The sequence below is a fragment of the Vigna angularis genome, chromosome 2 (assembly GCF_016808095.1).
Source record: "Vigna angularis cultivar LongXiaoDou No.4 chromosome 2, ASM1680809v1, whole genome shotgun sequence".
NCBI lineage: Eukaryota > Viridiplantae > Streptophyta > Magnoliopsida > Fabales > Fabaceae > Vigna > Vigna angularis.
Window position 1 is genome coordinate 33,910,609 of NC_068971.1, and position 72,089 is coordinate 33,982,697.

The 72,089-nt window shown below is 32.0% G+C and overlaps 3 protein-coding genes and 1 long non-coding RNA gene across 6 annotated transcripts; all 4 read left to right on the forward strand.

Annotated features, from left to right (window-relative positions):
- The first annotated feature begins 508 nt into the window (after window positions 1-508).
- Window positions 509-2,847, forward strand: LOC108327816 (thioredoxin-like 1-1, chloroplastic). Its single transcript, XM_017561530.2, has 4 exons — window positions 509-1,090; window positions 1,650-1,826; window positions 1,941-2,105; window positions 2,290-2,847. Exons 1-4 carry the CDS (start codon window positions 524-526, stop codon window positions 2,557-2,559), a joined length of 1,179 nt encoding a protein of 392 aa, XP_017417019.1. The 5' UTR covers window positions 509-523; the 3' UTR covers window positions 2,560-2,847.
- A 2,601-nt stretch (window positions 2,848-5,448) lies between these two features.
- On the forward strand, window positions 5,449-6,207 carry LOC108328582 (uncharacterized). The gene is made up of 2 exons (XR_001832124.2): window positions 5,449-5,570; window positions 5,711-6,207. It is a non-coding gene; the product is annotated as an uncharacterized LOC108328582 (long non-coding RNA).
- A 16,040-nt stretch (window positions 6,208-22,247) lies between these two features.
- LOC108329192 (general negative regulator of transcription subunit 3) lies at window positions 22,248-34,477 on the forward strand. 3 transcript variants are annotated; one of them, XM_017563284.2, is made up of 17 exons: window positions 22,248-22,489; window positions 22,580-22,711; window positions 23,362-23,499; window positions 23,627-23,677; window positions 24,085-24,174; window positions 24,258-24,404; window positions 26,800-26,907; window positions 27,331-27,411; window positions 28,081-28,770; window positions 29,487-29,654; window positions 30,735-30,900; window positions 31,850-32,016; window positions 32,594-32,872; window positions 32,947-33,081; window positions 33,153-33,334; window positions 33,462-33,541; window positions 34,258-34,477. In XM_017563284.2, the coding sequence occupies exons 1-16, from the start codon at window positions 22,397-22,399 to the stop codon at window positions 33,526-33,528; spliced, it is 2,694 nt and encodes an 897-aa protein (XP_017418773.2). In that variant the 5' UTR covers window positions 22,248-22,396; the 3' UTR covers window positions 33,529-33,541; window positions 34,258-34,477. The 3 variants fall into 3 exon arrangements, with proteins under 3 accessions (XP_017418773.2, XP_017418776.2, XP_017418775.2); XM_017563287.2 differs by having other exon boundaries at window positions 31,850-31,995; XM_017563286.2 differs by having other exon boundaries at window positions 30,735-30,882.
- A 17,418-nt stretch (window positions 34,478-51,895) lies between these two features.
- LOC108329641 (glucan endo-1,3-beta-glucosidase 8) lies at window positions 51,896-55,858 on the forward strand. Its single transcript, XM_017563956.2, has 2 exons — window positions 51,896-53,082; window positions 54,640-55,858. The coding sequence occupies exons 1-2, from the start codon at window positions 52,754-52,756 to the stop codon at window positions 55,742-55,744; spliced, it is 1,434 nt and encodes a 477-aa protein (XP_017419445.1). The 5' UTR covers window positions 51,896-52,753; the 3' UTR covers window positions 55,745-55,858.
- Window positions 55,859-72,089: the final 16,231 nt, after the last annotated feature.

The window sequence follows — 72,089 nt, forward strand, 5'->3', positions numbered from 1 at the left end:
TCCTATACTTATTTTTATTCTCAAATCCTAATATTTAATAAATCAAAGTTAGAAAAATTAAAAATTTAAATAAATCGAAACCTATACCAAACTACAAAAACAACTTTAGAAAAATTTCAAACATATAAATACATATCTTCTCATTACAAAAACTTATAACTTTTTATTTTTTCTTCTCCTTTTATTTTAATAAAATTCAAAATAAAAATAAAAAATCAATTCAGAATTGTGTTCCTAACAAACAAAATTCTAACTGATAATTTGGTCACTATTACATAAAAATAGAAGTTAGAATTCGTTTTCTAGAAAATTTTGAACTAAAATAAAAAATGTAATATATATATATATATATATATATATATATATAATTTTAAAATAAATATATGTTAAAGAGGGAAAAAAACGCCAAATCCCTTCATCCAAAACCACTCATCAAATCTAACGAAAACGCAACACAAACACCTGTCGTCACGATCCACCGCACGTGGGGGGCCCATCTCATACCCTGAAAGTCCCTTATCCAATGGCGATTAATCACCCAACCACAACAGTTCGCCGCGTGTCTGCCATGATCACTCTGCCGCCGTTGATCTCCGCGTCTCCCCATCGCAGCCGTCCACTAAACAACAATTCAACGTTATCTACTCACACTCCAAGCCCGCAACTTTACACGTCGATTTGCCATCACTTGTGGATAAAGTTCTGTTCTGGCACCCTTTTCTTTTTCAGGGTTTTTCTTTTTCTTCTTCTACTTCTCTCTCAAACAGAAACGCAGGTTTTTCTGGTTTGTTTGTTTGTTGTGGTTTCTGAAGCGAAGGAAAATTTAATGGCTGAAGTTTTGACCAAGGCGAGCCTGGTTTCTTCGTGGCATGGTAGTAGTCAACGCCACCATCGAAGAGTATCCATGGTTCCCAATTCTTGTAGCTTCGTTTCTGACGTTGGAAGGTTCCCTTCTCTCAAGTTAAAGTCTCAGATTCTCAGATCTTGGTCCTCTTCTTCAGAGTTTCAGGGTAAAAAGCTTCTCTTTCACTTAAATAGAGCAATACCCAACAGGGTCAGTTCGCGGTTGAGAGCTTCGACTGCAACTCAGGTTTGTTATTTGACTACCCCTTGTGGGTTTAACTATACCCTTAATTTTAACTTTTTTTCTTTCGAGTAATTAGATCCTTTTTGTTGCCGGGAGTTTCGTTAATTTGCGTGAGATGTTTGTTTCCTAGTTTCTTGTATTTTAGTTTCTAGTGGGAAGATTTTGTGTTCTTTAGACAGGTTTTCTGGAATTTTCTTGTGGGGATTTTGTAGAAGACCATTAGAGTTATGTTTATTTTGTAAATTTTGGGTTTTAAAAGGAAGTGAGATGTTTTATGTTGTTGGCAATTTTGTGAATTTTCTTGAAAAGTTTCGAAATTGCTTGTATTTTATTTTATTTTGGGAAGAATTTTGTGTTTCTCTCTTGGGGGCTTCTGGAACTTGTGGGATTTTGCATGACTCTTGCAATTTTTTCTGAGGACTTAAGAACCTTTTTCATTCTGTTTTAAATCTTGTTAATTTTCCTGCGAACTATTCAAACTATTTATGTATATATTTTTATTTCGGCAAGATTTTATTTTTGTCTCATGGGTTTTCTGAACCTTTCTTGTGGAATTTTGCAGATGACCCATAGAATAGGTAAAGTTCAGAAATGGTGGGAAAAGGGGCTTCAGCCCAACATGAAAGAGGTGACTTCCGCCCAAGATCTTGTAGAATCACTGTTAAGCGCAGGGGACAAGTTGGTGGTGGTTGATTTCTTCTCTCCTGGTTGTGGTGGCTGCAGAGCCCTTCACCCTAAGGTATTCTTCGTCCCCTTGATCCAATTCAAAGATCAACTCCCATGACATTGTTTTATTTCATACTCTATTAATTTGTGTTGTTGTTCTGATGTTCCTTGGGTTATGGTATGACAGATATGTCAACTGGCAGAGATGAATCCTGATGTTCAATTCCTTCAGGTAAACTATGAGGAGCAGAAGTCCATGTGTTATAGCCTCAATGTCCATGTTCTTCCCTTCTTCCGCTTCTATAGAGGTGCTGAAGGTCGATTATGTAGCTTTAGCTGCACCAATGCCACGGTTAGTATACATGCTATGTCAATTTTATTTCATATTATTATGCCTAATTTGGTTAATTCATATAATGCGTGTTTAAAATTGCGTGGCACAGCTATGTTTTCTGTTCTGTTTTGGCATTCAACTATTTGTTCATTGTTAAATGATTTATGATTTAGTAACACCGTTGAATTTGATCTAATTGCAGATCAAGAAGTTTAAAGATGCATTGGCCAAACACTCCTCATATAGATGCAGCTTGGGCCCAACCAAAGGGTTAGAGGAGAAAGAGCTCCTTGCTCTTGCTGCCAACAAAGATCTTTCGTTCACCTTCTCACCAAATCCCTTACAACCTGAACATGCAGATGAAGACATGGCTACTGCTTCCACTCCTGTTCTTAGTTCAGAATCTCTTCATTCATTGACTCTCATTTCTGAGGTCTCCAGAGAGAAAACCTTAGCCACTGCTGGGAGATGATGTGGTCAGTTTGCAAGCCAAACTCATCATCTCCCTTGTACAGTGTATAAGTTTGTTTTGGTGCAATATTTGTGAGAATGAAGATATCATTGCAGAAAAAGTCTAGTGTGAGAGTGTATGCATTGGGCATGTCTTTTTGGATCCATGCCTTGCTAGGATTAGGCGAGATAGAAGTTGTGGAATTAGTTGTTACCCTTTTCTGTGTGAGGAGGAATCATTTCCTATTGTTGTAAAAAGGAATGTCATTATATTCATCAATGGAAAGTTTGTTTTTTTTTTTTTCTGAAACTACTTGTAATATTTAATAATTTCCCTAGTTCTATAATTTTCTAGATCCTGAAGTAGGAGGTAGTAGTGATGCCAAGTGCATGTTGGGGATACCAGGTATTGTGGTTCTGACTGAGATCACGTTTTGATTTGAGAATTTGTGGTTGTGTTTCTTTTACCACAGAAGGAAATGAGGTGGGCTGTTTCTGTTCTCATCCTTGGTTTGTAGTTGAAAAGGGATACTAATTTTACAAGGAGTAACTATAATTGAGTTAGGCATAGAAGGGTATAATTTAAATTAAATACATACAATATCATTTTATATTTTTAACTAACTATAACATAAAAGTCATCATTTTCTACGTTTGGGTAGAATATGTTAACATGAATTATTTATAACATATAGTAATGGATGACCCTTTCTATAAAAAAATCAGAAGTAACAAATAGAAATATCATGAGTTAGTTTTTAAGTTATAAAAACAATTTGAAAAAAACAAACTCAGTATACAAATCAGCAAAAAGAAAGCATTTTCTGTAGCTTATATTAGCACAGTTTTATCACTGGAGACAAATATATATTCCAAATTGTTTATCTAAATGTAGATTCCAGAAACTTTTTCAAAAAAAGTAGAACATCAGGTAGAGAAGCATGCCATTTGTGAACTTGTGCATGGTGCCAGAACTCATTTGTGTGGGTTGGGAAATATTTAGGCAAATGAAAACAAAATGGTTGTTTGATATTTGGATCCGTGACGTAAAACCTGAAAAAGGAAGAAAATTACAACAAACATCCACATGCCTACGTCCTGCTCCACCCCTTTTTATATTTCCTTTTCTTTTATACAATAATTTCATTTCATAATATAAAAATTCTTTTTTCTCAATATAATATTACTTCCATTACCTTTCTCATTAATTTTTATTTTTATTTTTGAAGTATACGAGTTTGTCTCTTTTTATGTTTATACTTTTGTAATGCTCAACTAGTCAAGAGTATTTTCAATCCATTTAAAATATAAACAACTAAATAAAATTTTATTTGGCATAAGAAATCAAGTTGAATCTAACCAAAGATAAAGAATTACAATGATAATTTATTAATATATATATATATATATATATGTGTGTGTGTGTGTGTGAGACAAGGCAGTATTAGTTGTGTTTTAATTAATGTTATAAAAATCAAACTACTTATTAACTCGATGATGATATCAGTGCGTCAATAGTCAACTGATGAGTCGAATCCAGCTATTTTTTTTTATTTTAATAGATTTCCATTTCACTATTAATAATAATCAAATTATATTCTTTAATTTTTTAATTCATATTAATGATTGTGATTTAATGATTTTTTTAAAATTTTAATAAAAAATAAATCATTTAATAAAATAAATTTATTACTCTGTCAAAAATAATTTTTAAATTTAAAACCTATTATAGCGGCAACTTTTAGTTATAAAATATAAAAACGGCCAGAGATTGTAAATTTTAATAGTATTAAATCAATTTGGACATAATTTTGAAATACTTATCAATATTATTAGTAGTGATTAATAAATAAATTAATTCTTAATTTATTATGCTGTACAATTCAAGTATACCTAAATGTATTGCTTTGTTTTAAAATTAATTGCATAGTATATGTGAATCGTTTTCTCTTTCACTCATTTTTAATACAATTTTTTAATGGTTGTAAATATCATAATAGTATTAAATTTAGATTGAATCTATGTCTGAGATTACAGATATTATAATTTAATGAGAAATAAAAGGAAGAACAACTTAAAACTTATTGAAATTGAGAATTGATTACAAAATAACAATTAAAAGGAAAAAAATCAAAATCTGAAATGAAGATATAATATATTTGAGATAAAATAGAAAATAATTTTTTTATGGTTGAGTTTCACGTCAAGTTTTCTACTAACTTAAAATTTTTATTTTTAAGACTGTATAGTTATCTTTTAAAATGAATTAATTTAAGATAATTTGCATCATTTCTTAGAACTTGTACATTCATCTCATTTATATATATATATATATATATATATATATGAACACAACAAGTGCATATACACACCTCACACATTATTATATGACTATGATGTTGATATAACTGGTGAGAACATGTTTACTAATAGATTGGTATGTGTGGGAGGAAAAAATATAATAGTTATTGGTTGACATTTTATCGATTTCATTTAAATGTAAAGGTTTGCATCCATGTGACAAGATAATAATACTAAACACATAACATAAAAAAGTAATAGTTGACATTGATTGGTAGAAAATGAAATATGGAAAAAAAAAAACAACGCAAGATAAGTAAACGAGATCAAAGAGAGAAAATATGATGATATTTATAGGAATGGAAGAAAAACAATCTTAGAATATGAAGGAAACTTCATCATCTTAATAAATCTATGAATAATTACTTGATTCCTAAAAACTTAAAATAAGACTCTGAGTTGACTCTTACTAAAATTTTCTCTCAAACACTACAAAAGTAAAAATGCAATTTAGTGGTCGAAATAATATCGTATTAATAGTAAAAAGTTTGTTCGCTAAAATATAATTAATATGGTTATTAACAACCGCAAATTTGTGGTGACGTAATGTTTTAGTCACCGAATCAACGACTAAAATTGTTTGGTCCCTAAATGTAATATTTTAACGGTTTAATGTGAAATCTGAGGTTTCATGGCAGCGCTTTCTCTGCAATTGAAATCTGAGGAAAATTGGTAATGGTTTTTCCTTTTTTCTTTTTGGTTTTTGAAAATTTCTTTTCACTTTCCATTTTCCCTTTGCCCATTTTGATGTTTGCTTCTATGAAGAGATTTATTCTTATACGTTGCGTCGTGGGTTCTTCGCTTGTTCCCAGTTGTATCACAGGTTTCGATGTCGGCTTTCATGGTGTCCACGAACCCAGGGGCACGTCGGAGGTCGGTGCTCGCTGCCGAGAGGAAAACCTCCACCAGCATAGAGCTCCTCACCAACGACATCGTCGCCTCCCCGGTAGTCGCGACTTCCGGCGAAGGTGCCATGGGCGCCGGGCACGACCTTAGCCACCACAAACCCTAATACGAAGCTCCATGAGCGTCGGACACTCATTTTTGTTCGATTGGATATTGGTGTTTGTTTACACACCTTTTGCAACGCCGATATTTTTTTCTTTATTTTTTTTTTTCGTTTCGTTTTGTAAGTTTGGTTTCGATGGAAGAACTTTATACGATCTCTGACTTTGTATCGCTGAATGATCGTGTATGCTATTTTGGAAATTAGCATGATTGTTTAACTGTTCGTAGATTGTTGTTATCGTGTGGTAACACTGATCTAGGCATGATTTGGGGCTTTTGATAATGAATTGATTTTCTGATATTTTGGTATCAACTAGAAATTTGCAATAAGAAACAGGTTTTCTTCCAGTTGAGGACTTTGATTGTACAAAAATGAGAGTGCCCGACGCTCATGTGCCCAAGTGGGTGGAATGTTCTTATGAAGTAGTATGAGAGTTTGCAGGCAAAAGAGCCATCTAAGCTGAGGAGCCTGTGCTATCTACCTAGACATAACTAGAAGTAGAAGTTTAGCATGAATGATTCCATTTGAGAGTGTTAAAAACATAGTTATGAGAGTGCCAACTTTTGTGTCTGGTCTTCCAGCTTCATGATGAAGATATAATCAATGTTAGCATATTTGAAAGGAGCTGCCTTTAATTTTAGAGAAAGGAGCTGTTTTTAATTTCTTTTTCCCAATTTACCATCAATCTTTTAATTCAGAAATTACAAAATACACATCATAATTATGTATAAACTGCCACATCATCTAAAACAATACCCTCAGCATGTCACATAACACCAATTTAAACGTTGTATGTCTAATTTGACGGAAGGTCTTTATTTGTTTCAATTTTACAAAAATAAAGACTCAATTGAGACGACGAACAAGAAAGGGACCTATTTGAAATTCTGAACGAAAATAGAAACTTAAGGAGACATTAAACCTATTTTAACCATTGAGTTAGCGACAGAAAATGTTTGGTTAATAAATTCACAAACATATACCTTTTTTTATAAATATGTATTTATCACCTATGGTTGATTTTTCTTCAATTTTTTCTTAACATATTTTATTTTAAATTATATGATTAATAACATCAAATGTTAGATTTATAACAAATTTAATAATTTTTTATTTTAAAATAAAAATTAATATTTAGTTAGATTAAATTAACAGTACAATAAACTTTAGATTAATATTTAATAAAAATTATAATTAATTAAATTATTTACTTTTACAATTAGTTGCTAGTTACATTTTTACGTAAAAAATAAAAATTGATATTTAATTAGATTAAATCAATCGATGATAAATTTTATATTAGTATTTAATATAAATTATAATTATTTAAATAGTTTATTTTTTTAATTTGTTGCTCGTTAAGAAAAACCAACTACTTAAAAGTAATTAAGAATTTCTGTTCCTAAATTTGATCGAAATATTAATAAGGTAAACTCTAAAAATGAGAGTCTGAATAAAATTTAAAACTTTTTGCAATAGGCTAGATTGATTAGAAAAAATTGACTGATACAATTTAATTGTGTAAAAACTGCATAATTTATTCAGATATTGAAATTTTTTTATAAACTTTTACAAAAACAAACTAACTAACAAATTATGTGCACAATGGACAAAAGGATATCACTCCTAAGACTTATTCCTTCTTATAAATAAGGGCAGTTATTTAACACATAATAAAGCATAAAAAAATAGTTAACAATTCCTGAATTAAGCTTTCAACTTATTTTAGTAGCTTCAAACACCCTAAGCATACCTCTTATTTTCTCAAATTGATCTCAGTAGCTTATGTTTTTCCTATTCCAAGATGTTCTAAAATCCTTTTAAGCCAAATACATTGACATGCATAAAATGATGCAGCAATATATTCAACCTCGGTGACATATAGACTTACTATAGGTTATTTCTTCGAATCCCACGATACAACTGATGTTCCTATCATGAAAACTACCCTAGATGTGCTTCTCTTATCATCTGAATCTCTTGCATAATTGTTGTCACTATAGTCAGTAAAATTCATTTTTCTTCCTTTTTTATAGAAAAGACCATATTCAATTGTGTCCTTAAGATATCCGAGTAGTTGTTAAACTGCAAAACCAATTAGATTCCTTGGAATTGGTCATGTATCTACTGATTAAGCTTGTTCCAAACATTAATCTTGTTCCCTCATAATCTCTAGATAACATGGTTCCTAATACCATGGGATTACACATAGAATTGTTGTCTAACATATTGAATCGATGTAGTATGTCACGTGCATACCTTTATTGGCAAATGAAGATGTCTGCTTCATTTTGTATAACATATATTCCCAAAATGTATCGCATCCTTTCGAAATTTGTCATATCAAATTCCATTTGCATTAATTGTTTGAACTCTTCACAGATATCTTTGCTATTTCCAGTAAAGATTAGATCGTCCACATACAAATTGACTATCAAGATACTGCTTCTAACCTTTTTTGTGAAAAGAATGTGTTCACTAGCACAACGATCAAATTTCTCTCTAACAAAATATGCTTCAATTTTACTACACCAAGCTCGTGGATCCTGTTTGAGCCCTTATAAAGATTTCTGAAGTTTGTAAACATAGCTTTCTCTACCTCTTTCAATAAAGTCAATGGTTTGTTGAACATAAATCTCTTCTGTAATTTCACCGTGTAAGAATGCACTCTTTACATCGAGTTGGAAAATTCCTATGCATTTTGAGGAACCACAACTAGCAATACCCTCACAATGTAAAGTCTTACAATAGGAGGGAAAACTTCTGTGTAGTTGGCCACTGACCTGACTTTTTATTTTTCTACTTGTCCTCCTTCATTAAGCTTTGTTTTGAAGACCCATTAAACTCCTATGGGTATCACTCCGTTAGGTGGGTCAATTAGTTTCCACGTGTCATTCTTCTCAATGGCTTTCATCTTTGCATTCATAACTTCCCTTCATTTCTAAATTGCATTTGCTTCTTCAAAAGTGTAAGGATCCTCAAAGTCGGTTGTAACCATTGTTAGTAGATTCTCTTCTTCTACAAACAAACTAGTTTCATAATCTATTAACCAAGTAGCTTGCCTCTGTGTTCTCGTTACCTTCCCTTCATTTGGAGGGTAAATGTATTCTGAATCTAGATCTGGTCTAACTACTTTTGTTTCTGTATTATTTATGCTATCTTCAGTTGTTATATTTTGAGGTGTTGTTTCTTCACTTTCGTCTTCATCTTGGTCTTCCGCATCAAACATGGTAACTGTACTTTCTGTTTTTCTTTCATCCCAATTTCAATGCTTATCTTCTTCGAAAACCACATCCCTACTTACAATTACCTTCTTTGTAATGGGATCAAAAAGTGTTTAACCTTTTGTATCACCAGTCACGCTTAAAAGAACACATTGTTGGCTCTTGTCATCTAATTTGCTTCGTCGTTGATATGGAACATAGACATGTGAAATGCATCAAAATATGCGAAAATAATCTACATGCAGTTTGATTCCACTTCATACCTCTTTTGGTGTCTTGTGTTCAACTGCAATTGTGGGACTCTTGTTCTGACCAAGAAGACACCATTTTACTGCCTCGGGCCAGAAATTCTTGGGAACTTGTTTTTCATGAAGCACAACTCTTACCGCATTCATAATGATTCGGTTCTTATGTTATGCAATTCCATTTTGTTGAGGAGTATAAGCAGCTGTGAGTTGTCTAGAAATGCCTTGATGGACACAACAATTCTGAGAATGTTTTAGATGTGAATTCCCCTCCTCAGTCAATCCTTAGACAGGAAATGTGAGCTTCAGCTTCTCTTTTGACACACATTTTGAAACTTTTAAATGCATTTAATGTCTCAAATTTTTAATGCAAAAAGTTAAATCCATGCTTTTCATGAATAATCATCAACAAAACTTAGTATGTACCCTTTTGTCCCTATTTGAGGTTGGCGAAATGGGAGCACATATATCTACATGGACCAATTGAAGCTTAATTAAAATACGCCAAGAGCTTTGTTTTGGGATGGCGTCTCGATGTTTCTTGCCTATGAGACAAGTAGTGCATACAACTGTGGACATTTTTAATACGGATAGCCCAATCACCATTTGTCTTTGATCAAGTGTTAAGTCCTTGGAAATTAAGATGTTTGAATCGTTTATGCCATAGTTGTTTTTCTTTCTCAAAGCAATATTCAACTTGAAAGCATTTGGACTGTTGAGGACACATCAAAGCTAATAAGTACAACATATGATTTCCTCTCATGGTGGTAAGGATGATTAACCCTCTGTTTGGATGAATGATTTTGAATGATCCATCTTGAATCAAAATCATAAGACCTTTCTCTTGTAATTGTCTAAGACTCAAAAAATTGGTTTTAAGTTGTGGAACATAGTAGACATCTAAGATGACATGAGCAAAGCCAATTAATTGGACTCAAATGATTCCTTTAGCAGTCACTTCTAAAGTAGTATCATTACCAAGCTTGACGGTTTTATGGAATCATTCCTCATGTATTTCAGTGAACTAGAGTCTATTACCGATCATATGATTGTTACATCTTGAATTGAGAAACCAATCCCCTATTTGTACCGAGTGCATCACCTATTCATATGCAACTAACAAGATTTCATCCTTAATTTTTGTTGCTTAAAATGTCGCATAATGAGCTTGCCTCATTTCTCCAAGACATTCGTATTGGAAGTGACTCAGCTTGTGGCATTGAAAGCACTCAATGAGTGCTTTATTAAAAGGTTGTCGTCCATGTCCTTTATCTCGTCCTCGACCTCGGCCACGACCACCACTATTTTCCTGATCATCCTGTGTGATTTGTAGTATTTATTCTTCTAGTTGAGAATTTTGCATTCTTTATTCATGCACTAGCAAACTCTCTTGAAGTTCATTAAGACTCAAGGTGCTTAGGTCATTAGATTCCTCAATGGAGCATATCACATAGTTGAATTTTGAGGTTAAAGACCTGAGAATCTTATTAACTAATGTGTTGGAATCCATTGATTCACCGTCGAATATCATTTTGTTTACAACATTGAGTGTACGGTAGCTATTAATTTTCTCACCTTGTTTCATTTTTAAAAGCTCAAACTCACGTCGAAGGGCCTAGAGTTGAGCACATTTAACCCTTGTTGTAGCTTGATACTTCTGTTGCATGGACCTCCATATTTCCTGGGAGGTATTTTTGTCCAACATTGTTTCTAGTATTTATCGATCAATTGCTTGGAACAAGAAATTCTTCACCTTTAGATCCTTAAGATGTGTGTCTGCTACAACTTTCCTTTGAGCCTCAGTTGGTGTCGAATTCAGCGCTAGAGTTTTGTTTTCCACAAGTTGTCATAGTTCTTTGCTACTTAAGAAATTTTCCACGGTCATGGACTAGAAGTCGTAGTACCCATCGAACCGTGGGATAATTGGTTGAACGAATTTTTTTGAGGTAGACATGGAATCGCACTTTGTGTCTTTGATCTAAACGCTTTCTTCACACTATCTTCTCATCGTGTATCACACTCTTTGTTCACTTTATATCGGGCCCCTTGTGGAGCTCTAATACCAATTAATGAGACTTAGAGAACTAATTGATGCAATTTAATTGTGTAGAAACTGCATAATTTATTTAGATACTAAAACGAATTTATAAGCCTTTACAAAAAGAAACTGACTAACAACTTATGTGCATAATGGATGAAAAGTTTTTAATTTTTCACTATTTCTTGATGGTATCAAAAGTTGCTTTTTTTTAACTTAACTAATTACATGTGGCATCCTAAAATTGTGTGTTACAAGTATAACCAAGCCAAATACTAAAATCGATGCACATAAGCCTACATGGTCATCGTACCCTATTGTAGTGTCATGAACTCAACTTCTCGTTCAAACATAGAATTGTCCAGAAAATACTTCTCCATAAATCTTATCCTAAAATTTACCTAGTTGATGGCCTCATCAAGACCCTTCATGAGTTGTTGCATACCACCCTACCAATACTCAACTTCACCCATTAGCAGAAAAGATACATAAGTAAGCTTCTATTCTTCGAGACATGCAATCACCTTGAACATATTCTCATTCTCTCTAATACATGTGTTTACTTCGTTAGGAGTAACCTTCCCTTTAAACTTGGATGGATTGTTTCTCATAAAATCATTCAAACTAGCATGATTCTGAGGAACCTAAGTGACATGTTGTTGTTGCATCACATTTACCATTCATTCGATGGCCTAAGCGATCTCTTCAACAAAAAAGGTTAGGTTTAGGGTGCTAGGTCTATGTGTCATGCTTTACCATACATATCAAATTCAAAATAAATTAAATATAATTTAACATACCAAATACAACTATACATAACACGAGACTCTTCCAAAAGAGACTCAACAAAAATTCACATCATAACTATAACGAGCTATATAAAACAAAAGCTAAACAAAATGTTTTTCAAAAAACTTGGCTTTGATACCAAAATGTAACACCCCTTTCAGGATGTCACTTATAATTTATGAAATATCTATTTCTTAAAGAAAAACAACATATGATACCATGACTATATAGTGAATTTTTTTAAAAAAAGCTTTATTTACTATAAAAGACTATGAGAAAACCATTCGAAAACAAAAATTTATTCAAAGTCCAAAACTTAAATATTGTTCAAAAATTACATTTTAAAATAAATTACGGTTCCAAATACATTTCAAAAACTCCTAAAAGATTTTTCAGCATGTCTCCTCACTATAAGCATCTCGAGTATCATTTATAATAACATCTACTCCCATATAACAAAATGAGTTATTCGATCATCACACAAAAACAAACAAACCTAGCTCAAGAAAACCAACATAACTCGTAACAAAGTAACCTATCCCAACAACACCAACCTCAAGACCAAACTAACCCAACACGACAACAAACCAAAACTTGCACGACAACACACCAAAAACAACATGTCAACATACAAAACAACACAACTACAAACCATAACAACACAAAATAAAAGCAGACAACATGGTTAAAACTTAAAACAATACATCCAGATTGAAACACAAATCAATAACTCGACTATAGCAATAAGCAACACATATTAAAAACCTATACAGCCTAAGCCAATTTCAAACAACCTAATATAACTCAAACAACACAACAACCTTCTAATTTGTGATTAATAAACACTTACACTAATTTTCTTATGAAATTAATCATATATTAAACCTTTACAGACTACCAAACCAAAAAAATGTGAACATCATTCGCACTGAAAATGTTACATATATTTATGCCTAAACAAATTGCAACAAAATATTCTGATTCATAAACACCACAATGTTTTCCCATTGCCAATTGTCAGCACAAATATTAGCATAATTGATCAACGTGAAACAAAATCATACACCACAAGAATTGCTTGACAACACAATATTAGCATAAGTGATCAATGTGAAACAAAATCATACCCCACGAAAATTGCTTGACAACACAATACTAGCAGAATTGATCAATGTGAAACAAAATCATACACCATGAAAATTGCTTGACAACACAATATTAGCATAATTGATCAATGTGAAACAAAATCTTACACCACAAAAATTGCTTGACAACACAATATTAACATAATTTATCAATGTGAAGCAAAATCATACCTAATGAATATTGTTTTATGTAATCATACCACAAACCATCAACATGAGGTTTCCCAACCATCAAAAGAACGTATCCATACTCATAGAAATTAGTATTACCAACAAGAAGGATGATATCCACTAGTAAACATCAACAATGTATATAAAAATCATATAAAACAAAAAAGAAAGGACATTTCCCCTTATCTTAGTTTCCACTACTTTCTTTCCTTGATCAGAAAACGCCCCTCCAAACCAAACAAACCATCACATTTATATTGTCATACACATTCAAACAGAAAAAAAAAATACAAACATAGTGACATACAACACGTTCAAATATTGAGTTTTTTGTTTTAGTATTTTCATTCTTAGAACAAGAATCCTCAACAATATTATAAGTTAAAAAAGAATGGTAATTATGACAAATTGACATAAGGATATCAAAAGAATTAACATCATCATTGATCTTTTTGAAATAAGGAAAAGCCTTTTCATAAAAAAATAGCCTTTTGAGATACATTTATGTTGTGATTTTTAAGGTCAAGAACAATGTATCCCTTTATATTAGGCTTAAATCCTAAGAACAAACCAATATTAGCATGTGGATCAAGTTTATTTCTATTAGAAACAATAATACTATTGTAACACATGCATAAAAATATACAAAAATAGCTAAGATCAAGTTACTTATTATATAATTTTGCAAAACAGAAAGCATTTTTTATAAAGGATGTGTGGATACAAGTTACTAAGTAAGTTTCACGACTAACCGCATAACACTAAAATTGAGTAGGAATATTAGAGAGCTCGTGCCACATTCATTAGGTGTTGATAATTCCTCTCCATGATCCCATTCTATTTAGAGTTTCAACACAACTTGTTTAATGCACAATCTCCTCGGAATTGAAAAAAAAAACCCTCAATTTAAACTTTGGATCGTTGTCACTTCTCATAATTTTTACATTCTTTCCAAATTGGTTCTTGAGAAATATGTGCTTATGTGTTTCATGTTTAATATTCATAAGATATAGCCATGTAAAACGTGAGTGATAAACTACAATAGTAAGGAAGTATCTATATGCATGCAATGAAGCAATGACACATGGCCCCCAAATATCAATATGTATAACATCAAAAAAGGTTTATTAGCATATGAAGTACTATTTGGAATGGGCAGTTTTCTCTGTTTGACAAGGTGACAAAATGTTACAATTATTAGTCTTGTGCTTGCGAATGCGAATGTAAGAATGAGTTCGATTAAAAATAACTAGTTTTTCGTCGTTTAAGTGTCCTAATCTATCATGCCATAAATCGATACTTATATAATTATAGTTTTGTTAAAAATAACAAAATTCTTTAAGTGGTCAAACATATAGAGGCCAACACTAGCATCAGCTATACCGATATACTTTTTCATATTGGGGTCTTGAACAACACAAGAATCTTGAGTGAAGCCAATTTCAATACCAAGAGAAGAGATAAGCTTTGAGATGGAAACCAAATTATATTCAAAAGAGGGGATGAACAAAACATCTTTCAACAACAAATCTTCATTTAAATGAATGGAACCAATGTGTGTGGTATTGACCTTAACATTATTAGGCACACTAACAATTATAGGCTTAACTTTCTCAAGAGCACAAAAGTCACGCTGCTTATATGGTTAATTTTGGTTTTACAATTGACAATTTCTTTGTTGTTGGACTTGAGAAGCAACTGGAAAAATTACAAAGAATTTGGACAACAACTAGGCACTAGGAGGCACATCTATCTTAACTGGGAAATATTAGGGAGCTGTTACATCTAGATTACTCAAAACACCACCTATGACCATGGAAAATGCTACAACACTATGACAACAACTACAACGTTAAAAATAGCCCTCCTATTATTCTATAGATGCAGAGTCCTATTATAGTCACTAGACCTTATGACAACAACTACAATGCCAAAAACGAACCTCATATTATACTAAAAATGTTGCAGGATCCTAATTACCATCACTAGACTTTAGGAAGGTTATATCATAACGACAAAACAATATAGGAACCTCATACAAAACCAACCACAAGGAAAGATGCATAAACTGGTACGTGACAATGATCACATTAAGATTTAGATCCTACAGAAACTGAATATGTTGGAAAATAACTCAGTAGCAATTATACACTGGATTATAATAACTAAATTTGACCATTAAAACAACTAGAACCCAGTCTAAACACTCTGGCCACTAAACATTGGATTAGGAACCTTATAGCAACTGCAACGCTACTTTAGACACTAGACAACAACAATCTAGAAACCAATAAGACATCAAATTAACCTTTACCTATTTGGAATATACTCGTTAGTACTAAAACACTATTTTTTCCACATTAATTGCGCTCACATTTATACTAACTCACCCAACAACCATTGATTAAGCAGAAAATAGTACCTTAAACTCCTCCTTAATCCAAGCCTTCCACTAACCCGTCTATGACATATAAGAGTAAGATCCTACACAAATTGGACATTATAGCTTATGGTAACAAGTTATTATAGAACCCTGAAATACTCAACACCTTAGACCAAAGGCTTCACAACGTATAAGACCTGCTTTCACTCTAACATATTTATGTCATTCTCTAATATTGATTAATTGATCCAAATTGATTTGCACTAATCAAATATAAAAAAACCAGTTGGTTCATACCCTTTAACCCCAATTCAAGACAATGACTGCTACGTGCATTGGTTTCACGTAACAAAAGATAAATTCCTAACCTTATAACATACTTAAAACTAGATCATCACACATAGGATCTGAACAATAATTCTACAAAAATCACTCAACCAACCAAGCTTTTCCACGCCCAAAGTGCTATAATGAAACAACTTTCAATTTATAAATTAAGGAACGTACAAACCTGACAATATCTCTTATACACGCAACCAAATCCAATCTAGCAATAAAACAATTATCTAATTAAGTACACCATTGTAATTCAACCTAAAGTACATCAGATACATGGCAGCAATCCAAATTCACCAATCAAGCAATTGTCCTAAAAAAATAAAATAATAAGCATTCTCCTTAAGCTCCCCAGTTAGGATTCAAACTCTCATTCATTCATTTTAAACAATCACCTCCACCAACAAGCCATCATACATCATTGGATATAAATACACATCATAAATATAATTGACATACAATGACATGTGTTGCACTTGCTAAAATAAAATAAATAGGTAAACACAAGAATTATACTCTAGTCAAGAATCGAACACATGACTAATAAGTTCATAAAAAAACCTTTAATCAACTAAGTTACATAACATCTTTTAAAAACATAGCTAAGTCTTATTACAATATCACTTATAGTTCTACGTTTTTCTTGGGTCTTGCATTTATTAGATAAAACATTTCCCATAACTCGTGTTCTTGTTGGACTGTATATGAAAAGATTTTGGAAATTGAGGGGTCTTCCATGTTGTTGCATTGCTTCCACATCTAATATTTGAGGTCTTTCATGGGTGGCTTAACCGCAATGTCATCAATGAATTCTAGCTTGTTTTAGGCACTTAGAGCAATCATCATAAATATGCTCCACAAGTGGTAATTGCTTACATAAGACTGGGTGAAACCAAGGAAATTGCAGGATTCTCACTAGGATATAGATATAGAAAACTATGAACAAAAACTTCATTAGTGAAATCTTTAAAATCTTTTGAATCTCTAGTCATTATGAAAGAAGATCAAAACAAAGAAAAAACAAGATAAAATAAAATAAAAAGAAGAAGCGGAAGTGAGGGAAAGATCAAAGATGCCTAGCAAAACACTTTAGTAAAGTGCTTTGATACCATCTTAGAAGCCTTTCTTGAATTCAACAGGCATTCACATATCCCATTACCAACACTGAAGAAGATGTTGACATCACGATCCATGACAATAATAGAGTAAAATAAACACAAAGAAAAGAAACAAGCAAAGGAACGAAGGAAACATTTTATTTCTAAAATATTGGTCTATGAGTTACAAGGGAAAAGAGGAAGGAAGGCTTGTATAGAGTGAAAATAAGAGAAAACAAGAAAAAAAATTGGAGCGCACCAAATTAGCCCTTGATGGTTCGCTGCATGCATGAGAAGATTCAATATTTTGAGAGTTACTTTGGTTTTGAAGAAAATTTCTTGTAGCCATGTGAGAGCATAAACATTACCAATTTTGAAAATGTTTAACTTGATTTAGTGAATAATGAACTATTTCATGGTATTTTAGAATATAGTTTTATTTGTTATTATGTAGAAAATTTATATTATACGGGGCATAATTTTGTTTGCTATACTTTTCCTATTTTATATTTTTATCTTCTTTTCCATGATTTCCATTTCTATTTTTATACAAGCAATCAATGTTTACAACATTTGTGTGCATCAATCAGGTATGATCCTTCTATTAGTATTTCTGGAATGGATTTCTCTGTTGTTTTGGAGCGCCCTCGTTAGCATGGGATGATGTCATCGTTACAAGTTCCGTATTGGAGGAGGATGACATGAAGGTTGTGTTTACATGAACATTATTCACTATTCAAACATTTTTTAGAGCGACGAATTGAGGTGAAATCTGTGTTCATTTTAAAGGAAATGCAACGACTAATTTGTAAGGAATTGCGGGATGAAGAACTTTTCCATCACCTGCAAATATGGTGAAATTTGGAGGGATGAAGGGTATAAAGTCTCATTTGCCCTCTGATTATTCTATAATTCCATCTCCAATTATGAAGCAGAGGGCTTCAAGGAGGTGAACACACATATATTCGGCTCCAACATTGGTTATATTTGGTTCCACTCATGTGCGTAATAGAAGTAATAGGTGTATTCAGTTCCGCTGGTGTTGGATTCGGTTCCAATGGATAGAAGTTATACAAGAAATGTTGTATTTGGTTCCCTCCTCATGGATTCAGTTCCAACACATAGAAGACATACAAGGCCATGATGTATTCGGTTCCTTGATGATGAATTCGGTTCCAGTGTGCTTGGAAGGGCTTGCATTTGGTTCCAACCATGGTGCAGCGCCCTAGCAAGGTCGTCGTGATGCATAAAGTCTCCCATGGTTCATCTAGTAGCCCGAGAGTCCATACTGCAGTGGGAGTGATGGAGTCAATATTAGCACTAAAGTGCTTTACTCTCTGAGTAAGATTTGATGCATCAACATACAAATTGTGCTCGAGAAAGTGTAGAATTTTTTGCAATTATAACAATCACAAAAAACGCGCGTGCGCATATATACCAGTGACAAGTGTTGTAGCCAACTTCGAACATAATCGTCGCTAAGAACACCACAGGAAAAGCTTCGCAGTCAATTACGTAAACAAAATTGGCAAAAGGAAAAACATAATAGGCAAAGGGAGAGAATTACTATATAAGAAGATAGGCATGTCGTGCCTGCACGCTTCAGCAAAGGCTTCTTCGCCCCATGGATACCAATCAACCTTGAATGGGGAATTACAGATAAATAAGTAAATAATTGTAATTATATAATAGTGGAAACGAAGCAATTGTGTTGGAAGCGAGATGAGAAGGGTGAAAAGTTACAGGGTTGTATGCATGTTAGAGAAGGTAAAGACTCTATTTGGAAGCGAGTCAGTTTGTGTGGTTGTGGAGGGAATGAGAGGAAGCAATGTGGATGAGGTTGAGAGTGAAACATGGTAGGAGAAGAAGAGAGGGAGAAAAGGAATGAGTGATGCTGTGAAGCATAGAAAGGATGAATGCTATGTACGAATGAACCAAAGAACACGAGTCACTAGGGAATGAAAATTGCATATTGTAGAGGGACTAGGAGGTGAGTTGCTATGTGTAGCTTTTTCCTCATTAACACTTGGACTTGGTTTTTTTGGTCACATGCTTCTCGATCATAAACTTAAGAAATTATTATGTTGACAACAAATTATTATTACATTGTTGTTATTGTAAATAGAGTAGTAATATTATTACATTATTAGTATTTTAATTATTATAATAATTAAAAAATGATGTAAAAAATACAACGTCAACAAAGTAGAATTAAAATTTGATGGTTTACTTTGCGAAATAGCATGGATTTTGTTTTGGTTCTACTTTGTTACTATAAATTTTTCTATTTCATCACTGTCGTGTAATTGTTCCGTATAGACAATATCCTCTCTGGTGATTAAAAATAATTATTTTAATTTATTAAATTACAATTTTTTGACATTTTAAAAATTAATTTTTATTTTTTTACTCTTTATAAACATTTTATTATTAAATATAACATTAATTTTTATCATTTTATATTACTTTTATAACTAGGAGTATTTCGATAATCTTTAATTTTTACTAATTAAACCATTTTTTTAATTTGTCACATCGATCAAATCCTACACCAATTTTTACAAACTTTACTTCTAAATCCACCTTTAGTCGCCTCCAAATCTCCTAAAAAAATAACAATCAATTTACTCTCAAATCCATCTACTCACTCTCCCTCAAATTAATCCTTTAAAACAAAACACACCCGAAGTTATGGTGAACAAGTTCTAGGGAATTGTTTAGTTTTAATTAGGCCTTCCATTGTCAATCACCATTTTCTTGTTCTTTTTATGAACTATTAGTGTTGGATGTTATTTTTACACATCACTAAGCATGTGTTCGTTTGGGTGGATGCTCCTATTCACGCTGATATGCGAAGATTAGGACGCTCGTTTGCGTTGATTTAAGAGTGAGTGAGAGCGTGGACTTGAGGAATGGGTGAAGTTTTTGTATCTTCGCAAAATGCTCGGATTTGCGCTGATTCACGATGAAATAATGAAACTACCCTGTTATATTAAGATATTTACTTGACATTGAAGTATTTACTTCTCATGCACATACCTCAAGTGCAGTTGGAATTAATTCCAAGAAAGTTTATTCAATTCCATGCCATGTCACATAATACAAAGCAACTGTATTCAATTCTGCAGGCAGTGTATTCCATTCCAACAAAGAACAAAGCACTTGTATTCAATTCTAGAGAGAGTGTATTTGACTATATCCTCTTCAGTTTCAGAGTTACGTATTCGATTTTAAGAAGACCGTATTCGGTTCCAGCAGCGGGTTAACCCATTCCACAAGTTTGGATTGAGTTACATGGGCTTTGAAAGCTTGATGATGACCTTGTGCAGCGGTGAGAGATGTTGTTAATGGCAACGAGAGTCCATTCAGCGGGTTGTTTGTGGTGGATTTATGGTGGATCTGATGCAACTTTGAACATGGAGAACACTTTGTTAAGGTGGTGGATGCTTATCTCAACGTGAAGGAGTTTATGGAGGTGGTGCGGATTGTAATGGAAGCACCGCTAGAAGCCTGCACATTCGCTGTAATGGAAGCACTACTAAAAGAAGTGTTTTCCCTTTGAAAAGTGAAAGAAACACGTTCCTCTACATATTCTATTTCCTTAAAAAAATGAAAGAAATAGGTTCTCTTTCTCTTAAACATAAACTATGCAAAAGCTCTCCTCATTTTTCTCTCTCTTCCCATCAAAGTGGGTCCCACATGTCAATAATAATAATAATAATAATTTTTACAATTATGTATAATATTAACAATTATCAAATACTTGGTAGTAAATTATATTACAAAAAATATTAAATTTAAAAATAATTTCATTTTACTAAATTATAATTTTTTACATTTTAAAACTTAATTTTAATAATTAATGTTAATTTTTTACTCTTTATAAACTTTTTTACAATTAAATAAAACATTAATAATTATCATTTTATATTACATTAATAACTATGGGCATTTTGGTAATCTTCAATTTCTACCAATTTAACAATTTTTTTTATTTGTCAGATCAATTAAATCCTACACTAATTCTTATAAACTTTAGTTCTAAATTTACTCTCATTTACCTCCAAATTCACTTAAATAAACAACAATTAATTTAACTTCAAATCCTCTCAAATCCATTCATTCACTTTTTCGACATGCTCTCCCAAGTGAATAAAGCATAAGTGTAAGCTATTGCTTAGACACCTTCCAAAATACTCTAAATTCTGGTTTTGGCAAGGCCTTGTGATAACTTGATGGTATAATTAGGTTTAAACTTTAATCATACAACTAAATTTGAGAAAAAAAAATAGTTCACTTTTAAACAAGAAACATAGAAAATAAAGAACTTACCTTGAAGACCTCGTAAAGGAAACGACAAAAATGTATTTGTAGAAATGTTCTTTTCTCGTACTTGGCATATCATAACTCTTAATATAAAAAACTCTAATTTGCTGAATTCAAAATTGGAAGTGACACTTATCTCCTCCCATCCCTTTCACAGAGTTCCAAGCAAATATAAGTTTTTAATAACTTTCTTTTTTTCTTTATCTTGAGTTCGAATATAAACCATGTTGTTTCATTCACGCTATCACATAGAATTCTAAAGAGTATTTTATGCCTTATCAATATTTTCCATTCGATCAACTACCATACTTGATAATTCTATCACGAAAAACACCAAGATAAACCAATTTACAAGTTTAAAGCATCAAAATAAACTTTTATAAAGTTAACGGGATACAATAAAAATAAAAAATAAATTAAAGGAGTAAAAATGTAAAATATTTAATAGATTTTATAGTAAAAATACTAGATCATCAATGAAAAAAATTAGTGATTAATATTTATTTAATTATACTAAACTTTGTTTGAAAAAAAATAATATTAACCTCCTTTAATTCGAAACATAAAATTGAGTTTATATATGAAACGACAAAGAGAGTGATGCCGTGGTAGAATCTCCGCGTCCTCTGAGCAGGCAAGCAGGAAAGCAAGCGAGTGAAGAAAAAACCCTAAAACCCGAATCAAAGAGCAATTGGACCACCACTCTGGCATTGGGTGGAGTGAGAAGCGTGATCAATGGGTGCGAGTCGAAAGCTCCAGGGAGAGATAGATCGTGTTCTCAAGAAGGTTCAGGAAGGTGTTGAAGTCTTTGATAGCATCTGGAACAAGGTGCTTCATTCGCGTCTCTCACTCTTTTTGCTATTCCTTTTTCCAATTACACTGTTTCTGAACAAAATGACGGGTTTCCTTTGGGAATAGGTTTACGACACGGACAATGCTAACCAGAAGGAGAAATTTGAAGCAGACCTCAAGAAGGAGATTAAGAAGCTACAGAGGTATAGAGACCAAATCAAGACGTGGATTCAGTCCAGTGAGATCAAGGACAAGAAGGTATTTTTTTATTTATTTAAATTAATTGATTTATCCAGCACGGTGAACTGTGGGTGTATATTTGACTCATTTGTTAGATATATATATAGGCACACGAGACGATAATCTTAATTTATGTATGCTTTTGATTTACATTTAGGGAAAATCACGAGAAGAAGCTCTCAGATTAAGATTTAGATTCTAAGCTGTTTTTCGAATTCACTAATTCAAACATATATTTTCAGTACTTGGAATTCTGGTTGGTAAAGTGTCAGTGTACATTTTGCTGTTAGCCTTGGGTTGTAGCGTTTTTGGAATAGCTAATTAATAAAGCTCATTTTTCAAAAGCTCTCTCGGGATAAATGATTGTTTTCTTGAAATGAGTTCAACGAAATGTGCATTTGTTAATAAATGAGTTTCCAGGGAGGCTAGAATCTATGGCCATGATTCAGAAATCATGAATCGTCGTTTTAGTTTGAATATGGGCTGTGTGGATTGTGTTGACATTTTAAATATTGAATGTTGAATGTTCCTGGTTAGATGGTAGTGCTCCTTGGTTTGACATGTTTGACGAGGACACCGGGTGTATAACATTTTAAATATTGAATGTTGAAATTTAGCCACACGGCTTTGAGTTTGACAATGCTTTCTATTTTGACATCTTGACATAGGTTAGTGCCTCATATGAGCAAGCTTTGGTGGATGCACGCAAGCTAATTGAACGAGAAATGGAAAGATTTAAGATATGTGAGAAGGAAACAAAGACCAAAGCATTTTCTAAAGAAGGCTTAGGTCAGCAGCCTAAGACTGTGAGTCTTTGTCCTGGGAAATATGACCTTTTTATTTGTTGTAATTTTGTCTCCTTTTGGGGTTTTTTCTTGGTGTTCTATTATTGTGCTTATGTCAATTTGGGCTGAGTAATTTGTTATCTCATAGGATCCGAAAGAGAAAGCTAAATCAGAGACAAGGGACTGGTTAAACAATGTGGTATGAAATCAATTCCTTTTAATAGCTTTTAAGTTTTTTATGTGTTCAATATGGCTAATACATATTTTTTGTAGCTCATGTCCAAAGTGCTTACTCAGGCAAATTGTTAGCATCATTTTCTTTCTGTCTAGTGTTTGTTTATTGGCAATGATAATGTATATAATGCTGGTTGACTGTTAAGACCTTTTCACTATTGGCAATATCTATAAATTATTATAGGTTCTTCTGATTTTCTTCTTTTAGAATTGTGTTTATATTAGTCTAGTGTCTGCTTTCCTCGTGATGTTCATTGGAATATCTCTTTGATAGTATATAATATTATTAAAATGAGTTCATATTAATTTGACTTACAATACTTGTCTGTCTCATCATTTTCAAATTTTCTTATTATTTTAAATATTGAGTAGGTTGGGGAGTTAGAATCACAGATTGATAACTTTGAAGCAGAGCTTGAAGGGCTTTCTGTTAAGAAGGGAAAGAGCAGGCCACCCAGATTGGTATGAATTATTTGATATATTTTTGTGTGGAAATGATGGTTTGCCTTTCCCATGGCCGTTGACATGTTTCTTTTGTTTTCCAGACACACCTAGAGACATCAATTACTCGGCACAAGGCTCATATAAAAAAATGTGAATTCATTTTGAGGCTACTAGATAATGATGAATTAAGTCCTGAGCAGGTTAATGATGTTAAAGATTTCTTGGATGACTATGTTGAGCGTAATCAGGTTTGTCTTGTAGATATTGTTCAGCTTTACAAATTTAACTCTTGTGTGAATGTTGATCTTTCTTCAAGACCTGTGTATAATGTGGATGAGACTTTTCTTAGGATTGTGCTAGAGTGTATTTTTCCACCCAGCACAATTGTCTATTCAAGAGTATTATAGATAGTTAATGCTAAATCACTTTAGAAGAGAGAAATTTAGATACTACTACTTTTTATACTTTGAACCTTAGGATATACCAATCATCAAGGGTACTTGGAAAGAAACCTTCTATTTTTTACTCCTTCAAGTTACTAAATTTCCTACAAAAATAGTGCAATGTTCAGTACTGGACCTCCTTTTAGTCACTATCCCTGCATAGTCAGCATCAATGTAAGCTTTAAGAATTGCACTCCCTTTCCTTGTATATATAAATTCCTCTTCGTATGGTTCTTTTAAGGTACTGTATAATTCTGTGTGGCTTGTAAGTGAATGTGTCAAACAATGGACCAATTGACTTACCAAACTTTCAATGAGTACACTCTCTGACATTGTGAGTTATATAGATTAATAACAAGACGCTACAATATCTCCTTAGCCACCAAACACTATCATCTGCATTACACGATTGAGGTTTGACTGTGTGGAGTTATTTGTAGGTTTATGAGCTGTCTTACCTGTCTCTTGAGCAAATTTGTGACACATTTTCTGTTGAGATATGTAAATACTTTATCAGAGTGAGACACCTCAATTCCAGGAAATTCTTTAGTCTCTTAGGAGTTTTTATCTCAACTCCTTTGCCAGAATTTGTTTCAAGACTTGTTCCTTCCAATCATCACTGACTACGATAATGTTTATGCACATATGCTTACAACACAGTCATACCTTCTGAGCTCGAGGAATTTTTAACATGCTTCATGCTTAAGTGTAACCCAACATGATGGTCTATTTATTTGTAAAAATATAATGCACGAATGTGATATGTATATTGGATACTATGCATATCTGATACAATGACACGGTTCTAAAAATAATAGGATATGGTACATGCAAGATACATGTTTAAAAATCTGTAGAAATTTGTAAAAAATAATAAATGTATATCTACTATTGTCCAAATCCAAACAGAAGTCACATTTCTTAAACATTGCCGAAATAATAAATTATAAATCACTGTCTTCATAAATTACTTTCTATTATTTACATATAGGAGTACCTATCAATTTCAGTGTATTTTACAAATAATTCATGGAGTACAGTTTCTTCTTTGGTTTATGAAGAAACACTGTTTATATGTTTCTATATACGTATACTTCTATCTTTCTCGAAGTTTTATTGGTTATAAATACTTTCAAAGCGTGGATACTCCACCAACATGTCTTAGTGAAGTATCCAAAAATATTGGGGTGCGACATGTGAAACAAGTAAAAGATTGGTGCTTCATTCATTGATATATATGTGAATTATGCTATTGTATCAGTGTTGGATACATATTGGACATGGATACATGAAGCATATTGAAGTATAAGTGCTTCATAAGTTTATATTCAAGGGTGGTACAAAGACAAGTGATGCTAAATCAATTTACAAGAGAGCAAGTAAGGTGCTACTGTTTCCTAAGACACATTTAACGTGGATATGCCAAATATCTGATACTTGGAAAAACAAACCTTATGAAGCTTGTATTTCCTAAAATTTCCTGTTCCCAATATTGTCTTCTTGGGAAGCCCATTTGTGTGGTTTTAAGAAGCAATAGGAAGAAGTAGATGAGAAGAGATAATGAGTAGGTTTTTATGCTCTTTGGACTAGGAATAGGAAATAAGGGAAGAAAATGAAGAGAAGAAAAGCTTAGTTCTCTCCTCACTTTTTTGATTGGATAAAATGGAGGAAGAAAGGAAATAGAATTATGTTTAATGACCTTTTTAAAATACAATTAAATAAAACAAGTAATCATATTTTTGGTTATTAGAAACTCTTGCATTTTTGTCTCAAAATGGAGAGACGAAATTAGAGGCATGCCTCTCTTTCCATCACTGCAGTTCTGAACAAGGACAATTTCTAAGGAAGTGTATTTCTCTCTCACCCAGGTTTTACCTTTCAAAATCTTCGGTTTCAAACAAGTGTAAGGGTGTGTTTGGAGGAAGAGGGGTGGTTTTTTTATTATTTACGTAAGCATTCCCTCTTGTTTAAAAAATAAAAAAAGAGATTAGATTAACAAAATGAGAGATTGTCACATAACCTTCCGTCAATTCCATATACTTTTATTATATAAATTCTGTATAAACATTTTATAATTTTTATTAAAATAAAAAATTCTCTAACTCACCACCCAAACGTTTCCTAATGCTTGATTTTGCACAAAATTTATGTATTTCTAGGTTTCCGTGTTTTTCTTTCTAATTTTCATTTTCTTCTGCAGGAGGATTTTGATGAGTTTAATGATGTTGATGAACTGTACAGTTCATTACCTTTAGACAAGGTGGAGACCCTAGAAGATCTTGTTACAATTCCCACTGGTCTTTCTAAGGTATCTGCTTAATCATTCTTGCCTTGGTTGCAAACATACCATTCAAATACAATTGGATGTGTATGTTGTAGATTTGTTTTATGGGATTGGTATATATCAATGAATTTTGGCGTGTTAGCATTTACCCTCTGAATTATATGTATTAGATTGTCCATTTTCTGATGCCTTGATGAATGTTGTGGGTTCTACACATGGAAGTAAGTCCACACATCATACCTTCCCCAAACCCTAACAGTATTAGGTTCCTGGGGCAGTAATTGCCATTATTCTATTCCATTTTATTATTGTTATTTATGTTGTGCATATTGGTTCTAGGCTTCCCATCTTTGAAATTCATTTTCTATGCTAAAATTTTCCTCATGTTAAAATATTAGAATAATTAGAATTATTCTTTCAGGAATCCTAATGTGTGTATATTTTCAGGTGGCACCTAGTCTTGGCGTGAAAAATTCTTCAGCAGTATCAACATCACAATCAGCATCAGCATCTGCATCACAAACATCTGTATGTATTTTTTGTTTGTATGATATGAAAATATTTCTTAGGAGTCTATTGAAAATTGAAATGTCGTTGTTTCAGAATATTCTGCAGGGCTCTTGCTTTTATTTAGTTTATTTTTCTCTGCTTGGATGCTCCTGTAAGATATTTTTGTATAAATGAGGTTGTTTTTTACATCCCTTCTCCAATTGTTATTTGATGGTTTGCAGTGATGATAAATACTGATATGAGCAATCAATTTTTTTGCTACAATCAGTTTGTAAAAAGATTAAATTCCTAGGCTTATTGGAATCAGTGCTGCATTGCAAGATGGTGTTGCAAAATAATAATAATAATAATCAACTTTCAGGACACAATGTAAAGGATTTATACACTTTCAACATGAAGAAAACACTCAAAAAGTAATTATTTTAACCCAAATTTTAGATATAAATCTTACATTTGAAACTTGATAGCCAAGATTAAGCAATTTTTTGATGAAGCGTCTAGTAGTACTTTATTACAAATAATTGTAAGTAATGGGATCATGATCTCTGACTAATCACTATTTTACTTGGCTAGTTAACAGGTAGAAATGCTGCATTCTCATACGATGTCATTTAAATAGATAGACATTATTGTTAATTCCAAATCCAGGAAACTATTATTTCTAATCATCAGGATACATCTGTCCAGGAGCAAGCTGACGACACAGCATCCCAGGATAGCAATTCTGACAATGTTGCCAAAACTCCACCTCCTAAAAGTGGTGGAATTGGTTCTACTGCTTCAACTCCTACTGGCAACCACACTTCTCCGATTTCTGTGAATGTTTCTAGTCATACCCTGTCTAGTCCACCTGCTGTTGCAGCCATACCTAGTTCAAATTCTGTGCGGAATGTCTTGGAGAGTAGTAATGTTACCAATTCATCTTCTGTAAATCAGTCTACCTCTACAAAGGAAGAAGACATTAATAGCTTCCCTAGCCGGAGACCATCTCCATCACTTTCTGACGCAACACTTTTGAGGGGAAGAAACTCTCTATCAAATCAAGCAACAGCCAGCATCCCTCTTGGTTCTGCAAACATGGCCCCTAGCAATGGGGCCCTTGGATCAGTCCCTTCAGCCTCTGAAATAGCTAAAAGGAATATGTTGGCAGCTGATGATAGACTTGGAAGTAGTGCGATGGTGCAGCCTCTTGTATCCCCGCTAAGTAATAGATTGATCTTGCCTCAGGCTGCAAAGGCTAATGATGGAACTGTTTCAGTTGACTCTGGTGCTGTTAACGATGCTGCTGCAGCTGTATCTGGGAGAGTTTTTTCCCCTTCTGTGGTTCCTGGCATGCAATGGAGACCAGGAAGTCCCTTTCAGAATCAGAGTGATGCAGTAAGTTTTTCTGTCCTAAATTTTCCTTTGCTTTGCTATGTAGTTTTCCTCTATGTTAATTTTTTGTGGGATCTGAAGTGTGAACTATTATTGGTTAGTAAGACCCTCCAAAAAAACTGCATTTTCTGTTGGTGTTTTTAATTGTAATTTATCTGAAGACATCTGTATTGGTTGCAAGCATGGAGATTTTTTATGTGGTTTCAAGGTATGGAATTCATTTATGTATATTAAAACATTACTTGCAACTAGATTGTTATACTAATGGCGGTTGATTAGTTTGATCCCACAAATAGTATGGGAGGATATCAGCTTTTGGATTAAAATCAAAACTAAAATCTATCGTGTGTTGACATCTAGTATCCAATTTATTTATAAAGTTCTGTGATACCTAGTCATCATAATTTATTTTATTTTATTTGATAATTGCATTTCATTTAAGACCTTTAATACGATTTAATACCTCTGATGATCTTCTACTAATATAATATGTGTGTTTTTGCTATGTGTATGTGTGTGAATCCATTTACATGAAAAATTATTACATGGGCCACTGTTAGATAGCTACATGGATGGATTCAAGTAATGGTCAGACCACTACAAATGTTTCACTCGCTGTTGTTATTGCTAGGTTGAATGAAAGTATCATCCTGGTTCTGTTATTGCGTATGCAAAATTATTATCATTGAATAGATCTTGTTTAATCGATACTTCTTCAGGGCCAGGTTCGTGGAAGAACTGAAATAGCTCCTGATCAAAGGGAAAAGTTTTTGCAGAAGTATCAGCAAGTGCAACAAGGGCACAGTACCCTTCTTAATATGCCTTCTCTTGTTGGGGGAAACCATAAGCAGTTTTCTGCCCAGCAGCAAAACCCCCTTTTGCAACAGGTACTTGTTTATCAAATTTGTCTTTTCTTTGCTTGTTTTTTTTTTCTTAGAAGATTCATTACGGTCCACAAAAATTGAGCTATCCAGCCTAAACATGCATGTTCTTCTAGTGTTACTTTTTTCTTGATTTTTAATGTGGTTCTTTACTACATAAGCATTGGTCCTCTTAATATTCCAAGCTAAATTGGACACTTATTTTTAAATCTGTTTCAGTACAAAGTGATGGAGAAAGTTGTACAGGGGAAAGGGAAAAAAAATTCGTGTTTCTTTTTGTTGGTCATTGTTTACTGCCTGATAATTTGTCTGATTGTGAGTGTATTACTTAAATAGGAATCCTGTTTATGTAAAGGAAAAGTAAAGCCTTCTGTGCTTCCTTTGGTAAGAGTAGAAATTAAAGGAATGAATGTTTTTTACTCCGGGTAGAATATGAATTCATGGACCATCCAAAATCACCAGATACTTCATCTTGTAGTATCAAGTAGAATCGAAAATTTTCAGATTGGTTCGTGATTAAGTTGCAAATAGTAATCAATCGCTTATAATGCCCATGAGGAGGATTGTGCAGTGAGTGAATTACTTGTTTGATCAGTTGTAGTCTGATTAGTTCTATTGTCTGATCTGTTGTTTTCTGTTTGTCAGTTGTCACTGACAGTTTATTTGTTACAGTTACAGCTGTCACTGGATGCTTGTTAGTCAGCTGTTATAATTGATTTCATCATTTAAATGAGCCTCTGTAGTCTATATGCATTTGCTGTCAACAGAAGCTCATCACTTGTAAACTCGGATATTCAATACAAAGTTTTTTTTCTTTTCTGTTTTCTTAATGTGTTATAAGTATCAGTAAGTAAATATGGCATACTGTTAGTTCTCATTTTAAAGTGTTGTTAATGGTGTTTTTCTTGAAGCTTTATGTTTTCATTTTCAATTTTCCTTCCATATGTACTTTTATTTATGAATAATTTAATGTGACTAAAACTTATTTTTCTGTTAAATGATAATATATAACCTATAACTCCTTGTATGACATAGTTTCTTACATCAGAAAAATGTATTTTATATGACGTAGTGTAATGTATGCAGTTTAACTCTCATGGCTCATCTGTTTCTTCTCAATCTGGTATTGGACTTGGGGTCCAGTCCACTAGTCTCAGTGGTATTTCTTCTGCATCACTACAGCAGCCACCCAATTCTGTCCATTCCCCCTCTAGTCAACAGTCACTGATGCCAGGTGTTTCTAAAGATTCAGGCATGTTTTGTTAGCAAAAAGTCACATGTTATTGTGCTTTCCCGAATAAATTTTCTCCTTTTAAATTGGAATACGTTCTCCTCCTTTCCTTTCTGGGCCCAATGAGTGATTGGAATAATATGATTATATACCGGGGTTCCCATAGCTCTCAAACCATGTTATTCAGCTATGGTTATTTTCTGATAAATATTGAACGCATTTTATTGATTTCTGAATTTCCATCATGTGATACAGTGAAGATTTAAAAGAGTAATGACTGCTAAATATTTGTATGATAAAGGTGATTGTTGGAGATCTCATATGAATTAGAGATAAAATCAAGTTATAGTATATAAGTGAATACAAACTTTATAGTAAAGTTGACTTAGACTTAAATTCTACTTTCTTATCGTGGTATCAGAGCATATAAAAACCTCTATCTTAGTGAGATTTGCTGAGATTATTATATCTTTCGCCATTAGGTTCCTATCAAACTACCATGAAATATCTATTTCCATGCTTAAGATGACTAATTTCCCGTGCATGTGATGTGTTGGAAGATCTTATATTGACTAAAAATAAGGTCATATTGTAGTATATAAATGGTACAAACTTCATCTTATAAACCATTTCTTTGAGGTTAAGTAAGAGTTAAATTCTCATTTCTTAACAGTGGTAAAATGTGGCTATATTTCCCTTCATAATGAATATTATTGTAGGAGACTATTTTGTCAGCCCCTGCTTCCCAATAAATAAATATGAGAGGTGTTAGTTTAGCAAGTAAATTCAGAATAACATATCTGTGTAGTTGGACTGTGGATCAAATATAAAATAGTACTGAAATGACTGAATCAATATCTAGTTCAATATACAAGCCCATCTATTATAAAAATATAATTATTCTAATTTAGAATACCTAATACCAGTGTTGGTGTTATTATGAGATTATTATATTATTTGTATTATGCAGACGGTGGCAATTCTAAGAGTGAAGAACAGCAGCAACATCAGAACTTTCCTGATGAGCCAACAACTGAATCTACTGCTAGCACTGTGATTGGCAAGAATCTCATAAATGAAGATGATTCAAAGTCAGCATATGCTGTAGATTCTCCTGTATGCCTCGTAATTCTTAATGTTTGTATTCAAGATATATCTTACTCCAATATATAAGCATCTACAATCTTGCCATGCTTGTAATGCATCATATACTGCTTCAGTAAATCTGGGATCATAAGCTGGGGAAACCTGGGGTCTGGTCTTCCTAGTGTTTCGATTAGGTAATTTGATGAAATGACTACATTAAATTGCACTTGTAGTTCTGATCAATTTCCTTCCAAGGCAGAAGTAAAATATAAAATTTGTAAATGCATTTTGAATTTTGAAGGAACAGAGCACATGCATGTATGGAACTTCTTTATTCTTTTTCTCCCATTTAGTTGTTAGATCATGTAAACAAATTTATTACTTTGCTAGCATCCATCTGATTTGAAAACCAGTTGACCAGCTCTATTGTAGTACTTTTATGAGTTAAGCTGATGAGATATGAGCTGAATAGAAATGGTAGGACTTCCCTGATTTGCAGATGGCTAAATATGCATTTTAATTGATGTATTATATATGTGTGTGTGTGTGTGTGTGTGTGTGTATGTATGCATAATAATTTTATTATTTGATGATGATCTGGGTTGACTATTTGTTGATTATGCTGCAGGTAGGAGTGTCTGCCTCTCTTCAAGAATCTGCTCACACTTCCAGAGATATTGATTTGTCTCCGGGCCAACCATTACAATCCAATCAACCTACTGGCAACCTTGGTGTCATTGGTAGAAGAAATGGTGCTGAACATGGAGCAATTGGTGATAGTTTTAGTGCATCCAGTGTTAGTTCTGGTGGAGTGCGTGATCAGTTGTATAATTTGCAAATGCTTGAGGCAGCCCACTTCAAAATTCCCCTACCCAAAGACTCTGAACGGCCCAGGAGTTATACACCTGTATGCATTGCTTGTTACAATCATCATTGGATATTCTTTATATGCTCGTTGATGAATTTTGTTTGGTAATGCAGAAGCATCCGACAATTACACCTCCAAGTTATCCTCAAGTACAGTCACCTATTGTTAATAATCCTGCCTTTTGGGAGAGAGTGGGTCTGGAACCATTTGGCACTGATACTCTATTCTTTGCATTTTATTACCAACAGGTATCTTAACTTTCTGGGATTAAAGTATTGGGTCTTTCTGCCATGTGGGCTTATATGTATTTTTTCTACAGAATACATACCAACAATATTTGGCTGCAAAGGAGTTAAAGAAGCAGTCTTGGAGATACCACAGAAAGTATAACACTTGGTTTCAGCGGCATGAAGAGCCCAAAGTTGCTACTGATGAATATGAACAGGGAACTTATGTGTACTTTGATTTCCATATTGCAAATGATGACATGCAACATGGATGGTATGCTGTGCAAACATAATTATTGATATTTGCTGCCAAACTTTTAATGCTTGAACAATGTTGTACATTGTTTGACTTTACGCTTGTGTTTGTTCTAACATGTCTGTATTTTGATGTGGTTATTCAGGTGTCAAAGAATTAAGACTGAATTCACTTTTGAGTATAATTATCTTGAAGATGATCTCCTTGTATAAAAGACGCCATCCGGTAACTGTTTATATTTCTGTGCTTAATAATTTTGAGGAATATTTTTCTATCAGCCATATTAGCTAGTTTTTGCTTTGAAGTCTTATCCAATCGAATAAAATACAAACTTAATGAAAGAAAACTGTCGTTAAATTTAACAGTTTTCTTAGACTAGCTAATTAGAATCATTCTCAGCTAAAGATTTTAAAGTAACAAGGATAACAAAATTGCTTTTCTAGAATTCACATGGTTTGATTTTTCATAAATTTTATTGTTTTTTGTGTTGACGTTGCTTGGGATCTTCAATTTTAAAAATGGTAATTACGCGTATAGGACACCAAAAAGAAAAATATGAAATAAGGCTACTATTCATGCGGTTAAAGGCCTGACCGTTCAGCTTGAGGCGTTAAGTTGAAGCATATTTCTTCAACTTGTTCCTGTTTCTGCATAAATCTGAGATGTACGTATTATTTAGAGAAATGCTCTGCATTCAGAAGGACTGAGTTATTTCCCATATTTACCGATGTTTGTTACAGTGTAGCTATTCCTTTTAAGACCGATATGCAAACATTTGATTTGGGAGGTATTTTGAAGAGTTTGAGATTCTTTGGTTCTGAATGGCTCCTATTATTGACCCTTCCAATCTTTGTTAAGCTTATTATCCTCAAACATTGGTAGTCTCTGCTTTACAAAGCCTTGTTTGTTGGTTTTAATTGTAACAGCCCATGTCGTTGCAGGTACTGCGAGATGTTTGGAATTCTTGACCAGAAAGTTATTTATTCAATGCACATCGTGACTACCAGTTTATTAGGCTCCCGTCCTTTATCAAAGCAGTGCGTTTGTATTTTCTTCTTCATACTAATTTTCGTAGGTTGATACTTGCTTGTACGATTCTATTTGCAAGGATTAGAATAATATGTACGTTTTCCCTTCAAATCTTGTCTCTATTTGGGCTTTGTTTGGTCGTTCTTCTTGTTTAGGGACAATGAAAAAAAGAAAATATGATGAAAGAGTTAAATATAAAATAATGGAAGCCTGATTTTGAGGTAATATTCTTGAGTTGAGCGCTAAATACGCACTTAGTTGCATTATACATGCCGAAAGATGATTAATAGAGTACAGTTCCCAAAAAGGGCAATTAAACTATTTCAATCTCCAAAGATACAATGGCAGTTAGATTTATTATTCTTTCAAAAAACTGCAAGGACACGGGTTGTTAAAATTAAAACCAACTTAACTGTACCCTAGGATTGATCATCAAACCCATTTCCGACTGAACCAGTTGATTTCCTTTGATTTAATAACTCGAGTGAGTATATCCTATGAACTTCTTTCTTCAATGCTAAGACAATTGATATTTTGAAATACAAATTTTAAAAGGGAGAAAATTCCTGTTAGCCCGCTTTTGTTGTTGTTGTTTCTTTGTAGATGCCTTAATTGCGGCCTTAAAGGGGGTAATTTAGTCTCCAATTAACTAGAAATATGACTTCATAAAACTTTGACAATATTGAAACTTACGAGCTAATAAGAGTGAACTCAAATTCTATGAAGCATTACGTACTGCGATGGATGAACTGTTATTGGACTAAGAAACTTTCCTGATGGTCTTACTGGACAATAGCAACAGATGGTGGCCAGAGAATGACTTTCGGTGGAGCCCGAATGACATGTTTTAATGGTCATCTGAATTGACAAAATCAGGAGTGGGATTGAACTAAGATCAAATTCATGTGAATATTATTGCGAGCTATAGACAAATAATTTATGCATAATTTCCCTCTCATATTTCTTTTGCAAAACATATGCAGTTTTCCCAACTAAACCTTCTCTTCTCACCCTTGTTTCTCTTACTATACACTCTCCATGTCTTGGGCCCTTTCTCCTATTTCCAAGCCCACATTACCAACTATCAAATCTCGACTAGTATGGCACCTAAATCAACATCAATAATTTCACGGGTATCTCAAAAATATATATATATATATATATATATATATATATATATATATATATATATATATATATATATATATATATATATATATATATGAGAAAAATCAATGTGAGAGGATAAAATCAGAGCGCACATACTATGAAAATCTAAAAAGAACTTATCATGCGTTTCTACAAAATTTAACACTAACAAAGACTGAAATATCATCCCACGAATACGAGACATCAAATCTCATATAACTGGAAAGTAGGATATATGATCTGACTTGAAAGCTCATGGTAGGATTCTCATTTAGTTATTTATGATTGTAACAGAAATGAATGATATCTGTATAATATTTCTTGCTCATCAGACTGATATATATGAAAAAATGTCAATCTTTTGGCTGGGAAAGATGTGACATACTTTTTGATCTTTTTTTTTATTGGGGAGTGATCTTTTTCAATTTTATTTCACTTAACATCTCCCTTGAGTTTATCATGGTTCAGATTATTTTTCCCTGGCTATACAACATTGCACTGTATTTTTTATTTATTTATTTATTTATTTGTTTATTAAGCTATAGGATTGTATGTTGGTATATTGTAGTGTCATATGAACCAGGGGAAGTTGGTATACATAGTTTTATTTTTTCGAGAAAGTTAAATGTTGTTATTGGTTGTTAATTGTATGAAATTTCAAATATTTAATGCAAATATCGACCAAAGGCTAAATATGCAAAACATATTGGTACTAGAGAGAAAAAAGGAAAATTTTCTAAATAGTATTGAAGTCGTACTAGTGTTGATATCAACTGTCTCACATTACTTTTCTAATAGTATTGAAGTCGTATTAGTTAAACACAAATTTACTTACATATTTAACCTTTGTTAGGATAAAAACAACTTTTTTTAGGATTAACATGGAAGTTAAATTCTTTAGTTTTATGTATTCATATATTTTGTTTTATTTGATTAATTGTAGGATAGTGGAAACAAATCAATTTATATTTTTAAATATATAAAAAAAGGTAAGAATTAAAATTAAATATGAACATTGTTACATAAGAGCGAAAAATTAATCTATCTGAGGACATGTTTTTTTTTTGTGTTTTTTGCGGTTCATGTTTAGTAGTTGTGGGAGGAGCTGAATCATCATTCTTGTCTTCATCTTTGTTGTCTTACCTATTTATGATCTTATTAAGATAATATTTAAAAAATAAAATCAAAGTTTGTTTAACAAGGATTCATGATAGATCGTATGATATGAGATAGTCGTTAGTAGCATAAAGACATTAGTGCCTACTAAAAAAGAATGAAAACTATCAACCATATGTCATGTCAAAAAGGTATAATAGTGAGAATTATGAGTTTGTGATGCTAGGAGATATCTACTTGCTAACTTATTTAACAACCAATATCATACATAGTTAAATTAAATGATTGGTGGTGTGATCGTGGTGAGTTTCAAGCTCTTATTATCATACTTAGAAATGTTCTTATTATCACAACGAAGATCCTACAAGAATCCAAGGAACTACGACATGTGAAGAAAAAGTTTGATAAACCAAAGTAAAATCACATTCAAGCCAAAGCTTTCTAAAACTATCATTCCAAGCATATTCAATAACATGAATAACACACATTATTTCAACATAAATATGATTCTCAAGAAAGGAGAAAAGTTATCAATATACTCTCATCTATTGCATTTTAAAATCCCACTACAAGTAGCAGGGAAACCTCTAACAACTTCATCTATATTGACTTTGATCCAACTAAACATAAGAGATCTTCAAGTGACTTGAATAGAAGAAAAAACTTTCGCAAGTCAAGTATGATATAAAAAAACTTTAACTAAACAAAATTAGTGATAGTATTATGCATAAAACTATTAGATATATTACCTGCTAGAACGATGCTTAATTTTTTTCACAATCTACTTTTATGCATTTTCACTCCGCTTTAATTTCAAAATAATGACAAACTCACCATGTTATCAGCTACTCATTATTACTAAATAAACTTCTAAAACATTTAAATATTATCATCACCAACTAATTCAATACAAACATTGCTTAATTGTGTTTAAATCTATAAATATAAGAAAATTATTTCTAGTTATAATTATATAGTTTTTCATGTCAAACACTCTTCATAATTAAAAATGGCCTATGCCAAATTCTAAATGAAAGATTGAGATTGATCACTCAAGTGGCTAGGACAACAAACTAAATGTTTCTTTTTTACCTTAATCACTCCATTTAATCATGTTATGAAACAAGTTCAATCAATCAAGTGCAATTGAGACACTCTTATTATGGTCATGTTAGTCTTCGAGTTTTACAAACACTTCAAAAGAAATATATGGCAGTTGGCCTTTCATATTTCTCTAGTCCTAAATATATGTGTAAGAAATGTGTTCTTAGCAAGAAATACCCAAAACCATTTCTAAAAGAAAAATATAAAAGATTAAGAAAACTATGGGAGATTATGCACTTTGATATTTGCAAGACAATGAATCCCATGTAAACAATATCATCTCACCTTTATTATTGACTTAAGTAGAAAAACTTGGATTTACTTCTTGAAGCAATTCTAGAGATTTATCAACTTTTAAAAGCTATAAAACAATAGTTGATAAATAAGCAAGGCAACCAATACAAGTGTTGTCGTCCAATATACAATAATATAACTTGCTTGAATTCATAATTTTTTTGTAAAATGCAAAGTATTATAAGTTAATTGACGACAACCTGTATACCATAACAAAGTGCATATTTGGATGAAAGAATTTAACCATCTTTAACATGGTGAGAAGTATATTGGAATAAGGGTAAAGTTTCAAATAAGTTTTAGCCATAAGAATTCAACTAGAGCATTCAAAATTTCAATAGGAGTTAAATTTTTTATTGTATAGAATATGACACTAGAAGAGGTATGAAGTGGAAGGATACTACTGATGTTCATGTTCCTTACTATAAGTGAAAAATATTGGACGACAAAGGATAAAATTAGCTCTTACTTAGTGTTAATGATTAAGCTAAAGCCTTTAAATTGTATAATCTTAGCTCAAAGAATATTGTTGTCAATTGTGATGTAAATTTTTATGAAGAAATTTATGGGATTGAGATATGAGTAGAATTCAACATATTATTACAACAAACTTTGATGGAAAGGATTTAGAGTTGCAAGTTGAGAATAATTTGCAGCCACCTCATAAGGAAGCAAATGTTCAAAAACACTTAAAGTTGCATCACTTTAAAATGCATCGAAAATTGCAGCAAAACCAACATCCAACATCCAACACATATATAAGGAAGAAACCTACATGGATGAAGGACTATAAAGTGCTCGAGATTGATTAATTTGTAGATCCAATCATGTAGTTTTCTATTTTTTGTACATTCAGATCATGTTGTTTTAGAAGAGGTGGTTAAAAAATCAAAATGAAGGAAAACTATAGATAGTGAAATTGTTGCAATTGAAGGAAACAACACTTAGGGGTTGATTAATCTTCTAGGGAACAAGAGATAGTTGAAGTAATGTAGGCGCACAAGATAAATTAAAGGACAATGAAAAAGTTGTCAAATGAAAAGCACCCTTGGCAGGAAAAGCATACAATCAAGAGTTTAATATCAATTACAAAGAGGTATTAGCTCTAATTGATAGGCATAAACAATTCGATAAGTAATTACATTGCTTGCATAAAATTATTGACCAACTTTTTAGTTATATCTCAAGTTAATATTTTTACATAAAGATTTGAATGAATAGGAATTTGTTAAAAATCTCCTTGTTATGTCAAAATCACATAAGATCATAAAGTATGTAAATAAACAAAAAATGACTTCATATGGATTTGAGCAATTCGTACAAACTAGGTATACATGTACAAATTTTATTTTCTCAAATAAGGTTTTCGAAAAATTGTCCTTATAAGTATACATTTTTTGCTGATTTTTTTTTATGTTGACAACTTATTATTTACTAAAAATGATTATACTATTTTGATAAGTTTAAAAGATCAATGATGACTGAATTTGACATGTTTAATCGTGAAATAATGTATTATTTCCTTAGTGTAGAGATTATCCTATCAGATAAAAGTATTTTTATTCTTAAAAAGTAGTATATGTGAGAGATTCTAACTAGGTTTCAAATGTGGAACTACAATCCATATTCCAATTTTCACGTCAACAAATACAATTTTGAAGTTAGTAAAATAAGATTATGGAAAAAATGTTGACTACACTGTGTACAAGCAAAATGTGGGAAGCTTCATATATCTCACTATAAGGTCAAATATAATATATGATGTGAGTCCAATTTATAGATTCATGGAACACCTAAATGAGTTGCATCTCTAAGCAGCAAAAATAATTCTTAAATATTTGCAAGGTACAAGTGAGTATGAAATATTATACAAAATAAAAAGGAGAAAAGTTGAATTTAATTGACTATAGGATAGTCACTTACTAGTGACCAAGATGATAGGAAAAATACATATGGTTATATTTTCAAGATGGGATCAAAAATTGTTTCTTAGTTTTAAAAGTAACCAATTATTACTCTATCAACAAGTAAAATTTGTAGTTGTATCAACATATGTTTGTCAACCATTTGACTGAGAAAGCTTCTAAAGGTAGTCTATTTGAAAAAAAAAGGGTCTACTCTTATTTATTGTAATAATAGTTCAACCTTAAAGTTATTTAAAGGTCCCATTTTGCAAGGAACAAGTAAACAAATTGATGTCTGAGACAATTTCTTAAAAGATCATACAAGTAATGAAAGATTTGATATGGTGTAGGAGTGAAAGTCAAATTATAGAAGTGAAAAAGATACTTAAAGTCAACAAAAAAATAAAGTTCTTAATTAAAATTGATATTATAAAGTGTACATACATAGTCTAACAAATATGCCAAGGTCCATTCGATTTTATTGTTCTAAATTGGTTGGAAGATATTATGAAATATATTTTAATATTCATATATTAACAATGATTAAATCTTGAAAGTTTGATTGTGATGATATTCTTTAATACCTTATATTTACATAATATTTGGTATATTAAGTAATGGATCATATTATTGTGATAGTTCCACTCTCTCGCTTCCTGCTATGGGTGTTACTTCCTCCACCACCACATCTTTCTCCTTCCACCTATTATTTTTTAATTTTACCCATTCACAACCTATTTCATTAATAACCTATTCTAGTCCCGTACATGAGTAAAATATTTTTCTTTCATTTTAACATTATATTTCTTCCTCATTTTAACATTATATTTCTTCCTCTCGTGGTGCAGTGCGTGGAGTGCTTCCTCGTATTCGAATAAACCTTGAAATAAAATCCTAAAATAAAAAACGTAACCTTTAAACGGATGTGACATCCTTCAACGGATGTCAACATCCTTCAACGGATGTCAACATCCTTCAACGGATGTCAACATCCGTTTAAGGAAACACAGATGTCAACATCCGTTTAAGGAAACACGGATGTCGACATCCGTTTTACCTTAAACGGATGTTGACATCGTTGAAGATGTCACCTCCCGTTTAAAGGTTACGTTTTTTATTTTAGAGTTTGTTTTATTAGGGGACATCCGTTGAAGGATGTCACCTCCGTTGATGTATACTTCCTCATGCTGGTTGATGCTCTAGACGTTCCTCGATGTTCCTCCATACCACGGCGACAACGGTCCTTCACACCATGGAGGAATGGAAGTGCGGGAGGTGGGTAGGTGAAATGAAAATGGAGAAAAGGGAAGAGAGTTCCGTGGGTGGGTGCTGGGAAAGTAAAATTAGGGTTTCAAATTATTTAAAATAAGGTAAAAGTAAATTTTTTTTTAATTTAAGGATATAATTGTATTTAAAATAATGTGGGGAGGTGGAGGAAGTATAGGGTGGTGGTGGAGGGATCAACACGCTCCTGCTATGTCTAGTGCAAAAGGAAAAATCCCTTTTCAAGCTTCTAAAAGGAGCCCAAATCTATGCTTGGATTCAAGAATGTGAAACTGTTTGAAGAACTAAAGAGGAAGGTGGTTGTGCTCCCCCATCCCTAATAGTCCCTAGCCAAACCAGCCATCAGTTCTCATCTTGGAGGAAGGAAAGAAGCCATATCCGATGTACTTCACAAGTTCGACCCTCTAGCCCACTGAAGAAAGATACCATACTATAGAAAAACGGTTGCAATACTATTTTTCAGCTTCAACATCTCTGTCCAGATTTGACAGACTATAATTTCATAATAATTTTATTTTACTAATTAATTACTCTTTTGAAGAAAACTTTGAAGGCGGCTAATATATAGTTGCGGTAAGACTAGTGATTGTGAGAGGAATATATATTCACTCTCTTTGAAAATTACTTTCACAGTGTGAAAAGTATCTTGTATATCGGGAAAAATGTAAAGGAGTACAGATTGAGTTTTTTTTTTTTCAATTAGTACGCTTAAATAATGATAATCATTTCAAGATAATAACGTTTCCATAAATTTATCCATTGCACTAATAATAGCATTAGACATTTTGACGAGACATTGCATCACCAAACTTTCTAGATTCTATCATTTTGGCAGTGTAAAAACGAACTCCATCAAAGTTACATGTCACCTTTTTCAAATTTGTCGGTTCATTCTTGACTTACCCTCATCAATTCATTCCTTCTTTTCTCTTCAACCTCTCTATGGTGCTTTTCAAAGGCCTCTCTTTTCAAAATCTTTTAATATATACTGTTTACAATAAAAAAAACATGTTGGCAGTTGTAATTAACCTAGCTCCATCGACATTGAAATACTAATTAACATTAGCTTTGTTCTATGTTTAACCCATTGATTACGTGTAGGTGAACGCGTTTTAGAAAAAGTCGTTGTTACCTTAAAAAAAATCTGGAAGTCGTAGGTAACATAGACATCGTAATGTGAATGATATATATGCAAGTAAAAATAGTGTTCTAACACGGTAAATATCAATTGAAGAAGCAAGTTACGATCAATCATTAATGAAACAATAAATATATATGTTTAGAAGTAAAAGGTAAAGGATGAGAGATACTACATGGAGAGATTTATAACTTCTCAACTAACATTAATTCTCAGTTTTTCTTTTCTTCTTTTTAGTTTTGAAGACCCTCTAACAACTGCAATTTTTCATTCATTAATTAGTTTTGGAGAAACACACCTTTCTTCAAAACGGCTAAAGATGAATGTATGGTATGTCTCCCTGTTCACACTTTATAATAACACAGTCCTCAAGATACTAATAGAAAGGAACAAATTCAGTAGTGGTTTTCTGGGAAAGGGCTTTCTTCAAAAGGGAAAATGACGTTTTAGAAGCACCGATTTTGTAGAAAGTTATTTTCTACTATTTTAATTGTTTTTTTTTAATTCTACAACAAATGGTATTTATACATTGCTCTAGTTTTTCAAACTAACCCTTGTGAGTCCTACGAAGCTTATTCAAAGGAGTTTGACCCTGTGATTTGTTCCTTTCACTACACCAGGCTTTCTGTGTTCTATATCAATGATTTTGTATGTTTCTTTTATTAACAAAATTTTGAGTTTCAAACACTTTTTTTTTCGTATAAAAGTTATAAATTTCAAACTTTTTGTTTTAATATAATTAATTAGCAAAGAGTTGAAGTAAACTCTTTAGTTAAAAACTTAGTATTAGTATCTTACTTGTTTAGGTTGAAAATCCGTCTTCTTTTAAAGTTATCATTACGTCAAAATTAGGGTCTATAATTCTTAATCATCTTCTATTAATTACCTTGTTAATTAGATTATTTAATAAAAATAGTATGTAAATGTAATACTTGTAATTTTATTTACTAATCTATATAGTAGATAATGAATGTAACTTATAATAATATTTTTCGGGTGATTAGGAATTGAATTAATAATTTTAGTTCTTATAAGAGTATAACAACGTAATAATTACAAGTCCATTGTGAGTTAGCTCACCTAGCATATGCCATGAACTATTGATGCACCTTGCCATGACATAGTCTTTAAGTCTTGAGGATAAATGAAAAGATTATAAAGGGAATTGACAAGATTCTTATAACTTCACAATAAGTTAAGTGAAAATTGTTCTAGTAAAAGAGATAATAAATCATTTCGTTTTTTCCTTGCTTCTGAGGGTCCTTTTATTATTGCCTTCCAACCTCTTGGATTCCTCTCAATCTTTATTATAAAAAAAAAAATCCTATTAACACCAATACCCTGTCTTAAATGTCTCTCCATTATCAAACAAAAGTGTTCTTGTGTCCTTAAAGGTTAGAGCTTAGGGAGGGGAGAGAGTACATTCTTTTTTCTGAATTAGAGAGAGCTTAGGGTTACTTTTTGGGGAGTATTGTATTTTAGTTTTACAAGGCTTTAGAGAGGAGTTTGGGGAGTATTGTATCTTGGTTTTACAGGGCCTTAGAGAGGAGTCTGAAGTGGAAAAATATCCTCCTATAAAAATAAATCATATAAAAAAATAAAATTGGAAAAAAATATGTAAAATATCCTCCTAGATTATAAATTATAGATAATATAATAAAAATATTAAAAAGTTTCTTAAAATATAAAAAAAAATTTGAAGTATGAAATCTAGGACACCTGGCGTGGTAATAGAGTTTTATTATCAAGCTAGTTCATGTTTGCATCGCAGGGAGAGACTTTTGCCAAATTCTTTAAATTAAAAAAATAAATACACATGATCACCTAAAATAAATAATAAACTCCACGTCATTTAAAAGACTAACATCACCATGCCACATATACGTCAGTCAAATGGTGTTCCATCAATTTAACGACAAGGCTCTAATTGTAGCATCCAATTAAGATGAAAAAAAATGGTGTTCCATCAATTTAACGACAAGGCTTTAATTGTAGGATCCAATTAAGATGAAAAAAAAAGTAAGAGACCTATTTGAAATTTCCAACAAAAAAATAACCTAGCGAATGGTATAACCTTTTAAAAAACTCAAGTGTGGTACTCCTTTCACATGGAAATACCAACAAACCCTTAACAAATGCAACATCATATTCTTTATAGAACTGCACACTTTCATTATTACTAAATCATGTGGTTATAATTTTAATATCTGAAGTTTTTTTGTTGACCATTTTTCTCAATCATTAAGTTATTGGCTACCCTTAAAAGGCACAAATCTCATTGTCTAGAACATATGTTTCAAAACATTAAGAAACAAAATTTTTTTTTTGGATAATTTAGGGACATTAAGAGATTCTAGCATGTTGTTGTTGAGGCATTCAAATCACGAGAATGAGAGCTTGGGTTTCAACACATTAAGTTTTGATTATCTATCGTCTCACATTTCTTCTTTGAAAACTAATGATCGTGGATCTGAATGTGAATGTAAATGAGGATTTGTGGTTAGTTTTAAGGATGATAAATACGAAGCAAAAGAGAAGGTTAAGAGCGAGAGGGCGAGGATCGACGACACACGATAATAGAGAGCATGAACGCTTTATAACATCACCCAATTCTCTCTATGATACCATGAATTGGAAAAATAAAAATTTGGGCATTAGGAAATGTTTGAGTTACCCGGTGCCAAAGTTGTTTTGGCCCAAAGAGATGATAGTCTCTGTCAAGAACCAACATTTTGTCCTTTTTTTTTCCCTTTCCTTATTTTCAAGGGTCCTTTTATTCTCATCGCCTTCTAACTAGATTCCTTCCCTCCTTTATTATAAAAAAACCTCGTACTAACTTTAATACCCTCTAAATGTCTCTCATCCGTCATGTCAATAGTCAAAGGTTACTAACATGATAACACAACCCCTTAGTTTTAGCTTAACAAAGTATAAGATTAGAAAAAGACATTATTCTAAAACATTGACCTAATCGACATTGGACCTAATACCACAAAATAATACAAATGGATTGAAAATATTTCTATATGCACAAAACTCAAAATTTTTCGTGTAAGTGAAAATATTGTTAGCAAGGCTCCCACCGATACAAAATCCCCTAGTCTTGAGTGTAAGAAAAGAGATTATTCAACAGGCCAACAGGATTCCTATGAGCACACAACCCCCAACAAGGAGTTGTCTCATCTCCAAAAGTTAGCATGGTGTGTTGTGATTGTTTGGATTTATGAGTCTTGATTTCATGTTTGAGTTCTATAAATGCATATTTGGTTTGTGGAGTTTGAAAGGAATGAGTTTGAGACATTGCATGTAAGATTTTGGGTATGAAAATAATGTTTTGGAGTTGTTTTTAACGTTATCATTGCGTGCCATTAGCCACCACTAGGCATTGGGTTTCAGAAACCCATAACATCAAACTTTTGTAACTCTACTAATAGGTGTCATTTTCTAGCGTTGGGCGACACCCTTTTACCACTGGACACCAATTTGACAATGAATCATTATCTCACCGGAAGTTGTAGTTTTATTTCTAAAGTCCTAAATAATTTGTAAAATGTGTACTTAAGTTGTTGTGCAATATAATTGAGGAAGTTTTTTTTTTGCTTTTAGGGATGATAATTAGTTATTTCTAAAAGAAACATTTTTTTGTATGATTTCTAATATGTGTTTTTGAATGTTTATAAACTCAATTGAAATTGGAGAATGTATGTCATGTGTGTGAATGTATCAAGCATGATCAATTGATTTATTTGTTGAGACTATTGAAAATATATGTGAAATTTGTGTTTGGTTATTTTTCCAGTTTTTATGATATTAATTGTTAGTCTAATGATGTAACTAGTTTAGAAGTTTTACCTTAGTCTAAGATACGAAAGAGATTAACCTTGTGTGTGGTAGGGTGAAACCCACAATGACTTTGTAGAACCGTTAAAACCACCACAAGTGATTCGTTTTCAATGCATTATCTAATTTAGTAATTAAATGAGTAGTATGTTGCGAATATATGTATGTGTGTGTGTGTTTTGTTGGTTGTTGTATTTTGTTTTTTCTTTTTGGTTACCCTTGCACTTGTACTTATTGGTTGTTCTATTTTGTTGGTTGTTGCATTTTTTTTTTCAATGATCACGATTATGATGTGAGTAAGTGCAAATGCAAGTTTAGAGACACATATGAAGGATGTTTGAGTTGTTAAATGCTATATTATTATAATTTTATATTCAGAAAAATGGTATTAATTTACTTTATACTTTGTTAATTTGACTTTGGATATTATTATTATTATGAAATGTCTTATTTTAATGATATTATGTTATTAAGATGGAATGCTACAAATACATTTTTGTGAGTTTATTTTTTTATGATAATAAAATTATTATTATTATAATTATGAAATTAAATTTAAATAATTTTTATAATTTTATTTTAGGTGGTTTTTAATTTTTTTAAGAATTTTTTATTATAAATAGTTATTTTAGTTTAACTAGTAGTGAAATTAAAAAAAAAGTCAATTAAAAAATAATTATATTTAAAAATAAATCATATAAAAATTAAAATTGGAAAAGAAATATGTAAAAAACCTCCTAGAATATAAATTATAGATAATATAATAAAAAACTAAAAAGTTTCTTAAAATATAAAAAAATAATAATTTGAAGTATGAAATCTAGGACACCTGGCGTGATAATAGAGTTTTATTATTTTGGTTTTGGAAAAGTACGCCTAACCTTCTGTACAACTTGATAAAATCTCTTTCATCGTAAATCAAATCTTAAATGAATCTAATGAGTTCCGTTTTGTGCTCGTGGAAACCGTGCTCTTTTAATTTCCGTGAAAGTTCTTTCACACTATTATCACCTTTTTTCTTTCAAACTCACCACATAATATTCATTTTTCAAATCTCACATCACACTCTTTTTAATACACTTTAACACCTTTTTTAAAAAAAACTTTTTAGACGTTATAAATATTTAAAGGTATACAATTTTCTTAAAATTACATGTACCTTTTATGGCGATAATTTTGTGCATAAATAAAGTAGACTTACCATGAATGTTAAAATATTTTTAATATTTAATGAATTCTTCATAAAATTTTTATTTTTAATAAATTTATGAGTGAAGCTTTTTCAAATAATGTCTTTTCACAGTACTATCATGTGACTTAACAAGCAAAGGATATGTTAATCTATTTAACATTTTAGTTAAGAAAATTAAAATAAACATTAAGACTTTTAAAGTTCAAAATATATTAAAAAAAAAACTTATCAGTTTGTAACTTCTCATTTAATTGCTTGAGTATAAAATAATATATAAATGTATACCTTTTATACATATACAGGAATTTGCTAACGCGCTGTTTTTTAGTTGGTACATTTTAATAATGTGTATCGGATTTTAGTAGAGTAAAATATCTTTATAAATAATGGATTCTAAGTTTTAAGGTTAAGGATATTTTAATAATTTTCATTTTTAAAACAAAGAAAAAAAGAAACTCCCAAACCCAATTGAAAAAAATGAGAAACATTGACTATTAAACAATCTTATAAAAAATGATTTTATAATGAGTTTTCATTTTATAGTTTTTGTCTTATCTAATTTTATCTAATTTTCACAAACATAATAACATCAAAGAAATTGGTAATTGGTCTAGAAAAAATCAGAAATACTCGTTGTTAAACAATTTCTTACAAAAAATGATTTTATAATGAGTTTTCATTTTATAATTTTTGTCGTATATAATTTTCACAAGCATAATGACATCCGAAGGAATTGGTAATTGGCCTGGAGAGTTTTTTTTAGAGATGATGATTCAACATATGTAGGTGATGAAATTAGAGAGGTTAGTGAAGATGGTGAAATTGAAGAGATGTTGAATAAACCTTTGCCTGAAGATGAATATGTCAATGACTCAACTCTTTACAAAGGCAAATTGTTTAACGGCAAATGTTTATGATTTTTTCAATTAGGGCTACAGTAGGGATGACAGAGAAAAGGTTGGAGTGAGAGAGATGAAAGAGAAAGGGTTGAGAGAAATGGGGGAGATGAGTTAGGGTTTCGGGTTTTTTTTTTTTTTAGTTTTCAGAATGAAAACTATTAAAATACCCTTAACCTTAAAAGTTAGAATTCATTATATATAAGGGTATTTTTGTCTACTAAAACCTGGTACACATTGCTAAAATATACCAACTGAAAAACAGACGTACGCGCGTTAACAAACCCCATATATATACATACATACACACATACATATATATATATATATATATATATATATATTATAGGGTTAAATATATTTTTAGTCCCTAAACTATCAAGCGAATTTGTTTTTAAGTCCCTATTTCAAAGTAAGGTACATTTTAGTAATCGAAAACCTTAATTTTTGGTCCTCCAAAACTAACAGCATTAAAAAGAAGGTAAGGTGGCTAACGGTGCCAGGTCATTTTTTCTTTTCTTCTTTTCTGACGCTGACCCTGCCTCTTCCTCCATCTCTTTCCTTGCATCTTCACACCCAGCTTCTCTCCCTCCATCTTCCACTCTTCTTCACGGCCAACTTCTCGCCCTCCTTTTTTCACTCTTCCCGTCGTGCCGCCGTATCACAAAACTCTTCTCAAAGATCACAAACCTCTTCCATCCATCCGCCCATCCGGTGTTAGCTCCAAAGGGACAACACCGTCCGAGCATCCGTCTAGGAGAGATCGGCGACCAACATGCTGCCTTTCATGGCCACGACTCGCATACGCACCGCTCGAGCATGCCGCCATGGAGCTGGCGGACTCCGAAGGAATCTTCAAGAACTTCGAAGGCGCGCTCTGTCACGAACCTCGCGAACGACAGCGAAGAGTTCGGAAGCACCAACAACCATAGGGGAAAGGCGAAGCGAAGAGGACCAACGACGAAGCGGTTGAGATCAAATTGTGTTATGTTGCAAGAGGAAAATGCTTCCCAAAAATTATAGATCTTAATTGTGGTTTATGATTTTGTATCTTCAATCTGGATTGAGCTAATTCCATATTTCCCATAATTTAATTTTTTCGTATCAGGAGACATGCAAGTAAATTTTGGCTTAACCCCCAATTGTTGATCTCTAAGCTCCCTTAACTACATCTGGTACTTTGCTTTGAGCCATCTTAGCTCTTGCTTAATTTCATTTTCACAATCCAACATAACACAATTTATTACAGGATGAGGCCTTTTGGTATTTAGATCACTTTCTTCATCTCCATTAACAACTTTTCCTTCCTCCTTGATGTTCAATGGGTTTGATGCCTCATGAGTTTGGTCGCAATGTATGTCTTTTAACTCTTCATGGCATAACTCTGGTTCATCTCTCTGGGCCCAAATATTTGTATAATGAGGCCATCGGAATGGCTTGATGCATCCCATGCACCTTCAGTATCACTACTTGCAGACCCTTCAACTTGGTATGTTATCTCCTCAAATCGGCCATGAATTACAGCACATCCATTTTTAGAACAATGAAGAAATTGAAGATTCTTGCTACATGGATTATTTGATGATACATAATCAACCGTGTAACCGTTTGCAGCACAATTGAGGCAGACTCCTGCGCCTGAACATTCTGAATTTTTCTCTATTCTGGCTCTTGTTCTCCACTCGGGAACCAGTGTTGCAATTTTGTTGTCTATCATATTTGTCAAATTGATACTGGACTACTTTTGAGTCAAATCCAATTTTCTTTTACGATACGGCAGCGGATGGAAGAGTGGAAGAAGGAGGGAGAGAAGAGTGGAAGAAGGAGGAAGAGAAGTTGGGCGTGAAGAAGTAAGGAAAGAGATGGAGGAAGAGGGAGGGAGAGAAGAAGTCTCAATGTCAGAAAAAAACTGGCATACCACCGTTAGCCACCTCACCTTCTTTTTAATGCATTTAGTTTTGGAAAACCAAAAATTAAAGTTTTCTTAAGAAAAAGAACTAAAATGCACCTTAGTTTGAACCGTTTGTCATTTTGTAACTTCTCATTTAATTGCTCATAGAAGTATAAAATAATATATAAATGTATACCTTACATATATATATATATATATTATATATATTTTAATAAAGTATTTGTATTATAATAATATGATATATTGACTTTAAAATTTTAATATATAATTATTTAAATTACATTATTTTGAATCTAATCAATATATACACATAGTGCAAACATTTATTTTGCCACAAAGTACTTTAATTGTGTTCAAATAAATAACTAGTAATATTTTGACAAATAAATTAATATATTTGAATGAAAACGGGTAAGAAAATGTTAATAATATAATAAATGTGAGATATTAACTTTGAAATTTTAATAAATTCTTTGAGTTTACCATTTTCATTCTAACAATTAACTCTCATACCATTTTGATCCTTGCTATATATTTTTTATTTTTATGTAGTTAGTTATACATTATTTTAATATTTTTTTAACTGTTGGGTTAGCTCATTATATTTGTTCTATTCTATTAATCTCATTTACATATTAATTATAAAATATGAAATATATTAAATACTTCAATATTTTAAAAGTTATTAAATTAAACTGATATACACATAAATTTACCTATTTTTCAAATTTAAAATTATGGACATCTCAAGTTCATGAATTAGATATACCAGCTTTTTAATACTTTTTCTTTTAAAAAAAGTATTATGAATTTTACATAGGATTTTATTATAATTTACATCACATTATATTTTATCTTATTATTCACTTACAAAACATCCAAAAATTTAAATAAAAAGTTTAATTATTTAGTGAATATTCTTTAAAAAATATTAATTATATTTATAAGATTAATATAAATTATAAACTTATGTTTTTGTTAGAATAATACTCACTTCAAACATATATTATTAATATTGTTAATAATAATATAATTACACTTCATAGTAAATAATAATTATAATACGTATAAATATTACTTTAATAATAGATATAGGTTTGAATTATTTCATAATAAAAAAAAATTTAAGGAGTATCATTAGATTGTGTTTTTTAATGTGTCTATTAAATAATTTCTCTTGAACTCTCCAAACATTTATATCAATTTAAACTTTCAAATTAAGAGAAACATTTATATCAATTTAAACTTTCAAACTAAGAGAATGTTAATATATAAAAAAACTAGTAGGAGAGTATATAGATTTAAAACCATTTAATTATAAAATATTAAATTTTTTTATTAATTATATTTTATCCTAACCATGTGATTTTTCTAAATTTTATTGATATTTTAGTTTTGAATGGTTGTCTAAAAATTTATAGAATCTTATAAATCCATAAAATTCTTAGAGCATAAATTCGTTAAAATATAAATGAAAAAGATAATCATAAAATATTTTAACAAAATCTTATCTATCATAACATATCTCCAATAATGTTTACAGAATTTTTACATACAAATTTTTTTTACATACCAAAATAATCTTTTAAAATTTCAACCTATTAGACATTCTTGAGAACCCAACTACTTACTGATGCACCGTGACTTGATGTTACAAAGAACTAAACCCTAACAGAAAAATAAATATCTAGAATGACCTTAAACCGTAGCCAATGACATATTTTGATCCTTTCTTCAACCTAAAGGCTTACTGATTCTCATCAATAACATAAACTTGTCTTTTCATGGTTTTAAATTTCATTATGATCATCATCATCATACCTTTCTCCTTCAAACTCTAATTCCTTCTTCTTTACTCTTCAAATCTTCCTTTAACTTCTCAAGTGATAGCCGTTATAGCTATCTAGAACAGCGGTTAAGGTTGCTCCCACAATAATAATAGTAATTAAAAAGCGTGTGGGAATTTGGCTCTGTCAGTTCCCACTACCCCACTTTCCCTTTCACAAGTTCCAGAGTTCTTCTCACTCAATAAACCTTTTCCCTCTTCTCTCTCTCTCTCTCTCTCTAACAAGATTGTAGAGAAACTGGTTTCGTTTTGTTCATCTGGGTTCAGGACCTCACATTCTCTGCCTTGTCTGTTTCTCTCTAGCAGAAGGAACAAACCAATAAGAGAACAAGGAGAGAAAACAAGAATAGGGCTATTTTTTTGGGGTGGTTTGTTTGCAAATATTCTTATATCAAGATTTTGTTGATTGTGATTTGTTACGCTGTTTCTCTCTTGGTTGTCTTTTATGGTTTTCGATTTGTTTACTGTTTGATCTTTCACCCCATTAGGTCTATCACCGTCTCATTGATCGTGATTTCGTGTGTGAAAAAGTTTTGAAATTTCTCACTCCACTTTCAAAAACGGTTGCTTTCTGCTGCCCCACTCTCCACATAGAAACAAAACAGAGTTTCCGTTTATGTTTTGTTAACCATTTACAAACCCATTTTAGCTTTTGCTCGTGTTCCCTTTGATTTTAATTTTGCTGGAAAATCTTGTTATTATTTTGAGAGGAAAAGCTTTTGTTGCTCTTGGAATGGAAAAACCCTGGCTTTTGAGATGGGTGTTAGTGGTGGGGGTGATGTGTTGGTATGGGGAAGGGATTGGTGTGAATTGGGGAACCCAGGCAACACACAAGTTACCGCCAGAAACAGTGGTTCAGATGTTGAGGGACAATGGGATTCAGAAAGTGAAGCTTTTTGATGCAGATGAATCGACCATGAGTGCATTGGCTGGGACTGGCATTGAAGTCATGGTGGCTATCCCTAATATCCAGCTTGCTGAGATGAATGACTATGGCAGGGCCAAACAGTGGGTTAAGAAAAACGTCACGCGTTACAACTTCAATGGGGGTGTTAATATCAAGTGAGTTTTTTTTTTCTTTTCAATTTCTGTAAACTGCTTCAATTGTTGTTATTCTTAATCTATTGTGTAATTTGGCCCTCCTTGAATCCGTTGTGGTGTGTAGTTTGCACCAATCTTAGGTTTAAACTTGATTGTCGTTATTGTATACAATTTGTTTTTCCTTTCTTACTTTGTTTTCGAATGAAGTTTAGAGGTTATTTGGTATATGATGTGGTTGTTACTTGTTGGTTTATCTGAGCATCTTAAACAAGTGCATTTGATGCCATGTCCTTGATTCTCTGTTTTAGACTTCTTGGTGAATTTATGTTTGCTCTACTACTGTTAATTCTGGCATTGATGTTGCTTAATGATGGCCTGCTTGGGCTTGTCCTCAGGAAAAATCTTCTATCATTCACATTAGGAGCGTTTGTCACTGGTGATGGCAATCCACCTGATCATAATGATAATAAATAATAATAATCATCCAAAAGTGTCAAAATACGTAATATTAGTATTATTATTATTCAGTTTAGGGACCAACCCTGGAAATGTGTGAAAGGAATCTTTCAAAAGTGAACCCAAAAGTTGTCTTTTCTTTTTATCAGGGAAGCTCTGTGTATAGGGCTATCCCCCAGAATTAGATTCTTTTTTTGGTAGTGGTGCATGAGAAGTCCTTTGCAACTTTGTTGGGGCATAGGAGAAGGATATTTGTTCTGAGAATCATTATTCCATTCTAGAAGGTGATTGCTGCGGAATGTTTGAGGGAAGAGATATAAAAGTGTCAAAATTCTCACATAGGATAACTTGTACATTATTTTACCATCCATCTTAATTCCCATTGATATGTGCAAGTAACCAATGGATGTGAAGAGTTTTTGGTATGAGCATGTTGCATTTTTGGGGAAGGGAATATTTTTTGTTTGTCTATTATGTGTGCATGTATTAAAAAAATTGTTCCAAGTTTTGACACAATCGCAAACAGAACAAGGATAACTTATATTTTTAGGGTATGTTTGCTGGTGCTGTGACTTGCAGTTCTGCATTGGTTAACGAGAAGTTTAAGTAAAATTAAAGGAGCTAGAAGTTTAGGGTCTAAATAATGGAAACTTTTGAACATTTCTCTTAGATGCAAAAGGTTTCTTATTATATTATTAAAAACCACATGTTATGCTTTGTTGGATGGATATTCAATATTATTTATCTTAACTCCTCTTGAAATGCTAATTTTTGTCATTCTTCAGCAAACTTGTAAAATATTTTTGGGACTAATTTGTAGGTGTGTAGAATCTTGACTACAACACAGGTAGCAACATTAGTAGAGTCCATTTTAGTCATTGGATTGCTCAAACTCTCGAATAATTGATTTGCCAAGTAAATCTTACCAAATATCACAGCCATATGTTGTAGGAAGCATTAAAATACTGTCTTTCTGGTGTTAAAACCATTCTGTCAATTTTGATTTTCGAAACAGTAATTTGCAATGAAATGTATACTTTCTTTCCCTGCCAAAACTCCGTTGATTTTCCTTTTGGCCTATTCAAATGTAGGATTATGCATTATATCTATATTCTTTTGTAGGTATGTAGCAGTTGGGAACGAGCCGTTTTTGAAATCCTACAACAATTCGTTCTTGAATATCACCTTTCCTGCTCTGCAGAACATTCAAAATGCCCTTAACGAAGCAGGCCTTGGAGACAAAGTGAAGGCTACAGTACCCTTGAATGCAGATGTGTATCAGTCTCCAGATAACAATCCTGTTCCATCTGCAGGAATATTTAGGCCTGACATCAGTGGTCTCATGACCCAGATGGTGCAGTTTCTCAGCAAGAATGGTGCACCATTTACTGTGAACATTTACCCCTTCTTAAGTCTCTATGGAAACGATGATTTTCCGTTGAACTACGCCTTCTTCGACGGTGTAGACAATCCGGTAAATGATAATGGTACTCCATACACGAATGTCTTTGATGCAAATTTCGATACCTTGGTTGCTGCTCTCAAATCAGTGGGGTTTGGAGACCTTCCTATTTTGGTGGGAGAAGTAGGATGGCCAACAGAAGGAGACAAGAATGCCAATGTTCGCTTAGCTTTGAGGTTCTATAATGGCCTTCTGCCAAGGCTCGCAGGCAATAGAGGCACGCCGCGCCGCCCTGGACACATTGAAGTTTATCTTTTTGGTTTCATTGATGAGGATGCCAAGAGCATTGCACCAGGAAACTTCGAACGCCACTGGGGAATATTCAAATATGATGGACAACCCAAGTTTCCAATGGACCTTTCTGGTCAGAACCAAGAAAAATTTCTGATAGGTGCACAGAATGTGAAGTACCTTGCTCCTAGGTGGTGCATGTTTAATCCTGATGCTAAGGATCTAACCAACCTTCCAGATAACATCAACTATGCTTGCACCTTTGGAGATTGCACTGCACTTGGATACGGATCCTCTTGCAACAGCCTTGATGCTAATGGCAATGCCTCGTATGCCTTTAACATGTACTTCCAGGTGCAAAATCAGAACCCCATGGCCTGCAATTTTCAAGGTTTGGCCAAAATTACTACGGACAATATCTCAACACCCATTTGCAATTTTATCGTTCAGATAGTCGGTTCTTCAGCCTCTTCTTTGATTCCCTCACTTGTTGCTATCTTGTTTGTTAGTTTATTCATGATCCTGTTTTGGTAAGATTTCTTTGTATATACATTAGAGGTTCTTTTTTTAATTTATGGCTTTATTGTTTCTTGGAGAGATACTCTGCCTACTATTTTTATCATTAATTTACAGATTCTTTCAATAAAACTATTCACACCTTGAGCTCTGACAGCAGTCAAGTTATGCATGTGGGATATTCTTATTTATTTTTTCTATAAAAAGATTTAAATGTGAAAATTTATTTAAGAAATCTCAGCTTAGCTTCATTGTTGACATGTTAACTTTGAAAGTTTGCATTGGTTAAGAGAAAAAAATCTAATTCATTTGAATGTAACTATAAAAACACTCCACCTTTCAAATATATCTATGATATGGATAGAGACTAACGAAAAGCAAGGTCATCGATTAGGTGAATGCCGACACTGAAATGGCCAATTACGTTTAACCACAAAAGAGGGAGCATGCCACGATGCTAAACATTAAAATACTGGGGACCAAAAGAAAGATGTCTGGAAATTTTCAAATGTATAATCATATGCAAGTTTTAACATTAAACAGAGTTCTGAAGTTTTCAGAATTAAAAGTTCAAGTTATCTCTTGTGATTGTAACTTGATGTATAGCATTAGCATGGTGCGTTTCAGGAAGCAAATATTCAAATTAGTCTTTTATTTTAAAGATGCAGACACGTTAAATTCCTTTATAGAATGGTTTTAAACAGCACTTTATGCAATTTTATATTTAAAATCAAATAAATGTGCAGCTTATGAAACTAAATAAATGTTGAAAGATAATTGAAAAGCATGATTTCTGGAAAGCTCTTCACTATTATTATCACTGCCCCTGTAGCCGTTATGTTTGAATTAGGCCAAATCTGATCACACACATTCACACAATGAAAATGCATGCCCAGTTCCCTGTACTTTTTGGAATCAAATTATATTTGGCTACCTGTTCATCTTTCTCCTTTCATGTGATCATATATTATGGTGGGACCATATTGGTTTTGAGGAGGCAGACAAAGAAATTGAAACTCATTGGCAGAGGTTGCTTTCAAGTCTCAATTATGAATGCATCCTCCAACACCTACCGAGCTCAATTGAGGTATTTGGTTGATGTGATCTATGTCATAAAATAGCACTGATTATGTACCCCCATACTGAGTGTATATAGGTGGAGCTGCAGAAAGATAAAAAAGTTTAAACAAAAAAAAAAAGCAAATATAATATAATATACAAACACTTTTGTTTAATTGTGTCTACAAATTCAAAGGAAAATTGGTAAAAGAAAAGGACTAGTAGTACATTGATACATGTAGCACAACCAAAGTCTGGTGCATATTTAAATCTACCTAGCTGTTATTATTCCTGATAAAGTGATAGATGCATTTTCATTTTTCTTTTGACTTTTGTTACTAATAATTAGAGACCATTAAAACATCTTTTCAATAATTCATATTCTTTACAGCTCTAAGACAGGGTCATTCTGCTTGGTGTTGGTGACATGCTCATATTCCATCATGTGCACTGTGGCGTGGGTTAAAGTTGTTAACTTTTGTACCTATTATGCATTGGACACAGACACAAGAAATAGCCTCATAATCAGCGATTCCCCCTTTGACCGAACCTAAGATTTCAAATTTAAATTTTGGGATTAGTGAGAATTTGATGGATTAATAACGTTAGAAACAGTGTTATCAATCGTTTCAAGGTAGATGGATATCTTTTAAAATCATAACTGTGGCTCCAATCTCCAACAAGTTCATGTCTTTATACGGTTGCTGCAATCTAGTACTGTGAAGAGTCAGGTGCATGGTTTATGGTGTGTGATGTATGATCTGTCAAACCAATGTCGGCTTGGATTTGGAACAAGGAATCATGAGAATCTATCGAATATTTCGACAAAAACAACAGATTAAATTAACATTAAAGATTATGAGCACAGAAGAAAAAAAATAGTAACAAACAAATGAACATAACAGAGGAAAGTTGTAATTAGGGAATGTTTCTCAACCTTTTGAACTCAAATGTGTATTTTATTGACTATGAAATTATTTTAGTTAGAAGAACCATGGAATAAAATTAAAAACCACACAAGCACAATGGGATAGCAAAAAAAGGAGAAAGAAAATTCTCTCACTAATGGATTCAAGTGGTGATATTCCCATATTGATTTTCAAATACTACACGTTATTGTCTTTTCTTATGGGAAAAGTTTAAAAATAAAATATCAATAAAACTACATTCTTAATGTTAAAGGAATAAAAATAACACTTATGGGTTGCTTTAATTTTAACTAATGTTATCTCTCAAGTTTGTATTATTTTAAATATTGGTTTCTACTTGTAGAAGATTTTGTAAAATTATCTGTAGCAGTGCAAAATAATTAATTTATATTTTTTCCGGTCATTAGTTTTCATATATTTTGAGACTTTATATCGGTATTTGAATAGCTCATGAAAAATAAGATTTTTACTCAATATAATGATAAACTTTTGCAAAATATTTTTATGGAAATATTTTTGCTTTGTGTATTTTTAAAATTCTTCTTAGTCATGTTACTATTTTAACACAATTATGTTATGTTTTCATGGTTGAATTTTCTTAAAATCATGATATCGCACCGAGAGGAAGTACATATCTTAGAATGTTTTTTCTTGTTTTTCAACGAAATTATTTTTGTCATCCAGAAAGCTTCGCACTGGTGTTATTAATATAAAACTTTTGTATAGTTATGTTCAATTTTTTTTCCTTTGCTTTTAATCTTCTCTAGCTAGTGTGAAAATTGATTTTGAATTTCTTCAAAATTTTACCTATATGTTTCTTTGCAATGATAAAAATATTAATATTCATTCTAAACAACATGAAGACAATGAATCACTAAAGGGGTTCTTGGGAGGGCATCTTATTATCATTCTTCTTGGAGATGAACATCATTTTATGATTTCCTTCCATTAATAACTATCCCCTTACTACCTTGATTGATAAAGCTGTTAGAATTATAAGTCTGAGTTGAAGAAATATGATTAATTGAACTATCTCCAATTTTTAAAAATAAGATGAAAAATTATTATTTAATTGATTGGTAAAGAACACATCATATCAACTTACAAATATTTCAAGACAAATATAATATGCAATATAACAAGTTAAAAAAAAAAAGAGATAGAGGAAGACACAATATTTATACTAGTTTGTTCTTACATAAGAATTACATCTAATTGTCTAATCATCATAATTATACCAAATCCACTATAGTTTTAAGTTTTATAAGAACTTTTCAAGTTTCAAGAAACAAGAACATACAATAGGTTGAACAAGATATCCTATCACTACTTATGAAATTAATGATAAGGAGACAACTAAAACATTATGTGTATTATATTTATTCCAAAATTATTTATACAATTTAAAGAAACATGTGATATTAATATTGCAAATATAACTAATGAGCATTGCTTGGGTGATTAAGTGAACCATAGAAAAACACCATAACCCAATTTAAACCTATTTATGATTTTCTTTTTAAATATCTTTTTCATGTTCACTTACTTTAAATATACATAGAATGAGAAAAATATATATATACGTGTTTCTTAATTCTATAAAACACAATTTGATTTATTTATATAAAATAATATAATATGAAATTAAACCTTACTTATTTATTAAATGAATATGCTAAATTTATTGAATGAGATTTGAGTAAGTTTAATTTCTAAATAAGGTGACTGTAAAAAGAGATATATTATCAAGGGAAAAGGCATGATCCATTCAGTTTTAAGATAATTATTATAAAAGTAATGAATCTCTTATATAAAATAAATTATAATTGGACAATAACTAAAGAAAATTATATTATCTATGTATAGAATAAGCATACAAGTGTCCACCGCTACTATACGCTCATACTGTGGCTAACTTTAGAATTGAAATATATTGATGCAACTATTGGAGATTAATAATTGACATAGATTCCTTAAAAATGTGAGTTTCAATTAGCAAAAGTAAAGACGTTTTCTTTTGTATAACCCAATATATACACATTAATATAAAGATATTATAAATAAGTCCAAACTATAAATTGATTGGGAGTGTAAATGTTACCTCGTTAATAATTTGATTATAATTTCTCTTAATATAATAATATTTTTTTTGTAAAAACTCACTTAAAAATAAACAAACTTATAAGATACTTAAAACTTAATTAAAGATATAATAATTGTGATGAGATCTTTTTCCAAACATAAGTCAATCCTCTTTCAGAAACTTCAACAAATTTGAATTTAAAATTTTAATGTTCATTTTTATTTTTATCAAATTTTAATAAAGGTTTAATTACATTTTTGTTCTTATATTCAGTATTTTTTTATTATCAATTTTTAACTTAATATGGTCTCTACATTTTTTTAAAAAACTAAATGTGATCACTTTTATCAATTTGCGTTGATGAATAATTTACACACTGAAATGAACGTGAAAAATTGTAAATTTATGTTTTTTAGAAAACTATGAAAATTATAAAATATAGTTTTACATACATTATAAAAAATAATATTTCTTTTTATAATTACATTTTATACTACAAAAAAATATATATATATATATATATATATAAATAATATAATATATATATATATATAAATTTTTAAAATTACAATTAATATTTAAAAAATATTTAATGATAAGTATTTAATTTTAATAAATTATTTTGATTTATATATATATATATATATATATATATATATATATATATATATAAAAGAAAAAAAAATTGGGAGGTGAAGACCCCTTTCAAGCATAATGAAGCTCGGTCCCGTCTAATTTAAACACAATGTAATTGAAAATGTGTTTGACCTATGTAAAGCATAAAATTAAGGTTATTATAGAATTTGAGTCTTTTATTTTATTTTTTTACTTTGCAAATTTAAAATCCTTAGTAATCTTTATGTAACATCCCGTAGGATTTACCTTATTAATTTAAAATATTATATTATAGTTGATAAAGAAACATAAACCAACATATAAGTATATAAAATTTATTTACAAATTTTTCATGAAAAAAAAAACTAAATTTTTGAAAGAAAAATAAATATGTCATCAACTAGGAAGCTTTATACAAAATAAAAATTATATAAATAAACAATTATTATTTTCTTTAGAAAGACCATCAACAATCCTATCATTTCACAACTCTTTCACCTGTACTATCATTTGCTCATTTCACCTGCATTATCATCTGTTCATTTATAACTCATAAAATAGCACACAACAAGGTAAATTAGTATAATTTAAAACTTACAAGTTTTGAAGAAAAGAAAGCTTATATAAAAACAATAAGAAAATTACTACCATAACTTTACATCAATCATACAATCTACATCCAAAAGTAAAGGCTCTCAAAGCCCAAAATGATATATCAAGAACAACAGACACAACCTCCAAGAAGTTTGGTGTATTGACTAGCACCCTAAGACTCTACACTTGTCATTTCTCAATCACTCATACTTCTCAAGAGTTATAGCTATCACATGAACATACCATCCTAGATCCATAGATCATGATAGAATAAATTCTATACCTCATGAGTTCAGCCATTATTGAGACTCTAGACATAAGCATCCATTGACTCTCACAACTAGTCAGTATGATCTCATTTTAGTACATAAATACACCCTACACAAAACCAACTCATTTTAGTATTCTCACCCTAGGAAATTACCTCATCATTCCACTCATATTCATCTTAATTCACAATAAACATTACCAAATTAGTAAGCATAATCACAATAAAATAGTAACAAAACAATATATCAGACATAGTTCATCATCACATTCCTGTATAATCTTAAATGATCATATAAATTTCACTAGTGCAGCAAGGGCTTTAGACGTCTGTTCTTTTGGCCTTTTAACGTTCGATATGTATCCGACGTCTTTGTGGATGACATTACTCAGACATCGGGAGAGCTCCCCCGACGTCTATATAGATGTCGGATGTGGTCATACCCGACGTCTGTATAGACGTCCGAGGTATACCCCCGACGTTTATATAGACGTCCAGGGGCTATGCCCGACATCTATATAGACATTGGATGTGGCCACACCCGACGTCTATAGGCCCTGAAACGGTTTGTTTATTGTAGCTCATTGGACGTCGGTTTGTGCATTGCCAAACGTCTATAGACGTCTGTCAGTGCACTAACCGACGTCTATTGGGTGTTTCTTTTTAAAAAATTAATTTACTTTTGCAATAAAACCACACCTGAAAAGCAGAAAATTATCCTAGAACAATATAGTATAATATATATATATATATATATATATATATGCGTTTCATATAAAGAAAGTTCTACTTAATGTAAAAAACAATCCAATACCAAAATTATCAAGATATAAACTTAAACTAAACCTAAGCAATGTTCAACAACAAATATAAGTGTTCCTAGCTCCATCTTTACAGAAGATAAGTTGTCTACTCCTGCCTTATATGCCTAATTGTGTCCTCTGGTATAGGAGATGTACTCTTGAAGCGCTGCAAAATGAAGAAAGATTCATTATGGTTTCATATATGTTTAAAGATGAATTTGATTTGTAATATATTCAAGGTATGCATCATTACCTCATTCTAGTCATCTGTAATGACAGCTCGAATGGTGGTTTTAATCCAACACATGACATAGAAGCCACATTCACATGAATCTAGCTGCTGGTTACACTAAAATGACAAACTAAATAGTCAAGAATTTAGATCATTCAATAACATAGAAAATGAATTAGAACTATAAATGTCTTACAACCTTTGGATACAAAATTTGAACTAGTTGACCTCGAGATTTACCAATAACTCTATATAGATTGAAAACACAAAGTAAAATTAATATAACTATATTTATCATAAAATTTTAAGGTGAACATCAAATTCAAAGTCATTTTTGGAGAAACACTTACCCTTGAAACATGGTTCTCAAGTCAGTTTTCATCTTCCTGTGCAACGAACAAAACCATATAATTTTACATTGTTTGGGAATGATGACCATCAACTGCCAGTGCGACCTATCACGAAGGACAAATAGTTATTTAACTAATTAAGGAAACTTTAGTAATGAACTTTTACATATAACAACACCTACTCATCAATGTATGGCACAAGGTATACGTCTCTTTTTGACTCATCCATCCATGTTTACAAATAATGTTGTCTGTTTTCAAGTGTATTACCAGAAGGTTGAATGGTCTGAGGTTCAACAAATCCGTACATGGAAGACCAACCTTGGTCTACAACGATTGTGTCCATGTACCTAAAACAACAAAGTTAAGTTGTTAGAAACTAGGAATCTAAATAAAAGTAATATGGAAGACAAAATTAACTATCTTACATGCACCACAGTTGAATGATGGAAATATTCAACATCCTGTCTCCCCCAATCACCTCCAATGCATCAGTCAATGTGATATATACTGGCACATGAGGGGAAAGACCAAATACTCTCAAATCCCAGTATAGTTCTAATGGTGCTCTCTTCAACCTGGGTAATCTTGTCATTAGCTTTGATAAAGGATCATCCTCCGCTTCAGCCATGTCATCATCTTCATGTATGACTATATCATGAATCAGCTGCTTCTGAGGACGTGTGAACTGAAGATAAGAATTTCAAAGTTATCAACAAATATTTTTAAACTTAACATAGAAATACTAATAATAAAGACATTATATATGTGGAGTAGCGATGTGTGACATGATCAATGCTCTAGGCCAGGCTATAAATGATCATATGGCCTCCCCCACAAAATTAATTTCTGGAGTGGATACAGGCACCTGAGCCTGGGGATCCCAAACCTCGTCAATCGTCACACGCACGTGGTGGGGTAATATGGGAAGACCATGAACTAAACAACTTTAAAGTTGCAGACAAACATGTAAAGTTCGAGCATCTTGGGAACAACTGTTGCTCTGAATCATTTATAAGAGAATCATACAAATTAGCTCTTCCAAAATTATCTTCACCGACATCACGTATCATGTCCTCTAAATGATCATTCATCAATTCTTCCACATAATTCGTTCCTCGTGACGTGGTAGGCTGGTCCAGTACTTCTCCATGCCAAGTCCAAACGGTATAAGTTCTCATTATGCCGAACATGAATAGATGATCACGCACATTCCCTAAGTCTTGCCGTATTTGATTAAGACAACGAACACAAGGACAAAAATATGTCCTGTTCACAGACTTAACATTTTGTTCAACATATTGCAAGAACTCCGAAACACCCTTATCATATTCTTCACTGATGCGACGTTCATTCATCCAGCTTCGATTCATACTATGTTCGTAAAATCATCAGTTTAAGTTTTTTAACTCTCACAAGGTTAGGCCCTACCCATTAAAAAAAAATTATTTTTCATAATTTGCTAAGACACGTGCAAAGAAGTCTACATCATAAATTTGATAAGATTTCGGTAGCATTTCGCATTGGTCTCCGAAATATACGAAATGAGAGTAGTCAAGGATGACCATAATCAAATATGCATCCGGAGAACAACACAAATACTGAACCGAAATTTTATCCATCTTATCCATAAACTCCAACGCATGTTATAGCAAATTATGAAAAATAATTTTCTTAAACTGTCCAATCGGACAATTCAAAATTTAATACAAACGATTAAAAGATTAATCGTTTGTGTTAAATTTCAAATAGCAACTAAGTTTCACTCAATGATTTGATACTTATAATGTAACATGCCAATTATAATAACACAACTATCACATGCATATTCAAAAGCCAATAACACATGCAGACCTTAAAGTCAAAAACATGCATACGCAAAAGCCAATAAAATGTATACACAAAAGCCAATAACATGCATACAAAAAAATTATCAACAAAGAAGCTAACCTTTTTAGCAGATTAAAAAAGCAATGCAGGGAAATAGAGTAATGCAGGCCAAAAAGCGTATACCAAAAACAGTCAAAAGCGCCCCCAAGTTAACAAGCTAGAAACTGCACCAAAACGTAACGGAAACTAATTTTAATCGGTTCAAATGGAAGATATTTCATGAAAGAGTAATTTAATCGGAGTAAAAGTAAATTTAAACGGTCCAAAAGAAAGGAAACACACCTGGAAATGCAATGTGTAAGAGAGAAAACGCGGGGAAGACGATGAACAGTGAGCGTAACTCCTCGCGGGTTCGCGATTTTAGTATAAATGGCAGTAGACGTCGGGTTCTGGGGGGCCCCGACGTCTATAATATTATAGACGTCGGGGCCCTAACTAATATAACGTCTTTCTGATTTAAATATTCATATTCGTGGGGCATTTAGACGTCCGTTAGAGGGGCCCCGACGTCGGGACCCCCCTAACGGACGTCTAAATGGCTGAAAAAAATAACTCCTCACCTACCCTGTCAGCCACTTAGACGTCCGTTAGGGGAGGGTCCGACGTCTATAATATTGTAGACATCGGGACCCCTCTAACGGAGGTCTAAGTGGCTGAAAAAGAAAACTCTTCAACTACCCTGTCAGCCTCATAGGCGTCCATTGGGGGGGCGACGTCTATAATATTATAGATGTCGCCCCCCCTAACGAACGTCTAAAGGGCTAAAAAAAATAACTCCTCACCTACCCTGTCAGCACTTCGGCGTCCGTTGGGGGGGCTCAGACGTCTATAATATTATAGACGTCGGCCCCCCCTAACGGACGTCTATATTGCCACTTATTTACGAAAATGCCACCGGTCAATCATTTACGTTGGTATTTTCATGCACGGACATCTATTGGGTGACGTTATTCATCATTTATTTTCTATTGTATAAGCATGACATTCAATTAAAATAATTCCATTAAGTATATCAAATGGCAAAAGGTATTTCACTAACCATATACATATAACAAAAAATCCCAACAATCAAAGCAAAGAACCATTTGTCAATTTTTCAACTTGAGCTAATGGTTAATAAATTAGGAATCAAAATTTTACCAAAATAACCAAAAACTCAAAACAGGGTGGCACCCAACACCAGATCCCTTAGTGCTCATTGTCAAGTGAGTTCCCAACGTGACTAAGGGACCATCCAACGCCCTATACCTTTGGAGCTCACTGTCTTGAGTGTCCAACAGTCCCAAAGTTTCACCGAACACTTTGGACTACTAAAGCTCAATGACTTGAATCCTGCAACTGGCGTCCAACAGTTCTTTGGTATCGCCCGATAGTGTATCAGACTTTAAACTCCCAAATTGACTTGAATGGGTTGTCCAACTTTACTATCTACACAACTTTAGTTTCATCTTAGTTTAAAATACCTTATTTTAGTTCAAAGTAACCATTAGATAAATCAAATTGGACAATCCTAGCCAAATCAAATCAGTTCCATAGACAATAATACTAAAACAACCCAAAAATAATATTCTAAGTAATAAAATCACAATTCAATTCTAATATTATACTAAAAAATTTTACCAATATTTCTTAACATACCAAATTCTAAATTTTACTATTCATAGTTTACATATCAACATTATTAAATTAACATAAATACTAGTTAAATTTTACTATATCATTCACAAATTCACAATGCGTTCATTTGATTAAACCACAAGCTCCATAAACACCGCCTCACAGATGTTGTTTTACTTGCATGTAGAAAACTATTATCAACAATCATAACACCTTGACAATCCTAACCAAACAAATATTCATCTTAGGCTCTTACCACATGCAAACTCAAAACATCTCACATGCAACAAATTTCTTGACAAACCAAAAAGAAAGGCAAACAATGAACTTACTATGTTCAAGATTATGATCAAATAGGATTGTAGACCTTGATTCCAAAAGTATAATAGCATTCTTCAATCTTCAAAAAGATGAAGGATAAAGTTATATATCTACAAAAAAAATACATAAAAAAATATAGAAAAAGTTTTTAAGAGATTGTAGTTCTCATGAAATGAAATTCGATTAGTAGAATATCTATTTATAATTAAACCTTTTATGAATAAATAATAGAACGTCATCATTAAAACCAATACTACTCTTAAACTATTTTCTAGGTCCTAATAATTCTCACTAACAAAGAAAAATTTTCTTACTAAAAAATTAACTTATTAGGTAAGAGATAAGGATACATTCTCTTCATTTCCTCTTATAGAATCCACCTAGATTTGTCTGACCTACCGTTCCACTGTATCCTTACCAAATTGAAAACTCTACCCATGTGATATTTTGCCTGGTGTTCAACCGTTTAAACTAGCTTATACAAATGGATAACATTCATACAATTATTATTTTACTTTTAAATCAGAACTTCCAAATATAGTAACCAATTACCTGATTTTTTATGCTCATGTACTAACCACTACTCAACAACAACTTTCTTCAACTTATCATTATAAAAACACAAATTCTCCCTTTGAACCCGAGAACTTCATCTTCTCTCAACTTGAAATCATTAATTTGATTAGTACTAATTAACAGTTTTATTATGCATCTCAAATTAAGATCGTCTAATTGCACTTCCTTAACCCTTTTAATGAACTCATTAGTTATAGTCAAATAACTACAGCTTACACGATCTCATCACAGCTCCACTCCCAAGTTTGCGTGATCTTTCTCTACCCACTCTAAGTCTTTCATAAGCAAAACTATAATTTGAACCATTTTTTGCTTAATGTTAAATTAATTTTCCCTTTAATAAACACATGTGATAATTACTATAAATTAAATATAATTTCAATCACCTTAAATATTAATAAAAAAACAAAATTATACTTGTTATATTAAGAGAATAATTATTTTTACTATACCAAAAATAAAATACATCAATACTCAAAGTGGTATTTTACCCTATTATAGTACATAATATTAATATAAGCACAGTTTAACATTACTATATTACACTCATAATAAGCAACACATTGAAATATTCAGCGATAAATCTCCGCCAAACTAATCCATATTTTTTTAATAATATTATTAAAATGAATTATATAATAAACTTGCAATGAAAAATAGTTAAACTGGGTTATTATCTTATTAACCAATTAATTTTTTTTGTATTCAACTTGTTGATATTACTAATAAAAACAATGTTAATAAGTTCTCTTTCAAATCACTAATGCAATTTAAAAATTTAACTTAATTATATGGTGAATCAAACATTTCTTGTAAGAGATATGTTATTTTTTAAAATAAAATATTAACAACGGAAATATTAGCTATATTTAAAGATTATATTGTTCTAAATAATCTCATATTACTAATCAATATGAACTTTGACCTAAAAGATTATATTATTCACATTATATAAATATATCATTTTATAAGATGTATGAATGCTAACGTTCTAAATTTTATAGAACCCATGCCAAATAATATAAAATATTACTAATTATTTTTAGAAAAAATATGATATATTTTTACATATTATTAGGCTTAATTAATTTTGAAGTCTCTCATAAACTTAAATATTTTTAATTTAGTTCTTTCTTATCTATATTTGAAATATTTTTATTTTTTAATAAAATTTCTTGTGATTAATGTAAAATAATATTACAGTTAATATAAAACGAGATATGATTTTTATGATTTTAATTAAAAATGTATTAGAAAAAAATATTTTCGTTATCACCTATATATGATAATAACGAAGATAGTCACATAGTCACCATAGATAAGGACGTGGAAGTCGTCAAAAATATGATGATGTAACATCCCAAAAATACAGTATAAAACTATATAATAGAATAATCACATGTTAATAATACTACAGATCAGTCTTACAAAAGATAGGACATACGCTTATGGTCGAATGACCTTACAGAATAACGAGAAATTTAAAATTGTACAAATAAGCAATCTAGACCAAACGGTTTACAAAAGACCTATACCGAACGGTCATACAAAAGAAAAAGGTAAAAGATGATCGAACGGTCATCGTACAAATAAACTAACTACTGACCGAACGGTTCTACTGTTCGGTCTTAACTTCTACCTCGACCAAACTTTCTTCTTCTAGCGCTTCTTCCAACAGCTCTTCTCCTTCTGCTCACATCCACACGGATGATCATTGCGACAGGACAATAACCGAACGTACAAAACGGACAAGACAGGAAAATAGGGTAAGCTTATGTAATTTAATTCATGTATCAGTGTATATTTCACACAATCAACTAAACAAGATAAATCATTAACTCCTTCATGCAAAGACTAATACTAGACTCTGATTATCCAGACTGTATGAATTATGTGTAGCTACGACGTTCGTGCACCCGGGTGATGTAGTAACTGGGATACCCTCAACAGCTGCCACCCGAGGTTAGTCCTATCTGTCCAAATTAACCATAAGGACTAGGACCTCCTGCCATTCCCACACATGACTTACCCTTCTCTACGTGAGAACGAGTAATCACGGAATATCAGGATGAACCGCCAGCTTAGCTTTATCCACATTCGTACTTTACCAATTTCCAATATTCATTCATGAGATATTCCTCCCCAGAACACTCTTTCATATTCATACTCATTTCATCTACATCATATTCCATCATCTTTCATTTTCAAAACCTCAAATTGAACCAATTTGAATACAGATCACATACGATACCAAATACTGACCGTTAATCTTCAACCCCGAACGAGACCGAACACTTGGAGTGAGAAACAGATCAAAACCGAGAGAGTTACTATCGGGGTTGAGAAAGAGACCGATTACAATAATATTTCTCAAAGACTAATAGAATCGAACGTTATTTACAAGGTGAGCCAATTTAATGAACTGACTCATGAGAGTTTAGACCGAACGCCAATAAGCCTAGGCCGAGTACTAAGACTCTAGGCCGAACACCATAGAAACTGATACTGTAGGACATCGAATAATAGTAAGTGACGAAATTATATGAAGAAATCGAACGCTATAAATACTTAGCTTATTTATGAGTTTAACATCAAGGAGAACGAGTGCTAATCGAAGACCGAGCACTGTAGAGACCGAACGCTATTGGTTTTGGCCAAATGCTCTTATTTAGAAATTAAATTACAAAATCAAGGTCGAGCGCTTGGTTTAAGACCGAGCACCACTTAGTACGAGCACTTGGTGTAAGACCGAGCACTACTTAGTACGAACACTTGGTGTAAGACTAAGCACTACTAAACTTATAGAATAAAGGCTTGATAAATACAAGATATCATTTAACTAGTGTTCAAGAATGAATGAAATATACAAATACATATAGATATACTGAAGTTTATAACCAAAATGAAAACGCTCGGTCCTCAACTGGAATTCTCTCCAAATGACAGAATCCAGTTCCAACCGAGTCCACAAGAAAACCGAACGGTCAATGACCTTCAATGACGAACATCAATTTTCACATAGAAATACAGACTTAGAATTCATACTCTTATTAATACATTCCTCAGGATTTATCTTCATACATTCATACAGCCAAAACATAGTAACAATCATACTTCATATTTCATCCAACAATCAAACAAGCATGCCAGCATTCAAAAACGAGAATAAAAATCAAATTATATAAGCTTCCCTTACCTCTTAACGTGACCGAACGCTCACAGATATGGTTACTGGTTCACCTCTACAAATACTTCTACCCTCAACGCTCGACAACTTCCGAAACTAAACCAAATAGAAAATCCAGAAACTCTCAAAACAAGATGATTGATTCATGCAACCCATAAACTAGGTTTACATGTACTAGGAAACCACACGGCTGAGGGAGAGATGAACTTACCAGCTCGAAATCGAAAACTGATCGGTTCAAACGAACGCCCTCGATGCTGGGAATGCTCAGGTGTGGTCTGTTTGATGATCGGAGGAAGAAAAGAGTAAGATTTTGTAGAGAGAATATTAAGAAATCTTAGAGAGAAGGAGGAGAAGAATGGATTTTCAGAAGGTTGAAGAAGATGGTTGCATGCAGAGAGTGGCGTGAATTTTTTTGAAAACTCAGAGTTTTACTCCTACCGTCAAAACCGAACGGCCACTCCACTGTTCACACCTGTCTTCCACTTACTGTTTTCCAGCTCCCCTTCCTCGACACTTGTCTTGCTCGACAATTGTCTTGCTCGACAACTTGTTCCTATGAATTTAATGTTGTCACTACACTTTGATGAGAGGTTTCACGCAAACGTGGAAGAGAAAGATGAGGACACTAATGCTATTTTGAAATTCAAAAAAAAATTGACATTTATTATGAATAGATTTAATATCAATTTAACACGGTGATATTATAAACTTTTTTGCACAAGTAGTCATTTATGTTTCTTTTCATCAAAAAGTCTTGTGTTGAGTTAGATTTATTTTAATCCTCACTTCACTTGTGCAAAATATTGGATACATCAAAACTTGAGTGTCTTGTGGACAACATTTAGATTAAAAACTGTATAAGCCTTTAAGATAATTTCATCTCGGTATTATGATAGTAATATAAGATAATAACATATGCAAATATTTAGTTGACAAAATTTTCTGCAAGGTATCAAAGCAAAGCATATTATAAGATTTTATTACCACAAGAATCTACATAAAATTTTCAAATACTTGTTTAGGGTGTTAAAGATTATTTTTGTTTATTTTCATTCCCTAAATTTAAATTTGCATAACCTTTATATAAGTTAGCAATGATTCAAACTTACAGAAGTTAAATCTATTTTTTCTATATGATGTATTTACTGATAATTTCTTGAATTTTTTTACCAAATTATTCTTATCATTGTTTGTATTTTTGGCTGATTAAAAAAACTATTTTTTTAATTACTTTTGTTTTATCAAATTATTCTTGTCACTGTTGTTATATTCTGTGCTATTGTAATGCTCGTATAATATATTTCTGTTGATTAAAAAACATTAGTTTTAATGACATCTCACATTTTAATTGTTTGCCCATGTTAAAATTGATCCACATTTAGGTATATTTTGACCTTTTTCTTTCTTTGTTAATGTAAATCTTCAACCTGATACTAAACACTTCATTCATCTCAGAAATTTATTTAAGCATTACAATACTTTCAAACACTCCACTAAAGTTAGATTTGGATAGGATCTTATCAAACCCTCGAATCTATCTTGAATGTTCTCTTATATTAGTAAAAATGAAGACAAATCCAATATTCACTGACGTAAATTCACACGTAATATTGTTGAACCCAGTTTTTCTGATAAAACTAACATTAGAAAAGCATTTTAAATTTATGTTATTTTTAAACGGATTTTAACAATGTAATAATACATGGTATACAGGTATTTATTTATGAAGTTATAAACTTATTTTCCCCAAATAGTATTTAAACATTCTTGTCCTGTTTCATTAATAGCTGTTGAATTATTTCGATTTGACTTTTGAATCCTTGAGGACTTCAATTT

Excerpts from the sequence above, each read along its gene's own strand:
- LOC108327816 (XM_017561530.2), top strand. The coding sequence starts at position 524 with ATGGCGATTAATCACCCAACCACAACAGTTCGCCGCGTGTCTGCCATG. Across the intron at positions 1,091-1,649 it reads GAGCTTCGACTGCAACTCAG|ATGACCCATAGAATAGGTAA; the intron begins GTTTGTTATTTG and ends GGAATTTTGCAG. Across the intron at positions 1,827-1,940 it reads GCAGAGCCCTTCACCCTAAG|ATATGTCAACTGGCAGAGAT; the intron begins GTATTCTTCGTC and ends ATGGTATGACAG.
- LOC108329192 (XM_017563284.2), top strand. The coding sequence starts at position 22,397 with ATGGGTGCGAGTCGAAAGCTCCAGGGAGAGATAGATCGTGTTCTCAAG. Across the intron at positions 27,412-28,080 it reads CATCTGCATCACAAACATCT|GAGCAAGCTGACGACACAGC; the intron begins GTATGTATTTTT and ends ACATCTGTCCAG. Across the intron at positions 33,335-33,461 it reads GATGACATGCAACATGGATG|GTGTCAAAGAATTAAGACTG; the intron begins GTATGCTGTGCA and ends GTGGTTATTCAG.
- LOC108329641 (XM_017563956.2), top strand. The coding sequence starts at position 52,754 with ATGGAAAAACCCTGGCTTTTGAGATGGGTGTTAGTGGTGGGGGTGATG. Across the intron at positions 53,083-54,639 it reads AATGGGGGTGTTAATATCAA|GTATGTAGCAGTTGGGAACG; the intron begins GTGAGTTTTTTT and ends ATTCTTTTGTAG.